This window comes from Schistocerca americana, chromosome 4, assembly GCF_021461395.2.
Source record: "Schistocerca americana isolate TAMUIC-IGC-003095 chromosome 4, iqSchAmer2.1, whole genome shotgun sequence".
NCBI classification, from domain to species: Eukaryota; Metazoa; Arthropoda; class Insecta; order Orthoptera; family Acrididae; genus Schistocerca; species Schistocerca americana.
In genome coordinates, this window is record NC_060122.1 from 250,141,766 (window position 1) to 250,213,854 (window position 72,089).

The 72,089-nt window shown below is 38.1% G+C and overlaps 1 long non-coding RNA gene across 2 annotated transcripts; it reads left to right on the top strand.

The window, feature by feature from the left end:
• The first annotated feature begins 2,643 nt into the window (after positions 1-2,643).
• On the top strand, positions 2,644-51,354 carry LOC124613963. Of its 2 annotated transcripts, none has more exons than XR_006979665.1 (5): positions 2,644-2,774; positions 5,182-5,266; positions 28,167-28,261; positions 37,086-37,216; positions 51,238-51,354. It is a non-coding gene; the product is annotated as an uncharacterized LOC124613963 (long non-coding RNA). The 2 variants fall into 2 exon arrangements; XR_006979664.1 differs by lacking the exon at positions 51,238-51,354 and adding an exon at positions 40,300-40,476.
• Positions 51,355-72,089: the final 20,735 nt, after the last annotated feature.

Genomic DNA, 72,089 nt, shown 5'->3' on the forward strand with positions numbered 1-72,089 from the left:
TCCTCTTTCCCCCTTTTCTGTCCACCACCTCCTCCCCCCCCCCTCTCTCATTCCACCACCACCTCCCCTCCCCCCCATCACCATCTGTCCTCTACTGGTCCCCTCTCCATCTTCTCCTGCCCCCTCCCTCTGTCCATCTCCTCCTTCCCATTTTCTTTGTCCATTTCTTCCCACCCCTCTGTCCATACCCTCTTCCCCCTCTCCATGACCTTGAGCCTTGTTTATTGTTTTTGGGAATTCAGATTCTGTAGTGGTATTCTAATCGTAAAACAGTAAGCCATGACTGCAACCATCGTGCATGTAATTGTTTATCACAGTAACATACAAAAATTTGAAGTAAATCACAAAGGTATAGTTGGGATCTTTTGTAACCATATTTCCCTATTATATATTACATGTATATATTTAGCAACGAAAACAATCAATTTTTGACAAAATAATTTAATTGGATGGATAAAAAATCTACTCGCAAAGCGGCAGCAGAACACACACATAGAAGGTGGTTGTAATTAGGCAAGCTTTTAGAGCCAGTCACTCCTTCTTCAGGCAGAAGGTTTGAAGGGAAGGAAGAGGGATGAAGGAAAAGGACTGGAGAGGCCTGGGAAAAGAGGGAGATTTTGGGAAAATCACCCAGAAAATTTTTTTAAGAAATAGGTACCACATTTTGTCACAGTTTCAAAGCAATCCATGGAAAACTTTTGGAGATTTGAGAGTTTTTCCTTCAAAGTAATCCCTGCAATAAGTCTCCCCTGACCCCCAGTTCTGGGTGACTTTCCTGAAATCTACCCCTTTTCCTAGATCTCTTCAGTCCTTTTCCTTCACCCCTCTTCCTTTCCCTTCAATTCTTCTGCTTGAAGAAGGAGCCACTGACTCCGAAAGCTTGCCTGCTCAGTGAGCAGGTATATATACAGGGTGTACATAAAGTCCAGGAACACATTCAATTATTTATTGCAAAAGAAATAAACATTGTAGAGATGGCATAAATGTTGCATTTTGAAGAGGAACTATGAAAGTTGGTTTTGCAAACATTCGATATGTAAACCATGAGTGACTTAGCAGACCTCAATACGGTAACTGAATTCTTGCCATACCTGTCCCAGCATAGAATCATCGACTGTGGCAGTCACTTCCCGTATTTTCTCCCAGAGCTCTGCTACATTGCATCAAGGTTTCTCTTCAAAATTGCATATGTATGGTATCCGTACAATGTTTAGTTCTTGTGCAATAAATAATTGAAAGTGTTCTTGGACTTCATGTACACCCTGTATTTTAATATTGTACATATAAAAGTATACACCCCACATGGGAAAAATATATCTAAAAACAAAGATGATGCAACTTACCAAACGAAAGTGTTGGTATGTTGATAGAGACACTAACAAACACAAACACACACACAAAATTCAAGGATGTGGGTTTTAAGGGAGAGGGTAAGGAGTCATTCCATTCCAATCCCGGGAGCAGAAAGACTTAAGTTAGGGGGGAAAAGGGACAGGTATACACATGCACACACACACATATCCATCTGCACATATACAGACACAAACAGACATATATGATATATGTCTGCTTGTGTCTGTATATGTGCAGATGGATATGTGTGTGTGTGTGTGTGTGCGTAAGTGTATACCTGTCCCTTTTTCTCCCTAAGGTAAGTCTTTCCGCTCCCGGGATTGGAATGACTCCTTACCCTCTCCCTTAAAACCCACATCCTTTCGTCTTTCCCTCTCCTTCCCTCTTTCCTGATGAAGCAACCATGGGTTGTAAAAGCTTGAATTTTGTGTGTGTGTTTTGTGTTTGTTAGTGTCTCTATCAACATACCAACTCTTTCGTTTCGTAAGTTACATCATCTTTGTTTATAGATGTATAAAAGTATGCATATATTGAAGAAATAGGTACCACACTGTGTCACATTTTCAATGCAATACATGAAAAACTTTTGGAGATTTGAGATTTGAAGAAATGAACATCTACATTTGTACTTATACAGAAACTGTGAATGCCACTAACCATAAATCTCTAAAAGTTTTGGACTGAATGTTTTGAAATTTTGACACAATATTGTTGTATTGGAACACATGTGATTTTATATACCAGTTTCTTACCGTATGAAATATATAATTTCATATAAATTTAATAATACAGAACATTATTACATAAAATCTTAAAAAGTTTTATTTAAAGAAATAGGTACTTAAACACGTGCCTCTATTAGAACCCAACATTTGTCAAAGTTCCAAAGCAATTGGTCAACACCTTTCAGATATTAATGGTTTTGAACAAACTGACATCTACATTTTTATGTATATGGATCTGTGATTTCATTATAAGCAATGTTTGCCCAATACAGCATGCCTGACATTCTTGGAAAATAATCTAAGAAAGCCCACTTTTCATGATTGGTTGTTTATCTTTTGAACTGAAGAAACATCTACCTGATGTTTGCAGGACACACACACACACACACACAAAAAAAAAAAAAAAAAAAAAAACACAGAGAAACCATTTGTCTTTGAAATTTTGCTTATCCTATTAGAAATTTTACCTATAAATGGTAAACTGCACCATTTCCTTTCTGGTCTATCTACATTACTTACTTGATACAGTAGGGATATGGCTTTTGCTTTTGTTGTTTTAGGTTCCTGGTCATAGTCTTCTTGTAATATAGGCATAGAAAAGAGATGGTAGTTCCTGAGGTGGAGTGCTGAATGTATGTAGGCTATTAAATGTTGAGAGGAAGCTGGGATGCATGTGTCAGTAAAGGAGTCTTTCTGGTAAAGTTTAAATTTGTTGCTACTGTTTTCTATATGTAAGTCGGTGTCCAGGAAATTAATGGAGGAATCCCATAACTCCATACTGATCTTTATGTTAGTATGCCACTGGTTTATGTTTTCCAAGAACTTCTGGAGTTTCCTAGTGGTACCTTTCCAAATACAGAGAATATCACTGATATCTGTGCACCATACACAACGTGTTTTGCCAGTGTTTCACCCTTAAGAATATCAGTCTCCAACTTTTCCCTTAATATTTCTACTAGCAAGGGGTATTACGGTGAACCCATTTTGAGACCATCTGCTTGTTTATAATAGTTCCCTAGAAAGTAGAAACAGTTTTGATTTGAATCGCATTTTACTGTATGATATACAGCTGTTGTTCTAGATTAATGTTGAGTAAACAAAATGATTGTGACACAATATGTATACAGTCTTTCACATGAATGCTTGACAAAAAGCTGTGTACATTAAGAGAGACTAATTTGCTTTTGTTGAGATGTTACCAACTGGTAACTTGTTTACAAAATCTAAACTGTTATTAATGCTGTATTTCTCTTTGAAGTATCCTTCAAAGGAATCTTAGGGTCCCATAGCAGTATGGCGTACCCAAACTTGTCATGATACTAAGTACAGGAACTTAAAAGACATCCTCCTGAATATTAGCTCAGGAGCACAGTCAAATATAAGTTGCTGTGTGAACTATTAGAGTAGGTTTCAAATCTGTTACAGTGATACTCATTTTTAGTATGTTTTGTGAGTGCTGCAATAATTGTATGAAACTGAAGTTAACATATGGCATAACTGAAAACATTGATCACTCAGATTGTTTTGGTGATGGAGATTGGTTAGGTGATTGCACAGATCATAAGTATACATCAGACCATATGATTAAGTAATTTGTAAATGCAGTATTTTGGAAATCTAAGAAACAAGGAAGTGTTACAAAATAATCTACTTTTGCTTAGTATGTAACATTGTCAGAAGTCGTCACTCAGATTAAGAGAATTCTAGACCTTTTGAGTATTTTTTATGCAAAGTCAGATGAGCCACTTAAAGTACATGAAGAAAATTCAGGAGCTGTCAGTATTGCTAGATATGTTAACTTTGTCCGCAGCTCGTGGTTGTGCGGTAGCATTCTCGCTTCTCATGCCCGGGTTCCCGGGTTCGATTTCCGGCGGGGTCAGGGATTTTCTCTGCCTCGTGATGACTGGGTGTTGTGTGATGTCCTTAGGTTAGTTAGGTTTAAGTAGTTCTAAGTTCTAGGGGACTGATGACCATAGCTGTTAAGTCCCATAGTGCTCAGAGCCATTTTTTATGATAACTTTACTAAAATTTCAAAGTATATTGAAGTATATCACCATTTTGTGAATGAAATTACAGACATTTATAAAGTACATTCAGAAAACAATGTAGCAGCCATTTTAACAAATATTTGAGCAAGGATAAATTTATAAAATGTCAAGAAATACTTAATGTAATTTGACTGAAACATAAATATGTTGGAATGTGGCACAATTATATTAGTAGCATCTACAGGGTTGAGAGGACTCTCAACAGTGAGTACATATGTGTGTACAACAGTCGGCAGTTCTGTTCTGTGTGTATGTTCACTATGTAAAGATAAATGTACATTTTGTTTGCCTAGTCACTAATAAATAGTTTAAACAATAACGTCCTGTTACTCTCCTGAGTACGACATCTCACTCACAATGGGGGGAGGGGGGCGGATGCTACCTCAGTTTTCCAGGCAGACTGAAGGGAGGATCTGAAGTTGCGTATGACACATGGTACACATGTTGTGGTCCTGGAATCAGTTTTCTATATGTACTAAAGGGAGCACAAAGGGCGTAGCAGCATGTTCATCATCCTGCAGTCAGAAGCACATGTTCATAGTGTGAGCAGTGACAGTGCAGAGAAATGTGACAAAACTATTTTTCATATTACAAATTATCTAGTGGAAACTGTGTATGAACTAAGGAATATTGTACAATAGGGGTAGGGTAAATGGATGAGACAGTACAGTTGTTACGACACAGTTTCTTGTAATTGGGAGAATAGTGTTTTTTCTCTGTCTGGCCATCCTGATAGTGGATCTCCAAAGTTTTCCTAAGCAATTTCAGGAAAATGTTGAGATGGTTCCTTCATCAAGGACATGGCTGACCACCTGTTTTCTCCTCATAAAGTTCACTTATGTATTCTGTGTGTATGTGAATTTTCTTGAGTTATTTATTTTTATGGTATTATGGTGGCAAATCCAGTAACATTTGTAACATGATCTCTAGATGAAAATGAATGACGTAACCTGTAATGATAATAAAATATGAGATGTAGATGCAGACCAGAGACAGAAAACTTCACAAAATACTTATTTATAAATATTTATGAGTGCATTTGTACTGTGTTACAGGGACCATATGAACAACAAACATGGACAGAGATTTTTTTATTAGCTCTCATGCAATCAATGTAATAAACCTCATTTGGTAATTTCAGTAAGTACTAATCGAATATTTCATTTGTATGTCTTACGTTGAAGTAAATGCTGTTTAGCCTCCAAATGTAACTATCAAATCTGATATGAAAAATTTAAAAATGTTCCCCATATGACAAACTTTGGTTCTAGTCTTTATCATTCAAGTTGATTGGAATGTAAAATGGTTTTTGCACCTGTCTTTCTTCTAAATGGAAACTTTGCCATATTTTGTACAAACAACTGTAAGTATTGTTAACATGAGTGTAATCCTTAATTTTTAAAACAATTTGTATGCATCTGAAGATAATTCTGATATTTTTCTCACATGTTTTGTGCATTTCTTTTCTAATTCAATTTATGAACATGCATTTTTGTCATTTTATGTATGTTTTGTGAATAGTTATATGGTAATATTACTTCTTTTCCTGTGCAATAAGATCTAGGAAAAACTTATACTGCTTTAAAACAAAATTGTTGTTGTTGTTGTTGTTGTGGTCTTCAGTAGAGAGAGACTGGTTTGATGCAGCTCTCCATGGTACACTATCTTGTGCAAGCTTCATCATCTCCCAGTACCTACTGCAACCTACATCCTTATCAATCTGTTTAGTGTATTCATCTCTTGGCCTCCCTCTTCGATTTTTACCCTCCATGCTGCAATCCAATACTAAATTGGTGATCCCTTGATGCCTCAGAATATGTCCTATCATGTGGTCCCCCCTTCTGGGTCAAGTTGTGCCACAAATTTCTCTTCTCCACAATTCTATTCAATACCTCCTCATTAGTTATGTGATCTACCCATCTAATCTTCAGCATTCTTCTATAGCACCACTTTTCAAATGCTTCTATTCTCTTCTTGACTAAGCCATTTATCTTACACGTTTCACTTCCATACATGGCTACACTCCATACAAATACTCTCAGAAACGACTTCCTGACACTTAAATCTATACTCGATGTTAACAAATTTCTCTTCTTCTGAAATGCATTCCTTGCCATTGCCAGTCTACATTTTATACCCTCTCTACTTCGACCATCATCAGTTAGTTTGCTCCCCAAATAGCAAAACTCCTTTACTACTTTAAGCATCTCATTTCCTAATCTAATTGCCTCAGCATCACCCGATTTAATTTGACTACATTCCATTATCCTTGTTTTGCGTTTGTTGATGTTCATCTTTATATCCTCCTCTCAAGACACTACCCATTCCATTCAGCTGCTCTTCCAGGTCCTTTGCTGTCTCTGACACAATTTCAATGTCATCGGCGAACCTCAAAGTTTTTACTTCTTCTCCATGAATTTTAATTCCTACTCCGAATTTTTCTTTTGTTTCCTTTACTGCTTGCTCAGTATACAAATTGAATAACATTGGGGATAGGCAATAACCCTGTCTCACTCCCTTCCCAACCACTGCTTCCCTTTCATGCCCTTTGACTCTTGTAACTGCCATCTGGCTTCTGTACAAATGGAAATAGTCTTTCACTCCCTGTATTTTACCTCCATCACCTTCAGAATTTGAATGAGTATTCCAGTCAACATTGTCAAAAGCTTTCTCTAAGTCTACAAGTGCTAGAAATTATAACATCCATGGTATATATATCTCTTTTTATTATGAGAGGAATATGAGTGTGTGGATAATATTCATTAAATTATGTAATTATTTCTTAAAAAGATGATAATTATGTAAAACAGAGACAATATTTGTCTCACATTCTTTGTTAATCTATGTCATTCTTTTCTTTTGTTTTGTACCCTTTTGTCGTCTTCTTCTGATGTACATTGCCAATGCAAGACGTGAATCGATTTGAGGTCTGTTAAACGAAAAACATTTAATGTAAAATTATTGTACTTTTATGTTCATTTGCTGGTAAAAACAAATAGAGCCAAATGCATTAAAACTATTTATGATTAATTATTGAACGTTCACTTCCTCCTTTAATTATAATTTTGTATTAATTGTTTTATAATAGCTGCAAGAAGTGCAGCCATTGTTGTTGTTGTTGTTGTTGTGGTCTTCAGTCCTGAGACTGGTTTGATGCAGCTCTCCATGCTACTCTATCCTGTGCAAGCTTTTTCATCTCCCAGTACCTACTGCAACCTACATCCTTCTGAATCTGCTTAGTGTATTCATCTCTTGGTCTCCCTCTACGATTTTTACCCTCCACGCTGCCCTCCAATACTAAATTGGTGATCCCTTGATGCCTCAGAACATGTCCTACAAACCGATCCCTTCTTCTGGTCAAGTTGTGCCACAAACTTCTCTTCTCCCCAATCCTATTCAATACTTCCTCATTAGTTATGTGATCTACCCATCTAATCTTCAGCATTCTTCTGTAGCACCACATTTCGAAAGCTTCTATTCTCTTCTTGTCCAAACTATTTATCGTCCATGTTTCACTTCCATACATGGTTACACTCCATACGAATACTTTCAGAAATGACTTCCTGACACTTAAATCAATACTGGATGTTAACAAATTTCTCTTCTTCAGAAACGCTTTCCTTGCCATTGCCAGCCTACATTTTATATCCTCTCTACTTCGACCATCATCAGTTATTTTGCTCCCCAAATAGCAAAACTCCTTTACTACTTTAAGTGCCTCATTTCCTAATCTAATTCCCTCAGCATCACCCGACTTAATTAGACTACATTCCATTATCCTTGTTTTGCTTTTGTTGATGTTCATCTTATATCCTCCTTTCAAGACACTGTCCAGTCCATTCAACTGCTCTTGCAAGTCCTTTGCTGTCTCTGACAGAATTACAATGTCATCGGCGAACCTCAAAGTTTTTATTTCTTCTCCATGAATTTTAATACCTACTCCGAATTTTTCTTTTGTTTCCTTTACTGCTTGCTCAATATACAGATTGAACAATATCGGGGAGAGGCTACAACCCTGTCTTACTCCCTTCCCAACCACTGCTTCCCTTTCATGTCCCTCGACTCTTATAACTGCCATCTGGTTTCTGTACAAATTGTAAATAGCCTTTCGCTCCCTGTATTTTACCCCTGCCACCTTTAGAATGTGAAAGAGAGTATTCCAGTCAACATTGTCAAAAGCTTTCTCTAAGTCTACAAATGCTAGAAACGTAGGTTTGCCTTTCCTTAATCTTTCTTCTAAGATAAGTCGTAAGGTCAGTATTGCCTCACGTGTTCCAGTGTTTCTACGGAATCCAAACTGATCTTCCCCGAGGTTGGCTTCTACTAGATTTTCCATTCGTCTGTAAAGAATTCGTGTTAGTATTTTGCAGCTGTGACTTATTAAGCTGATAGTTCGGTAATTTTCACATCTGTCAACACCTGCTTTCTTTGGGATTGGAATTATTAAATTCTTCTTGAAGTCTGAGGGTATTTCGCCTGTTTCATACATCTTGCTCACCAGATGGTAGAGTTTTGTCAGGACTGGCTCTCCCACGGCCGTCAGTAGTTCCAATAGAATATTGTCTACTCCAGGGGCCTTGTTTCGACTCAGGTCTTTCAGTGCTCTGTCAAACTCTTCATGCAGTATCATATCTCCCATTTCATCTTCATCTACATCCTCTTCCATTTCCATAATATTGTCCTCAAGTACATCGCCCTTGTATAGACCCTCTATATACTCCTTCCACCTTTCTGCTTTCCCTTCTTTGCTTAGAACTGGGTTTCCATCTGAGCTCTTGATATTCATACAAGTTGTTCTCTTATCTCCAAAGGTCTCTTTAATTTTCCTGTAGGCGGTATCTATCTTATCCCTAGTGAGATAGGCCTCTACATCCTTACATTTGTCCTCTAGCCATCCCTGCTTAGCCATTTTGCACTTCCTGTCGATCTCATTTTTGAGATGTTTGTATTCCTTTTTGCCTGTTTCACTTACTGCATTTTTATATTTTCTCCTTTCATCAATTAAATTCAATATTTCTTCTGTTACCCAAGGATTTCTACTAGCCCTCGTCTTTTTACCTACTTGATCCTCTGCTGCCTTCACTACTTCATCCCTCAAAGCTACCCATTTTCTTCTACTGTATTTATTTCCCCCATTCCTGTCAATTGCTCCCTTATGCTCTCCCTGAATCTCTGTACAACCTCTGGTTCTTTTAGTTTATCCAGGTCCCATCTCCTTAAATTCCCACCTTTTTGCAGTTTCTTCAGTTTTAATCTACAGGTCATAACCAATAGATTGTGGTCAGAGTCCACATCTGCCCCTGGAAATGTCTTACAATTTAAAACCTGGTTCCTAAATCTCTGTCTTACCATTATATAATCTATCTGAAACCTTTTAGTATCTCCAGGGTTCTTCCATGTATACAACCTTCTTTCATGATTCTTAAACCAAGTGTTAGTTATGATTATGTTGTGCTCTGTGCAAAATTCGACCAGGCGGCTTCCTCTTTCATTTCTTAGCCCCAATCCATATTCACATACTATGTTTCCTTCTCTCCCTTTTCCTACACTCGAATTCCAGTCACCCATGACTATTAAATTTTCGTCTCCCTTCACAATCTGAATAATTTCTTTTATTTCATCATACATTTCTTCAATTTCTTCGTCATCTGCAGAGCTAGTTGGCATATAAACTTGTACTACTGTAGTAGGTGTGGGCTTCGTATCTATCTTGGCCACAATAATGCGTTCACTATGCTGTTTGTAGTAGCTTACCCGCATTCCTATTTTCCTATTCATTATTAAACCTACTCCTGCATTACCCCTATTTGATTTTGTGTTTATAACCCTGTAGTCACCTGACCAGAAGTCTTGTTCCTCCTGCCACCGAACTTCACTAATTCCCACTATATCTAACTTCAACCTATCCATTTCCCTTTTTAAATTTTCTAACCTACCTGCCCGATTAAGGGATCTGACATTCCACGCTCCGATCTGTAGAACACCAGTTTTCTTTCTCCTGATAACGACATCCTCTTGAGTAGTCCCCGCCCGGAGATCCGAATGGGGGACTATTTTACGCCATTGTTTGTTGCGATTATATAGCAACTTCGTCTGTACTTCTAGTTGAAAATAGCATGGGTTTGTGTGAAACTAATTTTCAAAACAATTTAATACTTTTTTTATTGGTGGCATCAATTTAAATGATTTAAATGATTTATTGGGAAAAGGAAAATCTTAATTAAAAAGGAAATCCTCTATCATTTGTTGGCCACCATATAACTTTTATCACAGCGGCAAATTTAAATTACTTGAAACTGCAAACTTTCAATGTTCCGATGTGTAAGAAATAAATGTGCACCGGTGGTACTGAACTCTATTTATAAAAGAAAAAATTAATCGAATCAGACTGCATTTTCTAAGAACAGTGCTGATGGTATTTATTGTTGAACAAGATTTCATTGCTGATGTATCTGGCCAAAATTAAACTATGCACGAATCACGGAGAAAAATATTCCTGGTAGCATACATCAGTGTTGCATGCAGGTGGTATTCTGTGGTTCCCTTTCATGATCAATTTGCTAAGAATAATTAAATCCATTGAAGACAAAAATTATAAAAGCTCTGATGTACGATCTGTAATTTTAGTGGTATGAACACAGCTTACAGTCAACATATTTACACTACGTCAGGTGGAATTCTCGTGCAATTTGAACAAAATAATTATCTGGGAGAAGTTAAAGTATGAATAATGCATTATACATGTGTATAATATTTTCAGTATCATTTACAAAAACAAATCAATGCAACTGCTAAAAAAAACTGAATGAATTCAAACCGCAGAATACCATAGAGTACCTTATCATCCATATTCATTGGACTTGTCCATGTTGATGATACACAAAAACCACCACAGAATGTAGGTTTGCCTTTCCTTAATCTATTTCCTAAGATAAGTCATAGGGTCAGTATTGCTTCACATGTTCCAACATTTCTACAGAATCCAAACTGATCTTCCCCAAGGTCACCTTCAACCAGTTTTTCCAGTCATCTGTAAAGAATTCGTGTTAGTATTTTGCAGCTGTGACTTATTAAACTGATAGTTCGGTAATTTTCACATCTGCTTTCTTTGGGATTGGAATTATTATATTCTTCTTGAAGTCTGAGGGTATTTCACCTGTCTCATACATCTTGCTCACCAGATGGTAGAGTTTTGTCAGGACTGGCTCTCCTAAGGCCATCAGTAGCTCTAATGAAATGTTGTCTACTCCCAGGCCTTGTTTCGACTTATGTTTTTCAGTGCTCTGTCAAACTCTTCACGCAGTATCGTATCTCCCATTTCATGTTCATCTACATCCTCATCCATTTCCATAATAGTGTCCTCAAGAACATTGCCTTGTATAGACCCTCTACATACTCCTTCCACTTTTCTGCTTTCCCTTCTTTGTTTAGAATTGCGTTTCCATCTGAGCTCTTGATATTCATGCAAGTAGTTCTCTTTTCTCCAAAGGTCTCTTTAATTTTCCTGTAGGCAGTATCTATCTTACTCCTAGTGAGGTAAGCCTCTACATCCTTACATTTGCCCTCTAGCCATGCCTGCTTATCCATTTTGCACTTCCTGTGGATCTCATTTTTGAGACGTTTGTATCCCTTTTTGCCTGCTTCATTTACTGCATTTTTGTATTTTCTCCTTTCATCAATTAAATTCAATATCTCTTATGTTACCCAAGGATTTCTATTAGCCCTCGTCTTTTTACCTACTTGATCCTCTGCTGCCTTCACTATTTCATCTCTCAAAGCTACTCATCCTTCTTCTACTGTATTTCTTTCCCCCATTCTTGTCAATCGTCCCCTTATGCTCTCCCTGAAAATCTCTACAAACCTCTGGTTCTGTCAGTTTGTCCAGGTCCCATCTCCTTAAATTCCCACCTTTTTGTAGTGTCTTCCGTTTTAATCTACAGTTGTATGGATGTCAAATTCCCAACTTAGTAATCATTGTAATAATCTTGAAAGAACACTCACATACACTGTATTAATAAAACGTTTTTGTCATCTTTTTATGAACATCACAGGTTTTCATATTCAAGTAGTTATGTTTGGCTTATAGTTTTGTAAGTGATCTTGCACACAATTACATTCCTACTCAATGAAAACTTAAATAAAATTTTTATATAAATGTTTATTTCTGTCTTGCTTCTTAATGGTTCTGCTAGCTTTTTTTACAGATGTTTCTTAATGCATTCTTAGTCACCTTTTCGGTTTTGTAAAATTATTTCACTATAACATAGAGAACTGCTTGCTTAAAAGAACCAGATAGGTGCTAATTTTGTGTTATGATTTTTTTTTCTTTTATGAAATATGGGACAATTAAATGTTTAGGGATAATACATTCCATAGGGTCACAAAATCTCATATGTATGCTATGCATGACATTTTGTGAGAGGGCACTCCAAATAACTAAGATTTAACCCAGCTTGCACAATTAACTGTTTGACACAACTTTTGAATTTGATGTTATAGATAGCATTTTAGTTTTGATAGGTATAATACTTAGCTTTAATTGAGCACATTATACAATGGAGCTTTTTCAGCAATAATAATTGTATTTAGTTTGCTTTTGCTTTTGCTTTTGCTTACGCCTATGTCCCGCAGTTTTCACAGGGTTGACATGGTTACAATTGGATTTGGCAAGGTTAATTTGAAGGGGTGGCTGGTGCCCTTACTGCCACCACCCCATACCCCCCGGGATGGAATCAGTGTACCCCAGATGTCTGCATCTAGTGTAAATCATGAAATAATGCGAACATGGTTCAAATGGCTGTGAGTCATGTAACTGTGGCGGAATGTGGGGACCAGCCCGTTAGTGACCTAGTGTGATATGAAAAACCGCCCAAAAACCACATCCAGGCTGGCCTGCACACAGGCCCTTGTTGTGCCGGATTCGATCTGGGACCGGCACGCCTACCCATGTCAAGGAAGTAGCACATTAGTGCTCTTGGCTGACCTGTCGGGTCAATTTAGTGTTTATGATTAATATCAACATTCCTGTTGGTCCCAGTACATAAACATACCATTCCACTTAATCATAGCTGGGGACATAATTTTTAAAATAAATATATCTCAAGAACACCATAACTTCCCAACATTTAATTTATTCAAGTAATAGCAAATGCCATTAAAAATGACAAAAACGTGAAATTTTATTTAAGGTGTTCCAGGCTACAATTTGTAATTATTTAAATGGTCGCCTTTTGGTTAGGAAAATGTAATTACTAATTTTATTTAACTATTTTACTTAACATCAAATCACAAAATGGCAAAATATAAACACTGTCTCATAAGCATCCCATTTTGGAACAGTCCATCTTTAAGTTATAGTTGTTTTGCATATATATTATTACTATTTTAGTTCTTTAAATTTTCCAGCATGAAAATAAATAATTTTATTTATATTTGTACAAATGTGAAAACCTGACACAAGTAAAATAATTAAAATCACTTTAGAGTTATCCAGAAAGTTATGGTGGGCATCTGTATGTTACATATACCAGTCAAATGCATGCTGGGACACAGTGTACTTTCTTACTTCTTAGCAAGCATCTCAGTTCAGTTTAATTTGGTCCTAGATGTTAAACATGCAAAATGTGTGTCATTTGTCTTTTAAATGTGTGCTAGAACTGTGTTCTTTGTGTTTCCGCTTTATTTCATTCAGTTTGTATGCTGAAGTGAGTATTCAGTATTGTTTGGTGTACAATTGTGAAATATTTTATAATTTTATAATTTTATCTGCTGTTATTATGATAAATGTGACTTTGTTTAAGATGATCATTATTTTGAGGAAATATGCAACTGAAAATCAGCCAAGGTATGAGGGACAATAAATTCATGATCAATGTTATTGCAGGAGTCTACTTCTGTTCAGTAAATGTTGTTGGTCCTAAAGTGAGGAGCCCAGAAATGCTACTGAATAGAAGCAGTTCAAAATTTCAATTCAATTTATTAGCATCCTTGTAGTACATCATCAAAATGACATAGGACTTGTCAATAAACATTGCAATTTAAAATACATGTACATGAAAATTTATAATTGAATTTACTTGTCACTTAGACATTACAATTTTAATAGAACTATAAGAACAGTAACATAAAAATATACAAGTAGGAAAGCAATGTGCAAAAAAAAAAACTAGTGATTCTCACATCAAAGATTATTTCCATTCTTACATTAACACTGTTTCACACTTTCATAGAAAGAGCAAGTATTTAAATGTGAGCAATTACACATATTTATTATGTCAGGGAAATATTAACTGCACTTTTATTGTCAACGGTTCATAAACTCTTGAATACTGTAAAAACTGTTCCTCAATAACACGTTTTTCAATTCTCTTTTAAATATGTGCAGTTTTGGTATTATTTTTAGTTCTTTGGGGAGAGAACTGCAGAGGATTTTGGGTTGGTATAGTACACTTTTGTGATACATAGCTGTTTTATGAATTTCTCTTTGGAAATCATTCCTATTCCTTGTTTCGTAGTTGTGAAATTCTCTGTTTAATGTAGAAAATTCCTCGTGTTCTTTTAAGAAACATATGCTTTCATATATGTATAAGGATGGTAGTGTCATGATTTTTCATTCTTTGAAATAATGCCTACAAGAGTCTCTACATTCTATACCTTTTATTATTCTGACTGCCTTCTTATGTAGTCTAAATGAATGTTTTGTTAGACTGATGTTCCCCCAAAATGTACACCATATCTTAATAAACTGTGTATGAATGAGAAATAAACACATAACACTGTTTTAATATTACATGAGCTTTTAAGCATTCTAAGTATATAACATGTTTGACTTAATTTTTTGTTCAGTGATATTACATGCTTTTCCCACCTTAAGTGTTCATCAAACCATACTCCCAATAATTTAGTGTATGATGCTTGTTCAATCTTACACTTGCCCAGTTCTACTGTAAGGTTAGTTTTTATTTTATTTGTAATATGTCTGAAGTTGATCCACGTTGTTTTTTTGGCATTCACAATGAGTCTGTTTTCATTAAACCATCTATCTGCTTCGTCTGTTGCTAATGTGACTTTTTCCTGTAAGTCAGCTTCACTATTTGCTTTAACAAACAAACTTGTATCATCAGCAAACAGTACTGCCTCTGTTTCAGATAGTTGACTTGGTAGGTCATTGATAAATATTAAAAACAGTAATGGCCCTAATACAGATCCCTGGGGTACTCCATACAAAACTCTCTCGAATCTTGATGAATATGTCCTATTTGCATGACTTATCTCCACCTTCTGATACCTGTCTGACAGATATGACTCAAACCATTTGTGGGCAACTCCACGTATCCCACAGGCATATAACTTCCTAAGCAGTAACTTATGGTTGATGACATCACAGGCCTTTGATAAGTCTAAAAACAATCCACAATTTAATTCCTTTCTATTTATGGAATTTACAATAAGTTGCAAAAAGTTGAAGATAGCTGTTTCAGATGATTTATTTTTACAGAAACCATTTTGCACATTAACCAATATTCTATTCTTAATAAGAAATTTGTATAGTCTCTGATACATTATCCTTTCTATTATTTTTGAGAAACCTGACAACATTGATAAACGCCTAAAGTTACTAACATCATATTTATCACTGTTCTTGTGAAGTGGCTTTATAGTTGACATTTTAAGTTTTGATGGAAACACCCCTGTCTTAAAAGATTCATTTATAATTTCAGTGAGATGTGAGGCTATGTTTCTTGCACTTTGCTTAATGACTTTGTCAGGAATCCCATCACACCCATATGACATTTTATTTTTTAACTTATTTATGGCATTTAGTACCTCTGATTCAGTTACTGGATAAAGGAACATTGTCATGTCATTCATGGGGATGTTTACCTTGCTATTGGAATTGCATTTAGTTTTAATTAAATTTATGGCTATATTTGTGAAAAGTTCATTAAATATGTTGGCAATCTGAAGTGGGTCCTTAACAGTTTTAACCCCCCCCCTCCGTTTTAATGACAAAGCTGTTACCTTTTCTTTTGTGTCTACCTATATTTTTATTTATCACCTCCCAAGTTGACTTCATTTTGTTGTTACCTTTCTCAATATACGAATCATTATCAAGCTTCTTAGCTGCAATTATTACTTTCTTGTACAGGCTTCTATAACATTTCACATGTGCTTTCAGTGCTACATTCTTCCTGGCTGATTTATTTAACTTTCTGAGAGTGTCTGAAGACTTTCTAATCCCCTGTGTAACCCATGTTTTGGTGTTATGTTTAGTTTTGAGTCTTTTTATAGGAAAGGCAACATCGAAGCAGTGTCTGTAGCTTTCAAGCAATGAGTCAAACTTAGTGTTGACATCACCACTTGATTCACTACCCCAGTTGTTATTTTTCAGAATGTAATTAAAAATTCTTATGCTGTCATCATTTATAAATCTCCTTTCTCTGTAATTGTTATTGATAACAGGGTCCTTGTAAGATGTGACATTTAAACTCAATTTGATACCCTTGTGATCCAAGAAACCAGTGTCAATTACTTCAGTGTTATATTCGCACTTGTCCTTGTTTATAAATACTTGATCTATTATAGTTTCAGACATATTTCCGCACCTGGTAACTTCATTTACATATTATGACACAAAAACAGATCGCACGGTTGCTGTTGTTTACTACAATCATTCTTAAAGTTAACATTAAAATCACCAAGAACAATTACATTATGTTTAAGTTCATTCAGTAGTCCCTCAAGGTTTTCCATCAAAATGGCAAAGTTGCCCAATGGTGATCGGTACAAACACACAACAGTAAATTTTAATTTCGTTAGCTCACATATACTGTATTGAAAATCTTTTTCTATGCATTTTAGTTTACATTTAATTTCTTTTGATTCTACACCTATCCTAACATAAATACATGTCCCACCCCCTTTATGGTTGATTCTGCAAAATTTGCTAATCATTTCAAAATTTGGAATTATTATGCTAGACGCTTGCATTTCTTTTACCCAGTTATCTGATGAAGTTAATCTTAGGATCTTATTTGATAGTGAGAATGATAGAACAGCTTTTATTTTATGTGGGATACTATTGTATGTCTATATTGCACCACTTTTAGTGGACCTTTTAAAAGCTGATGTCTTTATCAGTTGAATGTGGAATTTTTACTTTTACTTTGTATTGCGGGTTATAAAGTTTTTTTATATGCCTTTAAATTCTTTCACACATATTTACAAGTTTTTAGTATACAGATACAGAATAGTGGGGCTGGGGGGGGCTAAATTTATTTGAAAGAGGAGCTTGCAATAATCTATTTGTCAAGCGTGTTTCATTGCCATTAAAGGTATTTTCTTACTGAAGGAAATGAACTAGATGTCATGTTACTCCAGAACACAGTTCTGTACTGAAAAATGCTCTGTAACAGGGCATAGTAAGTAACTCAATCAATATGAAAAATGTTTTTATTAGAGGGTAAACATAGGGTGAAATTTTATTGTTCGGTATTGCATTTGTTTTGCTTATTTGTGTATCCCATTTGAGTGTTAGACTGTTTATGCCAGAGCCAACAAAGGAGACATGGGACACAATAAAAAATAATGAAGACAACTTCTGTACATGTCAGTCTCCAACTGCAGCAAAGCTTCAACAACTCAGCAATCAGCAAAGGAAAAGAACATTGCCTGGCAACAAAGAACAAGAAACTGCACAACAGAATTGAAGGGTCACTTTTTTGAAAACCCATAATTCTGCCCTATTGGGATGCAGCAGTTTGAAATTTGGCTCAAAAGTGCCTGCTACCTTCCTTTATAATGGCACAAAGGTGTGGCACCCTGTGACATCACCCTCTTCAAACTGCAATGTGTAGACACTTGTGAAATTAGGTCAGGTGGAAGGCGGGTTCTTGATAGCACAGTGACACCAAACTTCACCACAATACTGTCCTATACCAATGTAGACATTTCACACAATTGGCAGGCAACCAAAGGCCCCCTTACCCCCAGCTCACTCAACTGAAGGGTGTTGAAGGGATTGCCTGCCTGCAAGCACCTAAGAATTGGTGATGTGTTGTCTCTGTACAGGTAAATTCTTAAAGTGCTCAACAAAGGTGTGCAGGTGCCACTGAATGTGTTGCCAAACTGGTGGGGGGGTCTTAGAGCGATCCTCTATCCTCTGCCATTTCATCCACGTATGTTTCAATGTCACACCACCCCACAATCTTGCCACAGGAGGACATGAAACAGCAGGACTGAAAAAATATAAACACACTTTGCTGCCAAGATCATGTTCCAGTTTCAGCAAATGGTGTTGAACAGGCCCTAGTGATCCCACCCTGAATACCAGAGAAAAAATTGCAGTCACACTACACCTCATCATGTTCAATGGGGTTGCAGCTCCACAATGTCCTTAGAGAAGAGTTAAATTGTCCAGGCATTACAGTAGTGTAAAAGTTTCTCAAGAACCTTCAGCCTTCCTTTGCAATGATACAGAAGCATGGCATCCTGTCACATCATCCTCAGGCTTGATGATGATTCAAACAGTGAGATGCATACACAAGTGAAAAAAGAACAGAGACCTCAAGTTCATGTGAGATAGAAGGTGGGTTAATGATGTCACATTGGCACTAAATTTCACCACGATTCTGCCCAACACCACAGTGCAAATGTCACACAATTGGAAAGTTGCCATAAGCCCCCATACCCATATATCTCTCCTTCTCTTGGCAGCTCTGTTATGGAGATCAGCCTTAAAATCATATGGTTCTGTTGTGGGTGGTTGAGGAAAAGATTTCACAAATTTACAAGCATTTGGTGATAAAAAATGACAGTTTGCAGTCATAGAGCAGTAACAAATGCACCTACAAGAGAGACCAACAAAAGCCATATAACCACTGATAACATTCACACCAACACTGATATACTGATTGTGAAGCAAAGGTTCTGCAGACAGCAATGTCTGATCATTATAGGTTAATGTGCTATATCCACAAATAAAACAGGATCTACACAGCAGAAATAACGCAAAACAAGAAGGAAGTCAGAATTATCAATTAATAAGACATGAATATTTTTAAAATCACGCTGAGGAAAGGAAGTCAGAATGAATAAGCGCAGGGCACAAATAAGTATGATGCATTTCCTACTGCACTTGTGCACCATTTTTGTGAAGTGTTCATCATAGTGATCTGTTAAAACAACATGGTCATCATGGGCAATGGGTTGTCAAGACATATTCTAAGTCCGTACTAGACTAAAATCTTTTGTTCAACCTCGTCATCAACCATGTTGTGCCTAGGAAGCCCGCATACTCGGTTCACTAGCAAACAATCAAACAACTTGTAATTGCCAAAATGATTGTTATTATTGTAATAAAATTCATTAACAAGATGTGTCACAAGCAAAGGGTGACATACAAAATAATCAGTCATTGCAGTGACTGCTGATCTCTAACTGACAAAAGTCTGTCCTGAACTGCTATTGAAGTGGCTAATCTTGAAGCTGCTATCCAAGTCACTACTCTTGACACTGCTATCAAACAGGACTGTACCAGTCGGGTGTGGTGCTTATGTCCTCTTCACATAGGGGCCTCTGCTGTCGCATTGTCATCCTGTAAGGGAGGTCGGTCAGCCTGTGATTGGCTGACTTCTCACAGCCATTTGTTTCCTGTTGTGCATCTACATCTACATTTACACTCCACAAGCCACCCAACAGTGTGTGGTGGAGGGCAATTTACGTGCCATGCTCATTACCTCCCTTTTCTGTTCCAGCTGCGTATGGTTCGCGGGAAGAACGACTGTCTGAAAGCCTCCGTATGCGCTCAAATCTCTCTAATTTTACATTTGTGATCTCCTCGGGAGGGATAAGTATGGGGAAACAATATATTCGATACCTCATCCAGAAACGCACCCTCTCAAAACCTGGCGAGCAAGCTACACCGCGATGCAGAGCGCCTCTCTTGCAGAGTCTGCCACTTGAGTTTGCTAAACATCTCCGTAACGCTATCACAGTTACCAAATAACCCTGTGATGAAACGCGCCACTCTTCTTTGGATCTTCTCTATCTCCTCCGTCAACCCGATCTGGTACGGATCCCACACTGATGAGCAATACTCAAGCATAGGTCGAACAAGTGTTTTGTAAGCCACCTCCTTTGTTGATGGACTACATTTTCTAAGGACTCTCCCAATGAATCTCAACCTGGCACCCGCCTTACCAACAATTAATTTTATATGATCATTCCACTTCAAATCGTTCCGCACGCATACTCCCAGATATTTTACAGAAGTAACTGCTACCAGTGTTTGTTCCGCTATCATATAAACATACAATAATGGACCTTTCTTTCTATGTATTCACAGTACATTCCATTTGTCTATGTTAAGGGTCAGTTGCCACTCCCTGCACCAAGTGCCTATCCGCTGCAGATCTTCCTGCATTTCGCTACAATTTTCTAATGCTGCAACTTCTTTGTATACTACAGCATCATCTGCGAAAAGCCACATGGAATTTCCAACACAATCTACTAGGTAATTTATATATATTGTGAAAAGCAATGGTCCCATAACACTCCCCTGTGGCACGCCAGAGGTTACTTTAACGTCTGTAGACATCTCCCCATTGATAACAACTGCAACTAGCATGCCGGCACTTGACTCTACACTGTAACATTCCTCCCCCCCCCCCCCCCCCCAAATAGATCATAAATGGAGTATGACAATGGGGGGTGGAGGGAGTGGGAGGCAGGAGCATGGATGCTCTGATGCAGTGGTAGCTGTGGCTGCAGGGGATGTCAGACTTCCGGTCGTATCCTGCCATCCATCATTCGCTCTGGTGAAAACTTCCCCCAGAAAATGCACAGAGGGTACATGTCCACTTCCTAAGGTCCATACAATGATGTAAAAGGTGTTGGCCATGGTAGTGTTGGTGGGTGCAGCTCCATCAGTAGGATGAGAGCAGGCAGAGGAGGCAAAGGTTCTGTCTCCATGGGGCTGTCCCATGGCATCTGTTGTGGCTGCACTGTCCTCGGGATCTGTGAATCTGGGGGAGGAGATACAGAAGGACCACCATGCACGTGACTGGCAAAATTAATTGTGATGTTGCCACAGCAGTCTGTCTGGGCCTGAAATGAGATACTTGCATGTACCGAGTTGGTGTAGGATCTCACCTCATGCCCACCATGTGCTGCTGCTAAAAACCCTGAAAAACACAACATCATGCAGCACGAAGCAATACTTGTCACCTTAATTTGGTGCTGGATGCTGAGGAGGGTAAAGCAGATGGAGCAGTGTCCAATGGCATTGGCCATGAAGCAACTCTGCTGGTGATGGTCCATCTTGTAGATGCGAACGATAGGTGGCAATAAACAGTTGCAATGCTTCATCCTTGGTGTTTGTGGTATGAAGTTTGGCCATCTGCTGCTTGAAGGTTCTGACAAAATGTTCTGCTTCGCCATTGGTCTGTGGATGGAATGGTGTACTAGTTAGATGCTGTACACCATTTTGTTCACAGAATGTTTCAAATTCATCTGACTTTAACTGAGGGCCATTGTCTAACACTATGACTTCATGCAAACCTTTGAGGCAAAAAATAGAGGACAACACCTGAAAGGTGCTGCATGACACTGTCGAGTTCACTGGCACTGCAGAAGGAAACTTGCTATAAGAGTCTAGCCCAATCAACCAACGAATGTTCCAAAAAGGACCTGCAAAGTCTATGTGCACACATTGCCATTGTGATTGCAACTTAAGCCAAGCAGAGAATTTTTGTGGCAAAGCAGACTGATATTCCACACATGTGTGACACTGTGACATCATTTGTTATTTTTGGGTGTCCATAACCTAACAAGTACACTGTCTATGTGCTAACTGTTTCATATGAACAATCCCCCAGTGTCCTTGGTGAAGTAACTGTAACACTTCATTTTGCAATGCTTTGGGGATCAACAAACATGATGGTCCACTGCCATTCTGAACAAGAATCACACCTTGCTATATATTGAGGCTACGCAGCATCAACACAGCATCGACGTGCAACAGAGTTCTTTATGCTATGCAATAAGTGAGGCCAAGCTGTGTGAATGTATTTTAATAAAATGTTCAAATCTGAATCAGCTTCCGTGGCCTGTGCAATTTTCCTATAGTTTCAAGAAAACTATTGAAGCAATTCAGAATCATGGGCATCGATGTGACAAAAAGATGATGTGGAAGCGCGAGAGCCTGTATCGGGGACAATCGGAAGACATGAAAGTGTGTCCGCATTACTGTGTTCAGCTGTTAGATGATATATGATCTTGTACTGGTATTGAGACAACAACAAAGCCCAACTTTGCAATTTTTGGGCAGTTTGTACAGGAACTGGCTTCATTGCATGAAACTAGGACTGCAATGGCCTGAGATCTGTTATTAAGTAGAATTTTCTGTCAGACAAGTAGCAGTAGAATTTGGTGACACCATTCACAATAGCTAATGCCTCTTTCTCTATTTGCACATAGTTACACAGAGCTTTGAACAACACTTTTGATGTGAAAGCAATAGGCCTGTCTATCACCTATTCCATATGAAAGCACTGCACCAATTCCATAAGAAGGAATGTCAACTTGCAACACAGTGGTTTGTCAGGATCAAAGTGAACAAAACATTGATCACTGTGCTCAGTGATCGATGCTTCATTCACTTTGATCTTAAAATTTTTGAAAAGCTTCTTGGCACTCATCTGCCCAAACAAAGGGGATATTCTTGTGATGAAATGGAGCTGCAATTTGTGCAGCATTCAGTATGAACCGAATATAATAGTTCATTTTCCCTAAAACAAACTGCAATTCTGTGATATTGTGAGGAACTGGCAGGTCATGTATGGCTAACAAACATGACTGAAGAGGATGTACATCTTGACTGTTTATGACACGACCAAGATACTGCAACTCAGATTTTAAAAGGTCACACTTGTCCAGTCTACCCTTTAGTCCTGCATCAGATAACACACAAAACAAAGCATGCAAATTTGTATTGTGTTCTTCAGGTGTATGACCTGATATGACAATATTGTCCAAATAGTTAGAACAGTTTGGTACTTGAGCAGTCAGCTGTTCCAAATATCATTGGAAAATGGCAGGTGCAGAAACACTGCCAAAAGGCAAACACAAATATTCAAACAAGCTCAAATGAGTGTTCACAACACACATGGTTTTAGATCCTTTATCTAGTGGTATTTGAAGATATGCCTCATGTAAATCAGCACCTAATCTGTCCATGAAATCCTCTATGTGTGGCAATGGGTAAGCATCAGTCACAGTTGGTTGGTTGACTGTAGACAAAGTCAACAAAGAGGCGAATGCAACCTGATGTTCTGGAGAGCAAAACCAGTGGACTTGCCCATTGACTAGCTTGTATGGGTGCAATAGTTCTGGTGTCTTGCAATTCTTTGAGTTCACGAGTGGATTTGTCCCGTATTGCAATGGAAACAGTTCTGGTGCTGCAAAATTTCGGCTGAGCATTGTCTTTCATAACAATATGCGCAGCAACATTGTTAGTCTTGCCTAAGCCTTCAGAGAAGAGATGAGGAAGTATTTCAGTAAGCTAGTTACACTGTTGTTGGCATTGAATGCAGTCACTGACAACACATTGTCCTGAATTTGAAAGCCAATTAAATCAAACAAATCAAGGCCAAATATGTTTTCACAATCAAGTGATTGTAGCACAGTGAAAGCTGCAGCTCATGTATACCAGTGATACATGGCAGACAAAATACATTTTCTGAGAATGGGAATGTCTTGCCCATTATAAGCCGTCAAGGGCATGCTAGTTTTACACAGGCATGAGGAGTCTAACAGTTTATATGTGTTATGTAATGGAGGCACCCATGTCCAACTGAAATTTCACACATTTTCCATTAAGATGCAAATGAACAAAAAGTTTGTTGGACTGGCATACCACTGAAGAAATTGTTTGCTTTTGAATTTTGATAATGCCTGGAGAAGACTTTGAATACACGGCATTGATTACATGGCCTCATGACTAGATTTTTGTGAGTGGGCAGAATTCGTATGTTTGTTCCTTTTCAAGCATGTGGGTTGTACGTGATCTTTCTTGTCACAAGCATATCACTGTGCTTGTCTGAATGGGAAATATTGGCATTTGTGCTGTGAATGGCACCAAGGGCATGACGTAATTCTATTCACCTGTTTATAGAACAGTTTATGCGACTTGGTGCACATGTGATGTTGCTGCCTACTGGGCCAATCATGAGCAAAGGATGACTCCACCTGACAAATTGGTGGCTGCTCAAATTTATCGGCCACTGTGGCACCTTAATCACACCGATCTAGAATTTACACAATGTGATAGAATGATGGATCTGACTGTTTCAAAATCCTTTCTCTAAGTTTGACATCAGTTACATTGTACACTACTGCATCACACAAAATAACTTCTGAATATAAAGCACCACAAGCACATTTAAATTAACATTTCCTCATCATACCCTGCAAATCTATTACCCACTCCTAATAAGTTTGTTGTGACCTTTTCTTTTAACAAACTGATTGGTACCTAGCTGCCACCACATTCACTTGTTGGTCATAATAGTTAGTTTGATAATGTATAACACAACCATAGGAAAGTTCACTCAGAGTGGTGTTAAGGAACAATTTCTGAATGTGGCAAAAGACTGCACTTCCTACCATTGACAAAACGTAATGTAATTTCATTGTCCCTTATACTTCGTGAGCAGTGATGTGGACTTCATAATGTCGCAACCACTCGAGCCATTTCTCTTCTTTTTCATTATACTGGTGGTATGACCCCTGGAGCTACAGTTATTGCATGTTGGATTGCATTTGTGGTTCGGTTTGTGAGTAACTGCTGTACCATATTGAGAAGGATTGCAATCTGCTGCATCTGAAACTGAAACATCTGTGTTAGCTGTACTGCATCTATTGCTTGTGGCTCAAGTGCCTGAAAAGAAGGTGGGAGAGGTGGGCTGCTCATTTTGGAATAGGCAAATTCAATAAACAGACAAGCAAAGAAAATCTCTGCAGCGCCCACCTGAAAACACTGAATAGAAAAAATACTATAAGAGAAACTATTAAAACATGTAAACACACCCATGCAAAGAAAAGAAAAGGCAGATTTAAGGTGCCAGCAAAACACAAAAGCCCATGACAAAAAAAAAAAATCTGTGGCAGCCAGTTTGCTCTGGTAAGAGGTTGTCGTGATGGTATTTGTTCACTTCATCGCCAATCTTTCATCCAGCCTCATTGTCAATCTTGTTGTGACTAGGAAGCCTGCTCACTTGGTTTGCTACACAAACAATCAAACAACTCATATTCATGAGTTTCATTACAATAAGAACAATTACAATACTTAACTTTGGCAACCACACAGATGTGTTGCAAGTAATGGGTGACATATGAAATAATCAGGCTTTGCAGTTACCACTGATCTCTAACTGATGAAAGTCTGTCCTGAACTGCTATTGAAGTGGCTAATCTTGAAGCTCCTATCCAAGTCATTAATCTTGAAGCTGCTATCGAAGTGGGCTGCACCAGACGGGTACGGTGCTTATGTCCACTTCACATACTGGCCAGTGCTGTCGTATTGTCATCCCATCCCAGAAGGAGGGTCAGTCAGCATGTGACTGGCTGACTTCTCACAACCTTCTCTTCCATGTTGCTCCTGACTGGAATGCCGGCATTTGACTTTACACTGTAACATAAAGGATCTCACACTAACAGAGAAATTGCAGACTTATCAGAGACAGTATCATAAGAAGTACTGTCCATTACCCAAATAACAAGGCTTAACAAATTCTAAACCTAGAAAATTTGAGCAACCATTCCATTCTTTGTTCCTGGAACCAGTGACAAAGCAGGAACTTATAAAAACTATTCAGAGACTAAAATACAAGGAATCTACAAGATATGATGAAATATCTAATCAGATAATAAAGCATGTGAGTGAGGAAATAACAGAAGGTCTTTTGAATGTAGCAAACTGCTCAGTCCAAAAAAATTAAAAATAAGCAAAGTGGTGCCAATATACAAGAATGGCACCTACATCCCATTGTCTTTAATACTTGGTTTCTCAAAAATATTAGAAAAACTAATACAGTAGGTAAATCAAATTCCTTGAGAAACACAGTATTCTTATTCTGACACAAGACAGTTTTCAAAAGGTAGAATTCAACATTTCAGACAAAAGAAACTCTGAATCTACTATATTTCTGGATTTGTCTACAGCTTTTGACACAATCGCCCACATGGCTCTAACTGAAAAATTTACAAGCTGTGGCATACATCATATTATTATGATTATTTAGAGCAAAAAGATTTTTGTAGTTACAGGCAGTAATACATAAATAATGAGCAATGTTTTATTATCAATATATATTTAATTGCAATTATCTGTATGTAATGTGCATGAAAATAATGGTTTTGTACTACTGTGATTTAAACAGCATTTAAATACACTGCCTGATAAAAAGGTGAAACATCCTTAAGTAAAGGAGGGAAAAAATCAAATTTCACCTTTTGAGAGAGTGTGTGATGTTATTTTAGTGATTACAATATCAAGTGAAACTTACAAAGAATATGACAGTACACCACTTAATAGTACATGTTACACTGCTCTCAGCCCTAGATGCATGCACTGATTCAATTGGAAAGGGTGTCATAAAACAGTTTTATCCTTTTCTGAGACAAGCTGGCCCACACCTATTGTAAATGGTCCTTGATTCCCTACATAGCATTGGGATGGAGTTGACATCTTAGCTGGTAACACACATGTGCTATCAGGTACAGATCTGGGAATCTTACTGGCCATGGGAGCACCTCAATATGCTGCAGACAGTTCATACACACACATGCCCTATATGGGTGAGCATTGCATTAATAAAAAATTGCACCATATAACTGTCAATTGATAAGTAACACACAAGGATGCAGGATGTTTGTGATGTACCATTCCGGCATCCGAGTCCCATCAATCATTACCAGCCATGACCTGAAGTCACATCTGATTGCTCCACACACCACAAAACCACATATTGTGATGTCATTTATCAGAAGTCCATGCTTCTAGGTCATGCCACCATGTCAGATGCAGCTGCTTATTTTGCAGTGTTAATGGCAGCCTATCTATGCGATGGTAATCCCCTAGTCCATTTACTGCTAGTCATTGACCAATGGTGTGGGATGATACAGAATGTTGCAGGTATTCTATTATTTATTCTCAGATGGCAGGCACAGAGGTGAAGGTGTTACAATGTACTTGGTGCACAATAAGACAATCCTCCCTTATAGTGGTCAGACTACAAACTTGAACCTCGAACCTTGACGATGAGTATGCCTACTTTCAAATACCCCATCACACCACTGTTGCATCTGAAAGCCCCATTATTTTGGATATGCATGATTAGATCAGGTGATGAAATGGAGGCTCTCAGTAAGGCCAATTTCCAACTCTGTCTGGTGATAACAACACTGCCTCACATGAATATGTTTCATTTCCATTTGCTTTACAGTACTCTCTCAACATCTGATGTGTTCATATCCTTTATATACCCTACCAGGCTTGTTAACAACACTAAATATGAATGACACTAATGTACTCTGGTGGCCATTCTCTGTGTCATGGAGAACTGCAACTGTCACCATTGGCACACCAAGCAATTCTGTGTATGTGTACAATGTCACATTGACATCTGAGCATGTCTCAGGGGTGCTTCACTTTTTTGTAAAACAGTGTAATTTTAAGAATTGATACAAACATTGTCATGTCATAACTAGAATCATGTCCAAATCTGAAATCAGAGTCATCAGTGAAAACAGAACAACTATCACTGAAAGTACATTTATTACAAACACCAGTATTTGGCCAGAACAGAATTGAGCCATCAGTGACGAGTGCAGCTATTTATAAAAACTTTGAATATTCCAGAATGCTGGTATTTAGGAACACATTGAATATTCTATAATATACAAACATTACAGACATAATATATTGCAAGAACCTTCCAAAACTTACCAATACTTAGTGACAAATAATTTCTTGTGGTAGGGTTTGAACTGGTGCCCTGCAGCATGCCAGCCAGCAATACTAACCACTACATCACTAGTGTGTGCATCGCAGTACATGGCAATATGGAGGCAAATGTATGTACAAAGTTATTGTCATATTTACCAAATTTTTGTTTTAAGCTCTAACATGTAGGTCAAATATTTTAAAACATTAGATTAAGCTGATATGTTATCTATTACAAGTACACACTGTACATGATGTAGTCAAATTGCACCAAATAAAAATCAGTCAATTAAGCCAAATGTCATTTGCCTTATACAGGTAACATTTCCAAAAAGATTAATCTTATTCTACAGAAAGATGGTGTGAAATGTGTTTTTTGACCACTGTCAAAGATTAGGGTACTTTTAGTGACTGTAAAGGATGATCTTTGTATGTGTAATGCAGATGTCTGCATATCCTATGCATCTGTGGCCTGTCATATTTTGATCAGACATTTGGGATCTTGGAGGACCGCTGTATAGAGCACATGAATTACACATGCTTATAACAGCCAAGTAAGTCTGCTATTGCAAAATGTTGTCTCCCTATTTGTCATTCCAACTGATTATAACAACACACAGATTCTGATATGAACTTCCATCTGTTGGGACAGTGTTATTAAGGAATCATTCCAGATGAAAGTAGCAAAAGATCTTGTAAACAGAGACAGAAGTATTTGCTTCAGTTCTGCTTGGACTCTTGTTCTCTCCCTCTCAGCTGTTGGTAATTAATATTCTCTCAGCTGTTGGTAATTAATATTCACTAACAATAACTTCTGACATCGGTCATATTTGGTTGTGTGGTGGCACAGGTGTTTATGAATCAGAAACTGTGCTGTAGAAGAAGATGAAGACTTTCAAGGAGCCTGATTAATAGGTCAAACTTAAATGCTAACTACTGGATTTACAGTTAAATCATTACAGGTTTTTGAGACCTGAATAAATTGTCAGTGGCTGCAGCACTATGGTACGTCTTTCAATCTTCAAAGGGAATTTTCCAGTGCCAAGCAATTCAGGGTTGGACGTCAACAACTCTAGGTGTACTTAATCAAGACTATTTGACAGAAACTCAACATTAAAGACTTCACAAAGAACAATGCAGTAGTTAGTCTGCATAACCTTATTAAAACTGCTTTAAGTTACTTTATGAAGTTCAAAATACTTGCTGCTGGCAGCTTGTAAACTCAGCACTACAGCTTAAGTATTTCCAGACCTTCATTTGGGCTTACAGATAGAATTTTTAGCAGATTATTATATTCTTCTACAGTCATAGGCCTATATTATGAATACAGTATAACACTTCACTATGGAGGGTATTAACCCTGAAACATGTTCCATAGAATCTCATGAAATGTGTAAGAGCATACACAAGAAAAACCACAAGGAAATGTGGGTAGTCTGAGAAATTTGTTGATAGGAGTATACACACACATTACCTTCTCATTTAACAGTGCAAGTGAGAAACTTCAGAAAATAATGAAGACTCATGCAACTGTCATAAGAAAATAATGAATTATATTAAAGGTGTTGCAGACTGTGGGTTTTATTTTCCACAAAACAAATTCAGGCAAAGGTGCAGATTATGACAGTGACACAGAAACTAGGCAATCCACAACCAATCAGATGTTAAAGTAAGTGAACCAACTGTAACATGGAGTTCAACAAAATAGAGAGTAGTAGCACTATCTGCAACTCAAGTCTTCTGTATTGCAGTCAGGCAGTTAAAGAGATTGTCTGACTAACAAGTCTGCTTACAGATTTCATTTTATTCCACTATCTTAAGGCAGTTTTAACTACTGACAACTTGATCAGTATGAAAATTACTGAAAACCAGAGTACCACCAGAAAAGTAAGTGCACTGATATGAATTACCATTACATGTGTCAAAGATTCAAAGAACATGATCTTAGATTGAAATATCTTCCATGCAGTGATCCAACATTCTGATTAAGCAACATTTCCAAAGACTGAAAGAGTGTCAGTAACATTAATTTAAAGCTACTTATTTACTAGTCACAAAAACATTACAGGTTCTCAGATACAGCATGGGTTGGTTGCTGTTCATAAGTAGATGGAAAATGCTCTGACTACTGCCAAGCAATGTGTAACTGTAACAAATGTGTGTTCATTGAACTACTCATGGAAACTGTCTTCTCATAAGTATATACACTGAAGAGCCAAACAAACTGGTACACCTGTCTAATACCATGCAGGGACCCCTTGAGCATGTAGAAGTGCTGCAGTATGATGGCATGGACTTGACAAATGTCTGAATAAATGCAGGAAGGAACTGAAATCATGAATCCTGCAGGGCTGTCCATAAATCTGTGAAAGTATGAGAGGTAGAGATCTCTTCTGAAGAGCACGTAGCAAGGTATCCCAGATAATGAATAATGTTCATGTCTGGGGAGTTTGTGGCCAGTGGAAGCATTTAAACTCTGAAGAGTGTTCCTGGCGCCACTCTGTAGCAATTCTGGACGTGTGGGGTGTCGCACTGTCCTGCTGGAATTTTAGAAGTCTGTCAGAATGCACAATGGACATGAATGGATGCAGGTGATCAGTCAGGATGCTTATGAATGTATCACACTGATATTTAGACATCTCAGGGGTCCCATATCACTCCAACTGCACATGCCGCAAACCATTACAGAGCCTCCACCATCTTGAACAGTCCCCTGATAACATGCAGGGTCCATGGATTCATGAGGTTTCTCCATACCTGTACATGTCCATCTGCTCTATACAATTTGAAACAAGATTTGGCTAACCAGGCTTGTTTCCAGTCATCAACAGTCCAATGTCGGTGCTGATGGGCCCAGACGAGGCATAAAGCATTATGTCATGTAGTCATCAAGGGTACACAAGTGGCCCTTCAGCTTCAAAAGCCCATATCAATGATGTTTTGTTGAGAGGTTCGCAGACTGACACTTGCTGATGGCTCAGCATTGAAATCTGCAGCAATCTGTGAAAGCATTGCATTTCTGTCATGTTGAATGATTCTCTTCAGTTGTCACTGGTGCCATTCTTCCAGGTTCTTCTTCTGGCCGCAGCAGTGTTGGAGATTTGATGTTTTACTGGATTCCTGATATTCATGGTACACTTGTGAAAAGGTTGTATGAAGAAGTCCCCACTTCATCGCTAACTTGGAGATGTGTTGCATCGCTCATGTGCTGACTGTAACACCATGTTCAAACTCACTTAAATCTTGATAATCTGCCATTGTAGCAGCAGCAACCAATCTAACAACTGTGACAGACACTTGTTGTCTTATACAGGCGTTGCCGATCACAGTGCTGTATTCTGCTTGTTTACATATCTCTGTATGTGAATACACATGCCTATGTCAATTTCTTTGGTGCTTCAGTGTATATTTCCCATCAGTACTTGTCAACATGACTGTGAGTGGTGAGCCACTGGTAGGTCTGAGGTCCATTTACAGGGGAAACAGAGACCAGGGAGAATGAGATCAAGATGCTCTTTCCAACTGACACTGCAACTCAGACACTGAAACCCACTTCACCTGTTGAGAAGCCTGCTGTGCACTGAGGAAGGAAGTGCAACACCATAGGGGTCTGCTGATGGTTGGCAGTTAGAACATCCAGTGAAAAGTAGGACCCCTTCAGGAAACAATCATCTTGAGCACTCTTTGTGTATGCCTGGGGATTTCAGTCAACATGTTAAGAAACTGATCAGGCATCTCTTGACAGAATCAGCTGCAAGCACCTGCAGACTGTGGTGTATATTGGAACAATTGATGCCTGCTGCCTGGGATTCAATATCATATTTGAGGTATTCCATTGACTAACATAGCAGATTGGTAAGACCAGCACTACATATTGGATTTCAATGAAACTCACAATCTGTAGCATTGTCACAAGAACCAATATAGGTCCCGTGGTTTGAAGCTGAGTAGATGGCTTGAACCATAGAATTTGAAGATTCTGTGTCATGCTAGGCTGTGACTTTCTATACGTGTATCATCTGACTGAGATCTCTAGGGTTTCTTTAAGAGCCTCAAGGATGCAGTATGCATTAGAGGCTGGTACGCTGGTGGCTGGCTGTGTGTGGGGCACATACAAAAGTTTTTCAGGTAGGTGGCTCTACGTAGTACCCATAATGATAGAGGTACAAGATCCTGAATTAATAGTCTAAGAACAACAAAAAGCCCCTCCACTCTCACTTTCAGTCAGATTCAGATACACTATTAGATTCATAGTTACCAAATGCATACAGAATGAAGTTTCTATAAAGAAGCACTCCAAAAAGGTAGTGGAGCTCACATAATAGTAGGTACAGAAATCTGGCTGAAGGTTAGGCCAGAATTTGCAGTTGGGTTCTCTCATTGACCACTACACTCATTAATCAACACCTTTTCAGCTTGCTTGAGTGTATAGGGCACACAGAGCACAAAGGAATCAAGTCAATTTTTTGTCATTTTAAACTTATTCCACTTTTAACACTCCGTCGCTCAGACAGATGACACTCGTCATCCACATGACTTTCCCACTCAATTTTGTCTGACAGGGCAGGATTGAGATCACGCCATTTTCGGTACCTTTCTGTTAACTCTCCAGCAGTTAGCTCCAATCATTGTTGGCTTTCAGTTACAAAAGATACATTGTTTATGAAACGTTATTATAGTCTGGAGGACACCAGTCATCTGTGTGAGGTCTGCTGCCACAATCTGAAACAAAGTAAGTCTGTATTACTTTACTGCTTTCCTAGATTCAATCGATCTTTCATGTGCATAAATTTGGGCATATTGAAACTGACTACAGTTACCTACCGTGTTACCTAGTATTCCCTTTATTTTTAGATTGTGGAAGAAATGTCAAAAAAAAAAATAAAAATAAAAAAAAACCTCTGACAGAGTTTAATAGAGATTCTAATGTGTGGTTGGAATGGTTCAATGAGCTGAGTGATGAAGATGCTCACTGTGATAGCGCTGACTCAGAGACTGAGGACTGTGTTCATGAAAGCGGATATGATTCAGGAACAGAACAAGAGGTGCCAGAGAATGATGAATATGAGTCACAGGGGGAAGTAACTCAAGAGGTGGCATTTCTTTTAGGGAAAGATGGAATAACTAAATGGAGAAAAAATAAATATCCTATCATTGTTAGAAGCAAATCTTGTAATATTATTATGCATTTGCCTGGACCAAAAAATCAATCTCGTATAAAAAGAGACAGAAAAAGAAATTCTTAATTTGTTCTTGAATGAAAACATAATAAGCATTATTGCAAGATGCAGTAATATATCCGTCACTGAAGTTCATGGTAACATCTCTAGGGAAAGGGACGCTAAAGAAACAGATGCAATAGAGATCAGAAATTTCATTGGTTTGTTGCATCTGTGTGGATCTTTGAAATGTTCTAGGAAGAGTATATCGAAATTGTGGGATAACACAAAGGAAAACGGACTTTAATCATGTTATTAATGCACAAGTGAAAACCAATTCAGGTTTCTGTTGATATGTCTTAGGTTTGATAATATCCATGACAGAGGTGTTCACAGAGAGGTACTCGAATTATTCACGAACAATTGCCAAAAATATTTTTCACCTAGTGAATATCTTACTGTTGACAAACAGCTTTTGGAACTTAGTGGAAACTGCCCATTCCATTCAGGCAATATATACCTAGCAAACTAGCAGAGTATGGGTTAGAGGTGTTTGCTTTGGCTGATGTATAAACAGCTTACACTTTGAATTTAGAACCGTACGTCAGTAGGCAACAAGAGGGACCATGTAATGCCAGTAATCCAGCTGAAGATATTGTTCTTCGAGTGGTCGATTTAGATTTAATAAAAAACCATAAAATCAGTCATAAAGACCATTCAAAGTATACAAATAGACCACTTGCTTTGTGGATGACACCTGTCATCCATGCAAGTGACCACGTCACAAATTTTTGCGCAAGTAACGGAGGGTTAAGTACTATTTATGAAGCTGCTTTCAAAACATGAAATACTCATGTCCAGATATTGCAAATTGCCCTCGGATTGGCAAAACTATTGAGCATAAAGGTAAGTGGTCTTTTGTTTGGAGGACAATGGGAATATGTCCATTGTCACAGTTTGTGTGGTTTGTTTTGTCAGTATATGAGCTCCGATTAAATTGGAGTGATGATTGTGAGTAATTTGTCTAAAGATACTGTAGTTAACACATCATAACATCAGCATTCTAGCGCAGGTAAGCCAATAATTACTTTGTAGAGCTAGCAAATGAGAATTAACAAAAGAGCTAATCAACAGATTGGGGCATTGAGCTTAAATGTGTGATAACAACACTTTATGATACTTACACAGTTATTGCATGTTATGTTAGTACATTTTTCTATTAATGCAGGAGAGTACATAGCTGCTGAGGAAGGCAGGACTTTTGCAGCAGCTGAAACTAATGTCTGCAATGAAGGTGGAGCAGAGAACATAGGGAGAAGATGTTCTAGACATCCTGAGAAGTGGAAGAGGAGTATTATGCTATGGTAGTGGATCTGTGGGCATGAGTACACTACAAGAAAGTGCATAAGATTTCAACTAAAGGCCTTGTTGCTAACAGCCCTGCTCCAAGTCGCCATGCCACAATCAAATCAAAGAAGATGAGAGAAAGAAAACATATTTCATTCCATCTGAATGATTACTTGAAATATTTATTCATCTGTAGAACAATATAAATTGTATGGATGTCATCAATTGTTGGTAATATTTGAAATATTTGGAACTTAGTAATTACATTCGCAAAATGTGTAATTTGGGAATTTTTTTAGTAAAGTCCAAATATGAGGTCTAAGAAGAGAACTGGTTCCAGAAATCCTAAAGGTGTTAGGTCCAAACATTTCTTAAGGACTGAAGAGAAATCTGTAAGGGTGTGTAGCCTCAAAAAATAATGAAATAATCTTATATTGAGACACTTGTACTGGCCAAAACAAGATCATTAAAATGTCATTGTCTCCCTTGAACTTTTTTCAAAATCTGAGGATGAAGTCTGAGCTGTTGATCCAAATTCTTAGTACCTAGAATTGTTACTTACGTAATGAAGTGATTTTGGTTTTGCCAGGGAAAGCCAGTAGGAAAATTTTGCGCATTTAAACACCAAATGACTGGATGGTCATCATTAGACAAGGAAAAAAAATCAACCCCCAAAAATCTGATGTCAATGAAATGAAATTCTCAGACTTGTTATCGTCTAGAAAGTCAGAGAATTCAGTAACAAACAGCAAAATTGGTTAATGGTCGTGGCATCAACTGTATGACTGTGAGATGGTTACATTATAAAATAGTCTCCTTTAACCCTAATGTTTAAGCAGAATCTGAACTCTGCTATGCAATTTGCACTTCAGGTGTGATCCAAGCAAGTATGCTGTGGAGTACCATAAAAGAAAGCCACACCAATTTCCAGTTAGGTGTTAAGAATTCAAACTGTTGTACGAATTGGCTACTTGCTTTATCTGCTCAGAAATGTAGAACTGTAGGCATGTATCAAACCACAAATCATAGTACTCTATGACTACAACATCAAGGAGTCAGAACCGGAACCACTAAACTCATATTAATACTTAGATGTAACAGTTCATGGGGATAGGAAATAGAATAACCACATAGACTCTATTGTAAAGAAAGCAGGTGGCAGACTTCAGTTCATCAGTAGGAAACCAGGAAAACACAGTTAATATACTAGGGAGGCTGCTTACAAATCACTAGCATGATTCATCCTAGAATATTGCTCAAATGTCCTTTAAAGCTGAATGAGTATAATACAGGACTAATAACAGATATTAAATGTACACAAAGAAGACCTGCACGAATGATCACAGGTTTATTTGATTCACAGTATAGTGTTATAGAAATGATGAAAACCTTGAACACACCATTTGTTGTGCTTGAAGACAGACATCAACTCTCCTGTGAAGTTCTTAGAACCAGTGTTAAGCATACCTGCAGGAGTAATGTTAACACTAATCACATATACATATCCTATAGCCTATCTCAATCCATATCAGTTTGATAAGAGAATCATTCAAATTATCTGTGGAACAGGAAACAAACTAAGTGCCAACACATGTATGATAAAACTTCTTTATAGCACATTCACTAATACTGAAGTGTGAAACTGTATAAACCAGATGTACTCCACACACAACTAAACATGTACTAAAATATTAATGGCAATTTTTTTCTTATTTCCTGTTGATTGAACATAATTGAGCAACAAATTCTGACTTACTGTTTGCTATTATGAACAAATTATATGATATGCCTTTAATTAATTCAAGTGGTGGATGGGCATCTGAATATTTTACTTAATGTGAGATTTATGAACCTAAGAGTGGAACATGTTTTTATATTAAGTCACTACAATTAGTTCACAGAAGGCTTTTGAGATGACTTTTGTGAAGTATCAGGGACATTATGTGAGTTACTCTTTAGATAAAAATAAAATATAGGTTGAGGATATCCTTGCTAAATTTAAAGATAATGCTTTGATACTTCTTTCAACTATGAATTTGACAAAGAAACTATAGCAGAACTCATTCAATCGAAAGAGCAGATTCTACCATTAAAATGTCTGTTCATATTGCATTGTGTTTTTGGAGAGTTAATTTGAAGGTGAGAAGACTGAAAGGCAGAAAACAGAGTTACAAAGAAAAAGAATGTCTATACGTAACTGACAAAAGTCCACTGAGAAAAAAATTCAGGTTTCCAAAATACAACTTTTTTTCAGAAGTGACATTGTTGGATGAAATTACATTTCATTATTTAGATACCTTTATTATGTTGTTATATTACTGTTCTAAAATTGCTAAAAAGACTGATAAATGAAATTTTAAATGAAGCACGCTCATAAAACAATTAGACCACAGCTATAGAAACCTCATGTTTGAAATGAATTGTCCTCTATGATTCACTGCTGCTCCAGGTACTGAGCCTCAGCCAGACAGTACAGTCCTACATCTAAATCTACATCTGTAACCTGCAAACCACTGTGAAGTGCACATCAAGTGATACTTCCCATTCAAGTGCACCCAGACTCTCAGCAAAAGGAAAAAGGTAGTGTATTCTGATATTTTTCTTTCTACAAAATAATGGTCAGTATTACATTGGTTTTTAACTTGGTCAGGTCTGAAAATTTTTTATGGCTACTTACAAGTCATCATTTATCTTGCAAAATATTAAACATATAGACTGCCCCAAGCTATAGACCCTCTCCTCCCCTGCAAACTATTATATGGGTGCCCTTGTTCCCATTGTACCACACAATACAGTTTGTTTCCATTCCACTTGCATATGGAGTGTAGGAAGAATGTTAAAGTACCTCTGCCTATGCCAGAATTAGTCTTGTCAAAGTATTCATAACAAAGTTCCTGAATTTACTACCTTCCAGGAAATTTATCATGGCCAAATTAGTCTTGGGACTGAGAGCTCACTCAAATTGGAAGTAGAAAGCTCTGAAATATTTAGTAATTCACGGAATGTATATCAGAGAGACAGATTAGACACCATAGGAAGAGAAGTTTCATTGCAACTGACAGAAATATTGTCTCTGTTGAGTTCAAATTGGAGTGTGACAATGAAGTTATCTGGATGTGTGTAGCAGGCCTAAGCGAAATCAGCTTAAATGTTGAATGTTTCTACCAGCCACCAAATTCCACTGTGACAGTTTTAGAGTCATTCAAGGAAAGTCTATTGTCAGTATTGCAGAAATATCCAGATCATGCAATATTAGGTGGAGGTGACTTTAACGTGCTGTGTATAGACTGCAACATCTATAAATTCACCACAGGTTGTACTGCCAGACAGTCTTCCAAAGTACTTCCAAACACATTTTCCAAAATATGCCTTAAACAGTTAGACAATCCACACGCAATGGAAATATTTTAGACCTTGTAGCTACAAGAGGCCTGACCTTATTGACAGTGTCAGTATAGAAACCGGGATCAGTGATAATGGTGTCAACATATTGACAATTGTTACTAAAGCTGATAAATCCATCAAGAGGACCAGGAGAGTGTTCACACTAGAAAAAGCAGATACGTAATCACTAGCTTCTACTTAGACAATAAACGGACATCATTTTGCTTCAGTATGATGGACATTGAGCAATTATGCTCACAGTTTAAACTGATTGTAAATCACCCTCTGGAGACATAAATGCCAAGTAAGTTGATTAAGGATGGAAGGGACCCTCTGAGGATCAACAATCAAATTCTGAACATTCAATTATGCTGAGCAAACAGAGACTTGCACTCTCAGTTCAAAAAAGAGTGCACAAATGTTTACAATCAAATGTAATTAGAAAAAGTAAGTAAAAATTTGTGCATACTTAAGAAGATCAATGTGCAAAGCATACAACTTCCACTGTCATACATTAGTAAAATATCTGGCTGAGAGTCCAAGAAAATTCTGATCATATGCGAAATCACTAAGTGGCTCCAACACCTCTATCCAGTCACTTGCCAACCAGCCTGGGGAGGCAACAGAAGACTTCAAAGGGAAAGCTTAATTTTTAAATTCCATGTTGAAGTAACCACTCACACCAGAGAACTGTACAAACATACCTACGTTTGACTGTTGTACAGACTCCTACATGAAGGACATAGAAATTGACTTTCACAGCATACAGAGGAAACTGAAAGAGTTGAAAACGAGTAAGTCAGCAGGTCCAAATGAAATCCCACTCTGGTTTTACAGAGAGTGCTCTGCAACACTGGCCCCTTACTCAGCCTGAATTTATTGCAAATCTTTCACCCAGCGAAAATTCCCAAGTCAATAGAAAAACGTGAAAGTGACTCCTGTATATAAGAAAGGTAAAAGAACTGGTTTGCTTGATTACAGATCAATATGCTTAACATTGATTTGAAAAATTCAGAATTCACAGATAAAATATTTCCTTGAGATGGAAACACTTCTGTCCACAAATCAGCAAGGACTTACAAAACATCACTTTCGTGAAACTCAGATAGCCCTTTCCTTGCATGATATCATAACTATGGATAGAGAGCAACAAGTAGAGTCCATATTCCTAGATTTCTGGAAAGCACGTGCCCCACTGCAGACTGTTAATGAAGGTATGAGCATACTGTTTAGGTCAACAGATAAGTGAGTGGCTGGAAGACTTTTTAAATAATAGAACCCAATAGATGGTCCTCAATAACAAGTACTCATCAGAGGCAAGTGTATCATCAGGAGTGCCTCGTGGAAGAGTAATATGACTACTTTTATTCTCTATATACATGAATGACCTTATGGTGTACGAAAAGCTGTCAACATTGAGTGACTGTAGGAATACACAAGATGACTTTGACAAAATTTCTAGTTGGTATGATGCTGGCAGCTTGTTCTAAATGAAGAAAAAATTAAATTAATGTAGATGAGAGGAAAAGCAGTCAAGTAATATTCAAATACAGCATTAGTAGGGTGCACACTGACACAGTCACTTCAATTAAATATCTAGACATAACATTGCAGAGTGATATGAAATGGAATAGGCACACTAGGTTGGTAGTACAGAAGGGAAACACTCAACCTCATTTTATTGAGAGAATTTTGGGAAGTGTAGCTCACCCATAAAAGAGAAGATGTAGAGAACATTAGTGCAATGCATTTTTGAGTATTGGTCTAGTGTTTGGGATCCCAACCAGGTCAGATAAAAGGGAGATATCAAAACAATTCAGAGGTGTGTTCCTACTTTTGTTACAAGTAGGTTTATCAGCAAGCAAGTATTATGGACATGCTTCATGAGCTCAAATAGAAATCCCAGGAGGAATGACAATGCTCTTTCTCCAAGGCACTATTGCACAATTTCGAAAACCTTCTTCTGAGGCCAACTATGAAATCATTCTACTGCTGCCAATGTACACTTTACATAACGACCATGAAGATAAGATGTGAGAAATTTTGGCCTGTATGGAGACTTTTAGACTGTTGTTTAATCCCTTGCTCTGTTGGTGAGTGGAACGTGAAAGAAAATGACTAGTACTCTATTGTGCACTGTGCAGTAGTTTGCAGAGTATCTATGTAAAGGTAGATCTAGAACTTTTAATGAACATATTATTTTTTAGTCCTACTCATGCAACTACACTTAAAAATTACTTTAATTTTTATTTTTTACTTTATTAATTACTTTTTTTCAGGCAACCAGCCAATAAGTAAAAATCCACCCACAGACTAGAAGGAGCTGTCCAGGCGGAATGATTTCAGGTTACATTTAAAACTTACTTTGATGCCTGTCAAACATTTAATGTTACTGGAAAAAAGATAAAAAATTTTGCTCATTGCATATTGAACTCCTTTCTGAGCCACTGGCATATTTGATAATTTATACTGATGGTCATTTTTTTCCCTCTAGTGTTGTAAGAATGGATATCACTGTTCTTCTCAAATTGTGATGGATTGTTTATGATGATTTTCATTAGTGAATACATGTACTGTGATGTAAAAAGCCTAGCTCCTTAAAAAGTACCTACATGACACCTGTGATTGAACACCACGTATTATTCTTACTGCTCATTTTTGTGCAATCAATACTTTGTTTCTAATTGATGAGTTACCTAATAAATCTATCCCATAACACACAATTTTGTGGTAATATGCAAAATATGTCAGGAGATTGATAATTCATTTGCATGACTAGCAATTATATGAAGAATAAAACTTATGAAAACTGAAGGAGGAGGGGTGAGAAGGAAAAGGGTAGGGAAGGGTTTACTGACATCAGCTGCATCAGAACTTTGAGCAGCATCAGCAGTGATGGGTGAAAATGTGTACCAGACTGGTATTCAAAATTGGGATCTCCTACTTGCTAGGAAGTTGCATTAAACACTCACCACCTGGACACAGTGTCTACCGCAACTGCATGGACTATCTCGGCATGCCTCTCAGCTGACCCATATTCTCACCTAGTACCACCTAGCTGTAGGCCCTGTCAATGTCCTCCACACTTGCTACTTACAGATTCTGGCAGGAGGTTGGACATTCGTGCATGCAGACTGGATATATTGGACCCATTGCCCATTGGAACAGACACTGAGCATCTTCAACACATTAAGTTCAGCTACTTTTGTTCTTTATTTGAGTGTGGACCCATTGCCCATTGGAACAGACACAACACACTCAAATAAAGAACAGAAGTAGCTGAACTTAATGTGTTGAAGGTGCTCAGTAATATCTTCTTCCAATTCAAATTTTGATCAATATGTGCAGCCAAAAATTCAGATGACTTTATCCTGTTTACTGACTCCTGGTCATGTGCTTCATTTACTGTTGAAATGGCTGTATTATGTAAATTGAAGGAAGAGAGAGAAGAAATGAAAGGAAATGGAATAGATTATTGATATCAGCTGCATCAGGACTTTCAGTGGCATCAGAGGCAACAACTGTGCCAGCTGTACACAGTGTGTATTGCAACTGTGGAGACTATCTTGGCGTGCCTCCTGGCCAATGCACATTCCATCTAGTGTCACCTATCTGCAAGCCCTGTCCATGTCCTCCATGCTCAATACTGAAAACTTCCTAGAGAAGGTTGGACATAATTGTGCATCCACACTGAACGTGGTGGATCCATTGCCCATCAAGGCAGATCAGTTAGTTATATGAATGTGCGGTGTTTATTCTTTCAGACATGTTTCAAAATTATTTTTAGAAACCACTTAATAGCTGTTTGAAAAACATCCTTTATAATCTTTTCTGGCGTTTCTTCTCTAATGGAGTTTATTATAGAACTAGTATTATCTGGAAAAAGTACAAATTCCACTTCGAAGGTCATTCACAAATATAAGGAATTGAACCTTATTGGCCTCCCTTTGTAATTCTTTGCCAGTCACAAAAATTTTCTACTGAACTGACATTGTTTGGATTATTCAGCCTAACTTTTGGCATTATGTATATTAAGTATGAGTCAGAACAGTTGTGTGTCAAGCTATCAGTTCCATTACACAAACTCTTCTAAGAGGGTAACATGCTCCACATAAAAAAATGCCCTTGAGAGATAGCAAAAAATACCAACTGGCGATTGTCGTTTCCCCCATTTTACAATATCTAACACAGTTATCTTATTATCTGCATTATTAATATCTGAGGATAGTCACACTTCTGTGTATTTTAATAACTTTCCTTAAAATATGACACTATTTTTTGTGGAATGTAAATAATGCCAGGTCTTGCGTTACTCTAACTCTTAAATATATTTCACTCTTCCTCTACCATGAGATTTTTATTGTTTTAGTTATCAATAGATTACTTGTTCTTTTAATGTACTCTCTGGATAACTTTTTAGGAAAGCTAATGTTAGCAAAATCTTTCTATGGAATAAAATGAATTTCATTTTAGCATCTCTCTCTCTGTATTCACCTTAACCCATACCATCTCTTAATTTATTCTTAATATGTTCTACCCTATTCTCATTAACAAGCCATGGAACTGACACGTATTTTGTAGTATTGGCCTTGGTAGCATCTGTCTTGATCAACTCAATCCAGCTGAAAGTTACATGAGTGTGGGATAGTGTTTGCTCAAAAATATACAAGATAGCCTATTCCAAATGGCATTAACATACTTATTTGCATTCAATGCAGACTATGGTTATTTTTTACAGTGACCAGATTTTACACTAAAAACAGTAATTGCTGCAAGTCTTTAGGCCAGCATGCAAAATCAATATGTCAAACAAGCAATAAACATTTAACATTTACACAAAATCAGTGACCTACAGCTGTTTGTTAAGGAGATCACACTGTGGTAGTTCAGTGAAATTCTTCCCTTAACAATCCACCATGTCTAGTGATCACTGATCTGGGTAACAATAATACTTCACAGTCTTGCTAATTGCAACACAAATCAATCAAAATGTTATTTCCTTTGGGTAAGAGAAAACACACAGAATTCTTTATGCATTAAAATTCTTGAGTTTTGCAGTTGTCAGTAAGCCAATTCTCATATAGAATGTGCATAACTGTTGCGTTAGTCGACAATGACAGTGCATGTGACAGATGTTTAATGTTTACTTTCAGCTGCAAACAGGCAATTTTGGGTGATAATGTGTGAGAATGTGCACTGTTATTTTGAATATTACATTATATGTTGAAATTTGGCTAGATTAAATTTTATTGTTTTTGATTAACTGCAAGACCCAATGTGATCTGATTTGTAAGAAATATTACTAGTTAGATATCTAGAATAATACATGGCCACTACGTTTCTTCTGCAACGTGAATCCCCTTGTATAAACAAATGATTGCAATATTGCAAATCATACTAAATTATATGCCCTGTTAAGAAAATACAAAGAGTGTTCACCCATAACCAAAGTGGAAAAACCAACAGACTGATACTTCCAGCAAATATGATAAAACTCAGGCAAAACATCCAGGACCTGGATGTGTTACACAAGTCAACAAACCTGCAGGTTTTTAAGGCCAAGTACAACGAAACCAAGAAAATCTTTAAGAAAGAGCTTTCAAACCTAAGAAAACAGATATACAGCAGTGAAATAGCTCAATCAGACAATATAGCCAAGACCTCATGGAGAATTGTAAATCAATTTCGCAAAGCCACACCGAAGCCAGAAACTGAAATTTTAATTATAAGACATGAAAGAAACACAATTAAAGATCTTAATAAAGTCTGCAATGTTTTCAATAAATACTTTATATCTGCAGCTGTTAAGTTGTGAGTAGTGAGGTAAAGCTCTGCCCCTTTGGAGAGCCACCTTTTGAATTCAAACAAGTAAGTGAAAAAGAAATAGGCAGGATAATAAATAACCTAAAGAATAAGTTCTCATCTGGATGGGATGGTTTGAGTAGTATCGTGATTAAAAAATGTAATAAGGTATTAGTTAAAATAATCACCCACCTGGTAAACTGCAGTATCAGAGAACATACATTTCCAAATGTATTGAAATGGAGCACAGTTAAACCAGTGCATAAAAAAGGATCCAAGGAAGAGGTTTCAAATTTCAGGCCCATATCATTAATACCTGTCTTCAGCAAAGTATTTGAAGTTGTGCTGCTGACACAACTTAGTGACTATTTCCTGAAAAATAAGTTCTTAACAGAGACACAACACGGATTCCGAAAAGATCATAGTACTACCACAGCAATTACGGAATTTCTTCACAAAACGTATGGTGCCCTTGATCAAGGAATGCAAACAGCTGGCATATTTCTAGACCTTACTAAAGCCTTTGACTCGGTAAACCATGAGTTACTTTTAAGTAAACTTGAGTCACACAATGTAAATGCTGCATCCATGCAATTGCTGGCTACATATTTATTTAACCGCATGCAGTGTACAATGCTGACTTACAAAATCAATAATCAGATCATTAATTTCCAGTCCAAATATGAGACAGTCACACAAGGTGTACCCCAGGGTTCAATTTTGGGCCCTTTCCTTTTCCTAGTGTACATAAATGATATAGAGCAACCTTTCAACTCGCAATTGGTAACCTATGCAGATGATACCTCACTGTTATTTCTTGGTAAACAAAATGATGAGCTAACGTTGGTAGCCACTGAGGGACTACAGCAAATAACTACTTATTTCCAAGATCAAGGTTTGAAAGTTAATATCAGTAAATCTCAGTTATTGCCATTTAAACTTACAAACTCACACCAAACCTCTATCAGTAACATAGGTGGAATTGAAGTAGTGGACACAGAAGGCTGCAGATTTCTAGGTATTCACCTAGATGAAAATCTAAGATGGGTAAACCATATCAAATTTTTATGCAATAAAATCAGCAGTTCATTGCATCTAATCAGCCAGTTATCAAAAGTAGTTCCACATCAGACATTAAAAACAATTTATTATGGAACCATTTTCCCACAGATTAATTACGGGATAGAGATATGGGGTTGTGCTGCCGACATACATATGAACAGAATATTAACCCTACAGAAAAGGGCAATCAGAATTATCCATGGATTAAGGTATAGAGATTCATGCAGGGAAATCTTTGTTCATCATAAATACCTCACAGTCTACTCACTGTATCCTTACAAATTAATTATATTTTTTGTGACACATCAAAACAAAGAAACAAAGTGCTGTGATATGCATGCCTATAATACAAGAAATAAAGAATGCTACCACAGACAAAGAACAAAATTAAAAACAACAGACCATAGTCCATGCATTAGTGGTCAAATATGATACAACAGATTACCGAGCTCTATAAGGTGCCACAAAGGGAACTTATTCAAAGTGAAACTGAAACATTTCTTGATTGACAAGTGTTTATACTCTTTAAGTGAATATTAATATTAAAATAAAATAAATTATTGTGTGTGTATATATATAGAGGGAAACATTCCATGTAGGAAAAATATATCTAAAAACAAAGATGATGTTACTTACCAAATGAAAGTGCTGGCAGATCGGCAGACACACAAACAAACACAAACATACGCACAAAATTCAAGCTTTCACAACAAACTGTTGCCTCATCAGGAAAGAGGGAAGGAGAGGGAAAGACGAAAGGATGTGGGTTTTAAGGGAGAGGGTAAGGAGTCATTCCAATCCCAGGAGTGGAAAGACTTACCTTAGGGGGAAAAAAGGACGGGTATACACTCCCACACACACACATATCCATCCACACATATACAGACACAAGCAGCACTTTCATTTGGTAAGTCACATCATGTCTGCTTGTGTCTGTATATGTGTGGATGGATATGTGTGTGTGTGGGAGTGTATACCCGTCCTTTTTTCCCCCTAAGGTAAGTCTTTCCACTCCCGGGATTGGAATGACTCCTTACCCTCTCCCTTAAAACCCACATCCTTTCGTCTTTCCCTCCCCTTACCTCTTTCCTGATGAGGCAACAGTTTGTTGTGAAAGCTTGAATTTTGTGTATATGTTTGTGTTTGTTTGTGTGTCTGTCGACCTGCCAGCACTTTCATTTGGTAAGTCACATCATCTTTGTTTTTAGACATATATATATATATATATATATATATATATATAGTACTAAACTTGTAAAAAAATGCTAGGACGTTTGCAAAAGACACCAGTTGGTGTCTCCATGCAAAAAAAAAAAATACAATAAAACAATAAGAAATTATTAAACAGAAAGTTAATCAATCAATGCTGTATGTCATTTTGCACAGAAAAAATAAAGTAATAAAAGTATGTGATGAAAGTCCATAATTTAATAGTAGTTACTACAAAATCTGTGATGAAAAATGGTATCAGCTATGAACTTTGATGTTCTGGAAAGTGGGAATGCTGAACTTTCAAATCGAATTTTATGGAATATAGATTTCTGGATACAGTGAATTATTGTGCTTACTTGTTAATTAACAATGTCCTAATGAAAATTAATTACACAAATGGAATCAGAACACTTGAAATAACAACCTGAATAATAGATTCCAGAGAAATCCAGTCTAAATAAGAACTTGAGGTTTTTTGGTATAAGTGTTGCATATCACTACATAAAAATATTGAAGATAAGATGAAATTTAGCCAAAAAAGAAAAAGTTGGTTATTTTTTGAGTAGGAAATATAACAGACGGAAGAGTCCACCTACTTTGTCACATAACTCCCACATTGGGTTATATGGACAGATACTGCCAATTAATTGACTATATAATAGTATGTCTAGGCAGTTACTTTCAAAATTGTCACATAGATCACGAACAAAATTGAATGTACAAGTTCCATTCTCCATGAATCTACAATAGAATATATGCAAATGGAATATATTCTAAACCTGGTTGCCAGGAGAAGCTAAAAAAATCATGCAAGCCATAGATATACATTCAAAATATATTGAACTACGGACTCATATCATACAGTAAAACTATATTTCTTTGTTAAACATTTCTTTAAAATTACTCAGTCTTTGCTGCTTCTGAAAATGAGAAGAAAAACATAGAAAACAACAGCTTTACAATATTTCCACTAACTCACTGTTTACTTACACAAACATCTCCTGTTGAAAGACAGCTGTAAACAGATCTAGTTGGCTTTCATAAGTCCACCCAGCTCATCATGTCCTATCACTTATGCCAATGTCCTTGGAGATTCTCACCCTCATTGTACATGAAAAGAAAAATATACAACACACACTACTTCAGCATACTAATAATTATCACAACTAAACTTACAAGGAATCACCTCATACGACCTAAAAATTAATATCCACATTATATATAGAATTTTTCAAAATTGCTAACATATCCATGTTAAATCATGTCAGAATATTCATAACACATTTCAGTTACTGATAACTAATAAATAAAATATTTTTGTGTAGCACATTATTATTTGAGATCATCAGCATCAAAACTATAAACAAGAAATTTGTACAGCACAAAAAACTGAATGTGCAGCTGTTTATGATTGGTACATCACAAAAATATTGCATTTTCATTTACTTCTCATATGCAAGTGCCATGAATTACACATGTAAATAGTACCAAACATTGCCTAATTCAGACAGATGTTTCACTACAACGAAACCACATCTGACAATATACAGTTGCATTACATTATTCATTCATGTCTGTGAGTTCCATCATATCCTTTCAGTTCCAATCTTGTTATATGCAGGAGTGCATTCTCAACAAAACAAAATTCCTCTAACACCAACTCAGGCTTCCTAACCATTGGTACCATACCAAACACATTTTTCATTACTTCATTTGTTCTAACCCATGAACAATGTAATTTATTGCATGAACATAGACACACACATGAAATACAAATACAACACAATTAGCAGTGCACAATTGACCAGGGAACCTGGCACTCTGGCCTACATATTCATTAGATCCAACAGAGAGTGCAGCCGGATGGCTGAGCATGCAACTGCAGTCATAATAGCAGGCTGGGCAGCCTCTAGTGGCCGAATCAGCACAAAGTTCAGTCACGAACTAAGACACAGTGCACACACAAAATTTGTAGATACAGCACTCCTCTTCCTTTGCAAAGAAGTGAGTACTATACTCACATCCATTTCTTCTGTGGTTAACATAGGTTGTTGAGTCATGTGACATGCTACCACTGATCGTTAGGGTCAGAAGTGGTGTGAGTATGGACTGGTGCACAGCCCGTCCCCTTCTGGATCTGGACCAATCGGCAAATGTACAAACTGTCAGCATTTGCATGTTGCGCCAAAGGTCAAAAATGTATGTCATAATTGTATTGTGACAGGAAATGAAATCACCACAGTAAGGAATGTGTAGCTTTGTTTGGCAAGAACACCGAAGTGTTACAAGGAGACACCAGTGGTTTGTAACCTGTGATTAAGAACTTAAACCTGTATAGGAAAACATGAAATTTTCTTATAGCATACATGACTGCCAAAGCCTCTTCCTTTATCTGAGAATAATGATGCTGTATGAACTTCAGAATTTAGAGGCATGCACAGCATGGCATTCAGATCCAAGGTCATATGGAGATATATCCGTCGCTAACATTAGGTGCTGGCCTGGCTGAAAAGTGACCAAACAAGGGGTCTGGCTGCAGGTCAGATTTCATTGACCTCAATGCTTAGTCACAAGCTGGGGGCAAGCGGAAAGAACATCTTTATGTAATAATGCATGTAGTGGTATGTCACAGTAGCAGCGTCCTCTATGGATTTGTAGTAGTAAACAATTTTGTCTAAAAATGCCTGTAATTCCATGGATGTGGGGTGTGGCAACATGACAAGCTCATCAGTATGCTGGCACAATGGTTTCATGCCAGCAGGTGACACTTCAAAATCCAAATAGATGGTTGAAAAAACTGTTCTTGTCCAAATTGTACTTTTACCTTGCAGATTGCAAACTACTATGTTATCTTAATAGTTGATACAACCTGGAACTAATGCAACAAGTTGCTCTAAAATGCACAAAAATTAGCTGCTGGGCTTGCCATACCATCATAGGTAAAAAATGGGACTGAAGCTGTAAATATGCCTCTACCAAGTCAATCTTCGAAAAATAATGGCCCTCCTGATAATTTTGCTAACAGCTTGTCAGGATGCAGCAAAGAATAGGTATCAACAATGGACTGAGCAATAACTGATTTTTTAAAATCACGATAGAGGCATTATTTATCTGCAGGTTTTTTGACTATCACCAGAGGCTTATAATACCAAGGGATTGATGATGACCTAACTCTGATTTTACTTGAGTCCATAAGTTACCAATACCAACCAGGCCCAGAAACAAAGGGGATGGGCAGGCTGTTTCATCCTAATATGAGCTCGAAATTCTGTTGTACAACCCAGTCCTTGGTGATAGGAAAACTCAGCACAGAGAGCACCTAACTGTTGATATGGAACTTGATCAGAAACCAGACACACTTAATAATTGATGGAGAATCCAAACAGTTTAAAAGCATTCAAATCAAACCGATTTTTGGTGTACGCAGTGTCCACAACTAGGAATATTAATGAATGAACCACAGCCTTGTAAGTCACAGGAGCAACAAACTGTCCATGAATGGGAAAATGTTACAACTCATCAGTCTCCGTGACACTGGAGTCAGATGAGAAGAACCCAAATGCACTAAGTCTGAGAATTCACCAACATTACTGCTGCACTTGTGTCAACTTGAATTCTCAATCATTTGTTCGATGCAAGCCATTCAGGTGCATAACTTGCTTTGAGACACTGTCCCTGCTGACACACCGTTCACATCCATGTTTGTTTCATCTTCACTCAAGTTTGGAAAGGAGTTACATACAGGAGCACTGTGTCCTTTCTGATGGCAGATATTACACGTTGCCCAGTGCTTGAGACACACAGTCCATTCATGATGAATGAAGCAGTATGGGTATGAAGGCAGTGGAGCACAGGGCTGTTGCTGTTGTGACGCAGACTATTTTTGTGAATGCTGATTATCTATACAATGCTTATACATCTCCTAAACTGCTTCAATTGTGCCTAAATTCCCTTGCAAACTGACTGTAGCCTGGGAGGGGGGAGAGGAACTGATTTTTGAAACTTTGGATGAGACTTCTATCTATCTGCAGCCCATGAAACTTCAAATGACTGAGCTACGTTCAATACTTGCATAAGTGTAGGATTTTCGCACTGTAAAGCTGTGAGCCTGGGTGGTCATTCCATTTCATATCCATACAAAGTGTTACACCCATATCTTTGTATGAGTTGGCTGATTCCAACTGTGACTCATTGATATTATAGTCATAGGATATTAGTTATTTTTGTTTTTGTGAAGTGCACAATTTTACATTTTACGAACATTTGAAGCATGCTGCCAGTCTTTGCACCACTTTAAAATGTTATTAACATGTGACAGAATATTTATGAGCTCTTTTCAGACAGTACTTCATTATACACAACTGCACCATCTGCAAAACGTCATAGGTTACAATTAATATTGTCTGCAAGGTCATAAATATACAACATGATTGGAAAGGGTCTCACCACACATCCCTTGAGGACACTTGAAGCTACTTCTACATCTGACACTGACTTTCCATCCAAGATAACATGCTGTGTCCTCTCTCCCAAAAATTCCTCAATCCAGTCACAAGTTTTACTTGATACCCCATATGACTGTACATTTGACAATACATGTAGGTGTGGTACTGAGTCAGATGCTTTCCGGAAATAATGAAATACTGCAACTACCTGACTGCCTTGATCCAAAGCTTTCCATGTGTCATGTGAGAACAGTGTGAGTTCAGGTTTCATGTGATCAATGTTTTCAGAATCCATGCTAGTTGGCACTGAGCAGGTCATTTTGTTCAATCTAGATACCTGATTATGTCTGTGCTCAGAACACATTCCAGTATTCTATTACAAACTGATGTCAAGGTTATTGGACGGTTGTTTTGTGGATCACTCCCACACCCTTCTTGTAGGATGGTGTGACCTGTGCTTTTTACAATAACTGGGCGTTTTGTTCAAGATATCTACAACAGATTATAGTTAGAAAAGGGGCTAACTCAGCCATAAACTCAGTATAGATTCTGACAGGGGTTCTATTGGGCTTTGGAGCTTTTCTTCAGTTTTGAAGATCAGAATAATAATTCCAGTTTATTTTTCCTGTCAGAATCTTTTATGAAATATGTATTGCTCTTTCCACAAACTATTAACTGTTTGTTCTTGTTTGACAGGTATCTCAACAATGCAGCTAGATACCTCATAAACAGCTGATAGTTTCCTAGATGGGTCTGCAGACTGTTACAATTACAAGAGAAGTATTCTGTAGTAACACCTCATGAAAACATGCTTCAAGGTTTTGATCTAGTAACATAAAATGCTTGTTTCACTATTTTTGGTTCTGTGTCCTGATTTTATGTATGTTGTAACTCTTTCCTCTTCCATGTTAGCTCTACGAAATAAAAATACAGTCTTAAATACCTCATATTTAACTTCTCCATCCCTGTGGTTACATGATATTTACAGATGCATGGAACATATATCACTTCAGAAATTCCCACATCTTCTAAACTTACAAGGAGGAAAAGATACATTTCTACTTACTGTAAGGATGGCATGTAAACTTGCACACAGCCATAACAAAAAGACACGTACACATCAGCTTTTGGCCAAAGCCTTGATCAGAAAATTAAACACACACATTCCCTCACACAAGCAAGCACATGACTGCCTTTTCTGGCAGCTAAGACTGGAATGCAGCTGTCACATAGAGCAGAAGATGTAATCTGGAAGGGGCACAAAAGGGGAAGGGGTAGCAGGGTGAGGGTAGGAGGAGAGAAGAGCACTGTCTGGTGGAGTGTGTGGAGTTTGCAGGGACTAGACAGCCAACAGGCAAAGGATCAGGAGGCTGTGTGGCAGGGAAGTGAGGAAGGGGAAGGGATGGATAGCATAAAAGGGAAGGAGTGGGGAAGAGGAAAGGCAGGCAGATGCATTGGCAGAGGGTGCCACACAAAGAGGGTGGAAGACAAGAACATGGATGATGAGACAGGACAGTGGGGGATGGAAAATGTTGGGTGGAGGGGTAGGAACAGTAGGTTACCATAGGTTGAGGCTGGGATCATTTCAGGCACAGAGAATTTATTGTAAGGATGACTCTCACCTGTGTAGTTCAGAAAAGCTAGTGGTGGAGTGGAAGATCCAGACGGCTTGGGCAGTGAAGTAGCTACTCAAAGTGAGTTATGTTCAGCTGCATATTATGCCACAGGGTTGTCTACTTTGCTTTTGGCCACAGTTTGTCAATGGCCATTTGTACTATAAAAAGCTGTGATGTAATTCCAGCAAAGCTGGTATATGACATGGCTACTTTCACTGTTGATCAGGCCTCTGATGGGATAGGACATGCCTTTGATGGGACTGGAATAGGAAATGCTGGGTGGGTGGATTGAGCAGGTCTTGCAATTGGGTCTTCTGCAAGGATATTTTCCCTGTGGCAAGGGGCTGGGGCTGGGACTGGGAGTGACACAGGGACTGATAGGATGTTGTGGAGGTTGAGTAGGTGATGGATCACCACTTTGGGAGGAGTGGGAAGGATCTTGGGTAGGATGTCCTTCATTTCAGGGCATAACGATAGGTAATCAAAGTTCTGGGGAAAGAAGTGGTTCAGTTGTTTCAGTCCCGGGTGATACTGAGTGATGGAGGGGGCACTCCTTTGCACCTGGTTCTTGGGAGTGATGGGAGGATTGGGAGTGAGGGGAAATGGCACAGGAGATCTGCTTGTGGATTATCTCCTGGGGGATAGTGCCTGCCTGTGAAGGCCTTGGTGAGACCTTCAGCATATTGGGCAAGGGAGTTCTAACTACAGATACACCATCCATGGGTGGCCAGGTTGTATAGGAGGGATCGTTTGATGTGGAAGGAATAACAGGTGTCAAAATGCAGGTACTATAGGTGGCTGATGGGTTTAATGTGAGCAGAGGTGTGTGGATGGAGTCATCAGAGAGGAGGTGGTCAACGTTCAGGAAGGTGACACAACTGGGTTGAGCAGGGCCAAGTGAAACAGATGAGAGAGAAGGTGGTAAGGTTGTGGAGGAATTAAGATACGGCATGTTGGTCCTGAGTCCAGATCATGAGGATATCATCAGTGAACTTCAACCAGACTAGGGGTTTGGTGGTTTGGGGGCAAGGAAGGTGTCCTCTAGATGATCCATAAACAGTTTAGCATAGGAGTGTGCCATGCTTGTGCCCGTGATTGTACCATGGATTTGTTTACATATTTTCCCTTTTTCCTTTCAAAGGAAAACTGGTTGCGAGTTACAATAAAGTATGTAAGGTATGTGAGGAATGATGTAGTGGGTTTACAGTCGGCAAGATGTTGGGGAAGGTAGTGCTCAATAGCTTTAAAACCGTGGTCATCACGGATGTTGGTGTGTATGGAGGTGCCATCAACAGTGATGAGTAGGGATCCAGGAGGTATAGGGGTGGGGATGGTGGAGAGTCAATGAAGGAACTGGTTGGTATCTTTGATGTGGGAGCCTATATTATAAGCAACTGGTTGGAGGTGAGGCATCGGAGGGTAGATTACAGGCAACTGGTTGAAGGTAGCAGTCTATCTTCTCCTTATATTGTTGATATTGCAACTTGGTGTTTCCATTGTTAGTCTTATAAGAAGCTCATCTATCTTATTTTTTGGCCCCCTACTGTTCTGATGAAAGAAACAAATTTGGTTTTTCTGATAGTTATTATGTACAGTTTGGCCCTGTTCTGTTCTAATTTCTTTTAAGACTATCTGTCTATGCCCTGACTCTAACCTAAGAAATGTGTCCCTCTGATTCCCATAATCACAGAGATTTTGCCTTGTGTGCTTGTGGCCCCCTTTACTCTTTTATGCAAGATACTCAGCATATCTGTCCTTCCCTCGCCCTCCCTCCCCCACCCTCCCCTCCCCCCAAAATAAAATCAGGTAATTCAGATGTATGCCATTACTTACATATCTCCATTTCGCAATTGCAGCAACAGGTACACCACAGATATGACACACTGTTTCAGTCATAAACTGTCCAATAAGCTCTTATTTTACATGTCTGACATATGTTAACCAGGGGCAGGATTTTGTGCATGAACTGACGTCTCCATTACATTCCAAAATTTTTGCCGGATTTCATGTTGCACAATCTGTGTGGCCAAATCATTCACTCAAATTGCCCAGAATGTTCTTCAAAACCAATCACAAACAATTATGGCTGGTGACAGATAATGCCTGAAAATTTGGTATTCTTGGCACACTCTTGACACCGTGGATCTCAGTTCTTCTTCACTGGTGGGCCATACTAGAAAAGTATCATCCATATATCACCAAAAGACTTTTAGTTTAAGTTCTGCCGAATGAAGTGCCCTCTCCTTGCAGTCTTCCATAAAAAAAGAGTTTGCTACCAGAGGGGAGAGAGTGCTACTGATGGCAACACAGAAAATTTGCTCAAAATATTGACTATTGAACAAAAGGTAGATTGAGGAAAGTCTTCTGATGGTATGTGGATGATACTTTTGCAGTGCGGCCCCATGGTAAAAAAGAACTGTGGCACTTTTTGCAGCATCTGAATTCTATCCATGAGAATATAAAATTTACAATGGTAAGTGGGGAATGGTGGCTGTCTGCCATCTCGGTGAGACAGAAAGTGCATAGATCATTGGGGCATTCCATCTACTATAAGACCACACTGATAGACCTGTATTTGCAGGAATGTAACTGCCACCATCCATCACAAACTATGGGCATCCTTTGAATTTTGGGGCACCAGGCACATGTTGTGTCTGATGGAAACAGCCATGTAAAGGAGCTGGAACACCCAGAATCACAGTTCAAAAGTAATGGATATTCTTGACATCTGATCAGCACAGCTTTAAGGGAAAAAATGTCACCAGCTGCAAGAGTAAGAGGTGGAGAAGCAGTTTAAGTCCAGGATATTCCTCCCATACATCAGAAATATTTCTTCAAAATCAGGCAGGATCTTAACAAACACATCATTTCAATGTTATCTTCCACACATCTGCACAGCCTTGTGCTCTTCTTGGTTTGACTAAAGATGGTCTGGGTTTGAAGAAGGCTGGACTCTACACAATACTATGTCAGTGTGTTGAAGTCTACATTGGTCAGACAAAACATATAGTACATGAATGATGCACTGAAAATGATTGTCACATTGACTTTCACAGCCCAGTGAGTCAGCCATAGACAAGCTTTAATTGTGATGGTGGCTTTCAACCAGGGTAGCCATGGGACCTGGTGACTTCTTTAATTTGTTCAAAAGGAAAAAAAAATTGACCAATGACATACCTAGCAACATTTAATTTAATTGATTTTGACATCTACATTTTAACTCCACAAGTGTGCATTCCGACAGAGAGCACACACATAGTATCATATTATGCAAGTGCCTGTGTACCACAGAGGGAGCAATATATTAAGGGTGTGTAACTTGAAAGAGGTTGGTCATGTAGCAGACACCTTTGTGCATGCATCTTCCCTCCTATTTTTGGTATAAAAGTAGTGATGTGAACCAGCAATCTCCAGTGCAAAACACTCATCTGAAGATGACTGGTTGGTTGTCAGCCCAAAATGTCATGGCTGGAAGTCAAAGTTATCTGGCTGCAATCCTAAAACTTCTTTACACCAGGAAAATTTCAAGAACCACATTAAACATGTTTTAAGATTGCCAGCTAGAGTCTAGCCATCCTGTGCAAGGCAGACGGGGACCAAGGAGGACTCAGGGTGATATACAATCTCTCTAACAAACAAGTTGAATTTGCTGTCTTTCGCTGAAGCTGAAACTTCATTTGTTTTGGGGAAACCTGCTTTGCCCATACCAGGAGAAGGCAAACACAAAATTGCTTTGTCCCATACCAGGAGGAGGGAATCACAAAAGGGTAGGGTGTCTATTGGCTTGAGAAAGGTGTTGCACAGGTGACTACCTAGGATGTACACAAAGACTTCCATTGTATGGTAAAGCATAACAGCATTTTCTGAGTTCATCTTTCAATTTCCCAAAGATAATCTCAATACTGGTAAGCCAGACAGCAGATAGGTAGCCAGCAACAGTGATATGACTAAAAAGTACCACATGAATCTTGCTACCACATTGCACTGGTATCTTCCAGGCATCATATGGTAATCTTCCTAGTGCTGCCACTTCGTTACTCTTCATTCTACTGAGTGCCATTTCAAGGATGATACATAGAATGGCTGAGCAACTAGATGTGATATAAATCCTAGCTGCCTATTGTCATAAAGTAATCTCTCCCCCGCCCCCCCCCCCCCCACCCAGTGGAAAAGTTTGATTGATCTCAGAAGCATTGACCATTTGGTAGATTTCTCTGTTATCATTCTAACGCAAGTAATACTTTTTTCTCATTTTCTAAATTTAATCTATGTACAGTATTTACATGAAATATCAGAATTTTTTACCATTACATTTTGTTAATGACCACAGTATGAAATACTCTGGTAAGTGATAACAGCATTTTACTTTTGGAAATACAAAATAATTAAGGTCCATAAGAACATGTGCTTTTAAAATTTTGACACTGTTAATAAGCATTTCCTTCACAGTTTAGAAATTTTCTTTGAAAAACCTATTTTTGCTTATATCTAAATAACACTTTTTGTTATTTATATTTCATAATTTTGAGGAATTCTGTCATTCATAGATTTTATTCTTGTAAGTAGAGCTTCATAGAAATACAGAAATACTATTTTGCATCCTTAATTTTTCTGGTTCTAAGAATTTATATGATTACTAGGAAAATACGTTAATGAACTATTTCAAATGTAAAATGTACTTTCTGAAATAGTATTGGTGGGTTTTATTAGAAAATGTGACAAAAACAGGTGAAATCACTAAAACTCAAAAAGCCCCAGGTAACCAATGAATCCCTGTTAGGTTCTGTATAGAATTTACAGTGGATTTAATCCATCTGTTAAACATACCACACCATAAATCGCATGTACAGATATTTGTTCCTAATGGCTGGAAGAAAGCACAGATCCCCCCCTTCCTCTTTCATCCCATCCCCCTCCCATCTGAAAGAAGGGTTGCAGCAGTGAGCCAAGCTACTACTGTTCTGTATCATTGACATCCATCTGTTGTAGAGTCTTGGAATATATAATGAGCTCAAACATAATGAGGTATCTTGAAGGCATTACTTCATTCACATCAACTCTTGTAATCTAACTGGATGCATCAGTGGAAAACACAGAACCATCAAGCACTGTTACAGCTATGTCTGGTGAGGACACTACCAACTAAAAAACACAATTTCTGACTGATCAATCACATAAAACTAGCTAGTTGGCAGAGTGATCACAAGCTTGCTCTCATTCTCTGCAAGTCAACAATGCCTTGTTCTGTTCTAATCGACAATTCCTAAATGTCATTTCCTTGATATTTACAGATACTGAAATGGACTGTTGTTACTGTTGTGCCAGCTGACTATACCTGTATGTGAGACTGCTAGGATGACGTTATGTTTTAGCACCTACGGACTGGTATAGTTAATCTACCAGGTGAACTTACTATTATGGTGGCTTCCATCACAGATTATGAATATTACCTTTCCTGTGTTGCTGTACCACAAGTGGCCTGTATTCAGTTTGACCTGCAAGCACAGTGAATTAGTTGTGTGAATGCTTTAATTTTCTTGTGTCTCAGGGCAATTATTTTATTTTATAGTGAACTTGCTGGCTTTTGTGTCATGTTTCAGTGTACTTACACAGGAGTAGTAAATAAATGTCTCCATAGAGAAGTGATGCAGAAAACCAATGATTAGGGATTCTGAAAACAATAGTCATATGAAACTAACTTGTTGTATATTAATGACCTGGCAAACAATGTTAACAATAACTTCAGACTTTGGCAGATGATGCAGTTATCTGTAATGAAGCACCATCAGAAATTTCTACACAAATATCCAGTAAGATATTGATAAGATTTAAATATGATGCAAAGACTGGCAATCTGCTGTAACTGTTCAGAAATGTAAAATTGTCTGCTCTTAACAAAACACAAACTATATTATCCTCAACTATAATATCAATGAGACACAACTTGACTAATTCAACTCAAACAAAGACCTGGATATAAAAACTTGTGGGGGTATATAATGGAGTGATTACATAGGATGTAATGTAGCTAAATCAGGTCATAGGCTTCAGTTCATCAGTAAACAACTGGGAAAATGTAATCAGTCTATGAAGACATTGCATACAACTGTGTGGAACAGTATCAGGCATGTTAGTAGGGGATATTGAACATGTACAAAGAAGGGCAACACAAACTGTCACTGGTTAATTTAACTTGTAGGAGAGTGGCACACAACTGCTGAAAAACCTAAGTTAACAGCCACTCGAAGATGGATATAAACTATCCTGTGAAAGTTTTATGAAGTTTTTAGGACAGTATTAAATGTGGAGTTTAGGAATTTACTGAAACCTCTGTGTGTTTCTCCTGCTGAAATTGCAAAGAGCAGACTAGTTACAGCATGCACAGAGGCATTCAAGCTCCATACCCACATGGAATGGTATGAAACCCTAACTCTATTATGCACTTAACAGTGGTTTGTGGAATTTGGATGTAGATGAAGAAATATGTAAGGCTGTAGATCTCACCTTACAAGCAGAATCCAGTATGAAATGTATTTAAAGAATACACAGCCAGTAATTAGGAAAAAACCTTCATACAGTTATGGCCCATAATTTATGACTTTTATATTGTCATTAAAGATGTAACAAAGGTATATTTTAACTTTTTGTTATCAATTAATGCAAAATTTCCAGTTGAATTATTTAAATTCAGTAGGCATTTTGAACAGTGCCAGAGTCAGTCCGGCAGCCCTAGTAAACAGAATGTAAGACCAAACACAAGTAAATACAATAATTCAGAAATCCACAAATAAATAACAGCAGCACCAGAACAGCTTCCATAAATGAGTTTAGCACTATACGCAAAATAGTATACACTGTAAATTAACTCTCTTAAAACATTGTTGTTGTTGTCTCCATTCTGAAGACTGGTTTGATGCAGCTGTCCATGCCTCTCTATCCTGTGGAAAACTCTTCATCTCCAAATAACTACTGCAGCCTATGTTCTTCCAAAATTGCTTACTGCATTCATATCTTTGTCTCTCTCTATGATTTTTGCCCTCCACACTTCCCTCTGATACTAAACTAGTAATGCCCTGATTTCTCCGAATGTGTCCTATCAACTGATTCCATCTTTTAGTCAGGTTGTGCCACAAATGTCTTTTCTCCACAATTCAATTTGGTACCTCATATTAGTTACAAGGGGCATTTGAAAAGCCCGTGCCAAAATAAAAACTATTTAAGTGTTTGAGGTAAACCATTTATTTTTCAACATAGTCTCCTTTTAGACTTATACACTTCATCCAGCACTGTTCTAATTTGTTGATCGCTTTCAAATAATAAGAATTGTCCAAGTCAGCAAAATAGCCATTAGTTGCTGCATTCACCTCCTCATTTGAATAAAATCTTTGTCCCGCCAGCCATTTCTTCAAATTTGGGGACAAACAGTAGTCTGAGGGAGCCAAGTATGGTGAATAGAGGGGATGTGAAACAAGTTGGAATCCTATTTCCATTAATTTTGCGACCACAACTGCTGAGGTGCATACTGGTGCATTGTCATGATGGAAAAGGACTTTTTTACAGCCCAATCACTGGCGTTTTTCTTGCAGCTTGGTTTTGAAATGGTCCAGTAATGATGAATAACATTTACCCTTTTCCAGATAGTCGATGAGAATGATCCCTTGCAAATCCCAAAAGACTGTCGCCATAACCTTTCCAGCTAAAGGAATGTTCTTCGCCATTTTTGGTGCTGAGTCTCCCTTGGTAACCGATTGTTTAGATTGTTGTTTGGTCTCAGGAGTATAGTAATGTATCCATGTTTCATCCACATGCTTAAAGTCCTGCAGATTCTTCCTGAACAGCTGCAAATCATCCTTGCCACACTTCACATGATTCTGTTTCTGGTCAAGCATGAGAACGGAACCCACCTTGCGGATAGCTTTCTCATGCCAAAATTTTTAAGCAAAGTATTATGTACCCATTCATTTGAGATGCCCACAGCGCTAGCAATTTCATGCACTTTAGCTCTTCTGTCATCCATCACCATATCATGGATTTTATCAATGATTTGTTGAGTCGTAATCTCCACAGTGTGTCCAGAATGTTCATCATCACTTGTGCCCATATGGCCACTCCAAAAATTTTGAAACATCTTATAAACTGTTCTAATCAAAGGTGCAGAGTCACTGTAATGTTTATTAAACTTTTTTTTAGTCTCCTGGGGTGTTTTCCCTTTCATAAAGTAATGTTTAATCACCACACGAAATTCTTTTTTGTCCATTTTGTGTCAATCACTTGACTTCCTTGATTCACACGAATGCTAAACACAAACAAATAGACCAATATGGCTGAAACTTTGTGTGCATTCTTTATAAAGATGTTACTAACTAAACATTACCTAGATACGTGCCAGTGGTGCCATCTCTTGGGCTTTGCACGGAATTTCCAAACACCCCTCGTACATAATCTACCCATCTAATCATCAGCATTCTTCTGCAGCACCACATTTCAAAACCTTCTATTCTCTTACTGCCTAAACTGTTTATCATCTGTGTTTCACTACCATACATGGCTACACTCCAAACAAATACTTTCAGAAAAGACTGCCTCACACTTAAATCTGTATTTGATGTTAACAAATTTCTCTTCTTCAGAAACATTTTCTTTCATTGCCAGTCTACATTTTGTAGCCTCACTACTCCAGCCATTATCAGTTATTTAGCAACCTAAATTGTAAAACTCATCTACTACTCATTTCCTCACCTAACTCCCTCAGCATCACCTGATTTAATTCAACTACATTCCTACCCCCATGAACCATGGACCTTGCCGTTGGTGGGAAGGCTTGTGTGCCTCAGCGATACAGATGGCCGTACCGTAGGTGCAACCACAACGGAGGGGTATCTATTGAGAGGCCAGACAAACGTGTGGTTCCTGAAGAGGGGCAGCAGCCTTTTCAGTAGTTGCAGGGGCAATAGTCTGGATGATTGACTGACCTGGCCCTGCAACATTAACCAAAACGGCCTTGCTGTGCTGGTACTGCGAACGGCTGAAAGCAAGGGGAAACTATGGCCGTAATTTTTCCCGAGGGCATGCAGCTTTACTGCATGGATAAATGATGATGGCGTCCTCTTGGGTAAAATATTCCAGAGGTAAAATAGTCCCCCATTTGGATCTCCAGGCCAGGACTACTCAAGAGGGCATCGTTATCAGGAAAAACAAAACTGGCGTTCTACGGATCGGAGCGTGGAATGTCAGATCCCTTAATCGGGCAGGTAAGTTAGAAAATTTAAAAAGGGAAATGGATAGGTTAAAGTTGGATATAGTGAAGTTCGGTGGCAGGAGGAACAAGACTTTTGGTCAGGTGAATACAGAATTATAAACACAAAATCAAATAGGGGTCAGGCAGGAGTAGGTTTAATAATGAATAAAAAAATAGGAGTGCAGGTAAACCACTACAAACAGCATACTGAACACATTATTGTGGCCAAGATAGACACAAAGCCCACGTCTACTACAGTAGTACAAGTTGATATGCCAACTAGCTCTGCAGATGATGAAGAAATTGAAGAAATGTATGATGAGATAAAAGAAATTACTCAGGTAGTGAAGGGAGACGAAACTTTAATAGTCATAGGTGACTGGAATTCGAGAGTAGGAAAAGGAAGAGAAGGAAACATAGTACGTGAATATGGATTGGGGCTAAGAAATGAAAGAGGAAGCCGTTTGGTAGAGTTTTGCACAGAGCATAACTTAATCATAGCTAACACTTGGTTCAAGAATCATGAAAGAAGGTTGTATACATGGAAGAATCCTGGAGATACTAGAAGGTATCAGATAGATTATACAATGGTAAGACAGAGATTTAGGAACCAGGTTTTAAATTGTAAGACATTTACAGGGGCAGATGTGGACTCTGACCACAATCTATTGGTTATGAACTGTAGATTAAAACTGAAGAAACTGCAAAAAGGTGGGAATTTAAGGAGATGGGACCTGGATGAAATGAAAGAACCAGAGGTTGTACAGAGTTTCAGGGAGAGCATAAGGGAACAATTGACAGGAATGGGGGAAAGAAATACAGTAGAAGAAGAATGGGTAGCCCTGAGGGATGAAGTAGTGAAGGCAGCAGAGGATCAAGTAGGTAAAAAGACGAGGGCTAATAGAAATCATTGGGTAACAGAAGATATATTGAACTTAATTGACAAAAGGAGAAAATATAAAAATGCAGTAAATGAAGCAGGCAAAAAGGACTACAAACATCTCAAAAATGAGATCAACAGGAAGTTCAAAATGGCTAAGCAGGAATGGCTAGAGGACAAATGTAAGGATGTAGAGGCTTATCTCATGAGGGGTAAGATAGATACTGCTTACAGAAAAATTAAAGAAACCTTTGGAGTAAAGAGAATCACTTGTATGAATAACAAGAGCTCAGATGGAAACCCAGTTCTAAGCAAAGAAAGGAAAGCAGAACACAGCATGTTGTTATCAATGGAGAGACATCTACAGACGTTAAAGTAACCTCTGGCGTGGCACAGGGGAGTGTTATGGGACCATTGCTTTTCACAATATATATAAATGACTTAGTAGATAGTGTCGGAAGTTCCATGCGGCTTTTCGCGGATGATGCTGTAGTATACAGAGAAGTTGCTGCATTAGAAAATTGTAGCGAAATACAGGAAGATCTGCAGCGGATAGGCACTTGGTGCAGGGAGTGGCAACTGACCCTTAACATAGACAAATGTAATGTATTGCGAATACATAGAAAGAAGGATCCTTTATTGTGTGATTATATGATAGCGGAACAAACACTGGTAGCAGTTACTTCTGTAAAATATCTGGGAGTATGCGTACGGAACGATTTGAAGTGGAATGATCATATAAAACTAATTGTTGGTAAGGCGGGTACCAGGTTGAGATTCATTGGGAGAGTGCTTAGAAAATGTAGTCCATCAACAAAGGAGGTGGCTTACAAAACACTCGTTCGACCTATACTTGAGTATTGCTCATCAGTGTGGGATCCGTACCAGGTCGGGTTGACGGAGGAGATAGAGAAGATCCAAAGAAGAGCGGCGCGTTTCGTCACTGGGTTATTTGGTAACCGTGATAGCGTTACGGAGATGTTTAATAAACTCAAGTGGCAGACTCTGCAAGAGAGGTGCTCTGCATCGCGGTGTAGCTTGCTCGCCAGGTTTCGAGAGGGTGCGTTTCTGGATGAGGTATTGAATATATTGCTTCCCCCTACTTATACTTCCCAAGGAGATCACGAATGTAAAATTAGAGAGATTAGAGCGCGCACGGAGGCTTTCCGGCAGTCGTTCTTCCCGCGAACCATACGCGACTGGAACAGGAAAGGGAGGTAATGACAGTGGCACGTAAAGTGCCCTCCACCACACACCGTTGGGTGGCTTGCGGAGTATCAATGTAGATGTAGATGTAGATGTAAAGGTGGAAGGAGTATATAGAGGGTCTATACAAGGGCAATGTACTTGAGGACAATATTATGGAAATGAAAGAGGATGAGTCGAAACAAGGCCCCGGGAGTAGACAACATTCCATTAGAACTACTGATGGCCTTGGGAGAGTCAGTCCTGACAAACCTCTACCATCCGGTGAGCAAGATGTATGAGACAGGCGAAATACCCTCAGACTTCAAGAAGAATATAATAATTCCAATCGCAAAGTAAGCGGGTGTTACTGAACTATCAGTTTAATAAGTCACAGCTCCAAATTCTAACGCAAATTCTTTACAGATGAATGGAAAAACTAGTAGAAGTCGACCTCGGGGAAGATCAGTTTGGATTCCTTAGAAATATTGGAACACATGAGGCAATACTGACCTTACGACTTATCTTAGAAGAAAGATTAAGGAAAGGCAAACCTACGTTTCTAGCATTTGTAGACTTAGAGAAAGCTTTTGACAATGTTGACTGGAATACTCTCTTTCAAATTCTAAAGGTGGCAGGGGTAAAATACAAGGAGCGAAAGGCTATTTACAATTTGTATAGAAACCAGATGGCAGTTATAAGGGTCGAGGGGCATGAAAGGGAAGCAGTGGTTGGGAAGGGGGTGAGACAGGGTTGTAGCCTCTCCCCGATGTTATTCAATCTGTATATTGAGCAAGCAGTACAGGAAACAAAAGAAAAATGCGGAGTAGGTATTAAAATCCATGGAGAAGAAATAAAAACAATGAGATTCGCCGATGACGTTGTAATTCTGTCAGAGACAGCAAAGGACTTGGAAGAGCAGTTGAACGGAATGGACAGTGTCTTGAAAGAAGGATATAAGATGAACATCAACAAAAGCAAAACAAGGATAATGGAATGTAGAGGAATTAAGTTGGGTGATGCTGAGGGAATTAGACTAGGAAATGAGGCACTTAAAGTAGTAAAGGAGTTTTGCTATTTGGGGAGCAAAATAACTGATGATGGTCAAAGTAGAGGGGATATAAAATGTAGATTGGCAATGGCACGGAAAGCGTTTCTGAAGAAGAGAAATTTGTTAACATCGAGTATAGATGTAAGTGTGTGGAAGTCGTTTCTGAAAGTATTTGTATGGAGTGTAGCCATGTATTGAAATAAAACATGGGCGATAAATAGTTTGGACAAGAAGAGAATAGAATCTTTCAAAATTTCGAAATGTGGTGGTACAGAAGAATGCTGAAGATTAGATGGGTAGATCACATAGCTAATGAGAAGGTATTGAATAGAATTAGGGAGAAGAGGAGTATGTGGCACAACTTGACAAAAAGAAGGGACCGGTTAGTAGGACATGTTCTGAGGCATCAAGGGATCACAAATTTAGCATTGGAGGGCAGCGTGGAGGGTAAAAATCATAGAGGGAGACCAAGAGATGAATACACTAAGCAGATTCAGAAGGATGTGGGTTGCAGTAAGTACTGGGAGATGAAAAAGCTTGCACAGGATAGGGTAGTATGGAGAGCTCCATCAAATCAGTCTCAGGACTGAAGACCACAACAACAACACATTCTATTATCTCTGTTTTGCTTTTGTTGATGTTCATCTTATATTCTCCTTTCAAGGCAACATCCATTCCATTCAATAGTTCTTCCAAGTTCTTTGCTGTCTGACAGAATTGCAGTGCCATTGGCAAACCTTGCCGTTTCTATTTCTTGTCCCTGCACTTTAATTCCTACTCCAAATTTTTCTTAGGTTTCCTTCACAGCTTGCTCACTGTACAGATTGAATAACATCAGGGATAGGCTACACCCCTGTTTCACTCCCTTCTCAATCACTGCTTCCCTTTCGTGCCCCTTGACTCTTATAACTGCTGTCTGGTTTTTGTACAAGTCGTGAATAGTCTTTTGCTCCCTGTATTTTATTTCTGCTTCCTTCAGAATTTCAAAGAGAGTATTGCAGTCAACATTGTCAAAAGCTTTCTCTATATCTACAAATGCAGGTTTGCTTTTCCTTAACCTGCCTTGTAAGAGAACTCAGACAGTCAATATTGCCTCATGTGTTGCTATACTTCTCTTGAATCCAAACTGATCTTTCCCAAGGTTGACTTCAACCAGCTTTTCCATTCTTTTGTAAAGAATTCATGTTAATATTTTGCAGCCATGACTTATTAAACTGACAGTTCAGTAATATTCACAACTGTCAGTATCTGCTTTCTTTGTAATTCAAAACTATTATCTGTGTCTGAAAGTTTGAGAGTATTTTGCCTGTCTCATACATCTTGCACAACAGATGGAAGAGTTCTGTCATGGCTGGCTCTCCCAAGGCTGTCAGTAGTTTTGACAAAAAGTCATCTACTCGCTGGGCCTTGTTTTGACTTAGATTTTTCAGTGCTCTACCAAATTCTTCTCCCAGTATCATATCTCCCATCTCATCTTCATCCTCATCCTCTTGCATTTCTGTAATACTGCCTCAAGTACATCTCCCTTGTATAGGTCTTCTACATATTCCTTCTGCTTTTCAACTTCCTCTTCTCTGCTTGCCCTTGACATTCATACAGCTGCTTCTCTTTTCTCCAAAGGCCTCTGTAATTTTCCTGTAGGCAGTTTCTATCTTTCCTCCAGTGATATTTGAATCTAAGTCCTTAAATATGTCATGTTCTACCAACCGGTCCCTTCTTCTTGTCAAGTTGTGCCACACACTCCTCTTGTCCCCAATTCTATTCAATACCCTCTCATTAGTTATGTGATCTGCCCATCTAATCTTCAGCATTCTTCTGTACCACCACATTTCGAAATTTTGAAAGCTTCTATTCTCTTCTTGTCCAAACTATTTATCGTCCATGTTTTATTTCAATACATGGCTACACTCCATACAAATACTTTCAGAAACGACTTCCTGACACTTACATCTATACTCAATCTTAACAAATTTCTCATCTTCAGAAACGCTTTCCTTGCCATTGCCAGTCTACATTTTATATCCTCTTTACTTAGACCATCATCAGTTATTTTGTCCCCAAATATCAAAACTCTTTTACTACTTTAAGTGTCTCAATTTCTAATCTAATCCCTCAGTATCACCCGACTTAATTCCACTACATTCCATTATCCTCGTTTTGCTTTTGTTGATGTTCATCTTATATCCTCCTTTCAAGACACTGTCCATTCCGTTCAACTGCTCTTCCAAGTCCTTTGCTGTCTCTGACAGAATTACAATGTCATCGGCGACCCTCAAAGTTTTTATTTCTTCTCCATGGATTTTAATACCTACTCCGAATTTTTCTTTTGTTTCCTTTACTGCTTGCTCAACATACAGATTGAATAACATTGGGGAGAGGCTACAACCCTGTCTCACTCCCTTCCCAATGACTGCTTCCCTTTCATGCCCCTCGACCCTTATAACTGCCATCTGGTTTCTGTACAAATTGTAAATAGCCTTTCACTCCCTGCATTTTACCCCTGCCAGCTTCAGAATTTGAAAGAGATTAATCCAGTCAACATTGTCAAAAGGCTTCTCTAAGTCTACAAGTGCTAGAAATGTAGGTTTGCCTTTCCTTAATCTTTCTTCTAAGATAAGTTGTAACTTCAGTATTGCCTCACGTGTTCCAACATTTCTATGGAATCCAAACTGATCTTCCCCATGGGTAGCTTCTACCAGTTTTTCCATTCGTCTGTAAAGAATTCGTGTTAGTATTTTGCAGCTGTGACTTATTAAACTGATGGTTTGGTACTTTTCATATCTGTCAACACCTGCTTTCTTTGGGATTGGAATTATTATATTCTTCTTGAAGTCTGAGGGTATTTCGCCTGTCTCATACATCTTGCTCACCAGATGGTAGAGTTTTGTCAGGACTGGCTCTCCCAAGGCCATCATTAGTTCTAATGGAATCTTGTCTACTCCCAGGGCCTTGTTGCGACTCAGGTCTTTCAGTGCTCTGTCAAACTCTTCACGCAGTATCGTATTTCCGATTCATCTTCATCTACATCCGCTTCCATTTCCATAATATTGCCCTCAAGTACCTCGCCCTTGTATAGACCCTCTATATACTCCTTCCACCTTTCTGCTTTCCCTTCTTTGCTTAGAACTGGGTTTCCATCTGAGCTCTTGATATTCATACAAGTGATTCTCTTTACTCCAATGGTTCCTTTCATTTTTCTGTAGGCAGTATCTATCTTACCCCTCGTGAGATAAGCCTCTACATCCTTACATTTGTCCTCTAGTCATCCCTGCTTAGCCATTTTGAACTTCCTGTTGATCTCATTTTTGAGATGTTTGTATTCCTTTTTGCCTGCTTCATTTACTGCATTTTTATATGTTCTCCTTTCATCAATTAAATTCAATATATCTTCTGTTACCCAAGGATTTCTACTAGCCCTCGTCTTTTTACCTACTTGATCCTCTGCTGCCTTCACTACTTCATCCCTCAGGGCTACCCATTCTTCTTCTTCTGTATTTCTTTCCCCCATTCCTGTCAATTGTTCCCTTATGCTCTCCCTGAAACTCTGTACAACCTCTGGTTCTTTCAGTTCATCCAGGTCCCATCTCCTTTCATCATCTGCAGAGCTAGTTGGCATATCAACTTGTACTACTGTAGTAGGCGTGGGCTTCGTGTCTATCTTGGCCACAATAATGTGTTCAGTATGCTGTTTGTAGTACTTTACCCGCACTCCTATTTTTTTATTCATTATTAAACCTACTCCTGCCTGACCCCTATTTGATTTTGCATTTATATCCCTGTATTCACCTGACCAAAAGTCTTGTTCCTCCTGCCACCAAACTTCACTAAATCCCGCTATGTCTAAGCTATCAATTTCCCTTTTTAAATTTTCTAACTTACCTGTCCGATTAAGGGATCTGACATTCCATGCTCCGATCCATAGAACGCCAGTTTTCTTTCTCCTGATAATGACGTCCTCTTGAGTAGTCTGCGCCTGGAGATTCAAATGGGGGACTATTTTACCTCCGGAATATTTTACCCAAGAGGACGCCATCATCATTTAAGCATACAGTAAAGCTGCATGCCCTCGGGAAAAATTACGGCTGTAGTTTTCCCTTGCTTTCAGTCGTTCACAGTACCAGCACAGCAAGACCATTTTGGTTAGTGTTGCAAGGCCAGATTGGTCAATCATCCAGACTGTTGCCCCTGCAACTACTGAAAAGGCTGCTGCCCCTCTTCAGGAACCTAACATTTGTCTGGCCTCTCAACAGATACTCCTCCATTGTGGTTGCACCTACAGTACGGCCATCTGTATCGCTGAGGCATGCAAGCCTCCCCACCAATGCCAAGGTCCATGGTTCTACTAATACAAAAGCAAATTGAAAACATACCACATTAGTCAGTATTTCTAATAATTACCCGAGTATCAAGATACAAGGGTTCCAAAGTTATGTTTGATACATGTCAATTACCAGTGTTTGTATTAAAGCTGTAAAGCATACTACAGTTTATTAGAAATATGACTCAGTATTTATAGATGAAAAAATATTTTCTTTGATAAGCACCCCTCAGAACAAAGTAAATATTGATCTACTAAAAGCTCTGAAACAGGAACTGTATAGGATGCTGTAACTTTTTTCAAAGTAGCAGCCTTCTTACTAATTTACCCAATTAAGGTGGGGCAAGTATGAATAGCTTCAAGCAGTACTGATACAGTAATTGTTTGTTGTTAATAGTGTACACACATTAAGTTACTATACTGTCTTTGCCTCATGTTTATGTATACTGTGACTCATGCCATTTCACTAAGGGTCCATCTTGATGAGATCTACATAACGTGATGAATGAATGAAGGAATGAGTTATGTCTGTGCTGTGACACTGACCTCAGGCCAGGATAATTAATGGGCATGAACAACTCCTGTAAGAACAATGTGAATTTTCAGTTAGTCCAGGAAACAAACAGCAATAATTCTTGGTGAAGTATTAATTTAAGTTACAAATAGAAATTGTCATGATACTGTTCAAGAGTAGTAGAATGTGTCCAAGCATGACTCAACTGGATAACATGTAATTCACAGTAAAAATTTCATATAAGCAAGAGATAGTGAAACTCCAAGTCCATGATCCTCTGCAGTGAATAGTTGGTGCTGCAGGTAACATTTGTAGACGGAGGTCAGGTAAAAGCAACTAAGGAGACTGTAACTGGGCAACTTTATATTTGGTGCACTAGGAAAGCTCATGTGAGCAGCCTGCTATATCTGCCTTGTTTTTACTGCAGGCACCCTCACTGGACATATGAGGCATTACACATATTGATCTGTGGATGCGACAGGGCTAATGGAGTCCTCATAGCTGGAACAGTCACTATTGACTGCCACCCTTATGAATAGGTTAGGTGCTTGCGAGATATGCATCCAGTTTTGTGAAAAGTAAGGAACAATGTGAGCCACAAACTGATGACAAACTTTAAATTTCTGACGTGAACTTCAGTTACTAAAAATTCTTATCAACGACTATTTTCTCTTAATAACTCTAAATAGGGACTTACAACAAGGCAAGCAGGTCAGTAACTTTATGTAGTGCCATACTTCCATGAGTTAGATAAGATGTTTCGCACTGTATGATGTCTCCAGGTGATCGTGTAGTTCCAAGTTTAGTGTAGTATTGTTGTGTTTTGTGGCCAAAGTGACCACTCAAAATCTTCACTTCATTGTGTTTGCAGTCAGATCTTAAAGACTTTATTTTTCCACTGAACTTAACCATTTCACTGCTAATTCTGTTTTTCAATAAATGGTGTTCCCAATTATAGTCTCTCAGGCTCATCAACCACTGTGGTCTGCATCTGCTTGGCTATTTCACCCTTCTTTGGTTCCACTGGTTGCAGTACTTAATCTGATCACGATTTCTTTTTCTGTTTTATCCATTAGAGGATTGATAGAGAGCCCAGAAAAGATAATACAATACACTTTTCTGTATCTGTAAATTTTAATTGTAGAATTTAAAGGTTGTTTTCCTTTCTTTTGTTATCCTCTGTTTTGTAACCATGCCTTTCCCAAAGATGCACAAGCTACAGTAAATTTATGTCTGTTATCAAACCTGCATTAGCTTTCTAATGTAGACTGTAACAACAATGGAATGGATGAACACTACTCACCTAATGGAGAATGCATTTACAGATGAAAACACACAGAAAGGACAATATGTTTTTGATTTGGGTCACCAGTGGCCTATGTTGTGCTCATAGGATGCAGTTAGGAAACACAGAGATTTAGGTATTGGCTGGGAAGGTGGCTCTTTAGTCAGCTAGTTATTTTCACTATTATAGCACTTCTTCTCGGTGGAAAATATGGCATCTTGCTGATTGTTTACATGATTTGTTAATGTTTCTTTTGATGCATACAGTAATTTATATTTAACTTGATAGAGAGTCAAGCATTTTTTTATGGTTAAATACCTCCCTCCTTTCTGCCTCACACTAAGGCTGACATGAGTGACAAACAGAGTACACCATTTATCCTTCTAGTAATATATTTATGAATGTTACTGTTGTTTTCAGACTGTGATTACATGTTTACAACAAACTTCATATGAGAGACTTGCTGTGAGGCTGTTGTCAGTAAGCCCAGCTTTTTAAAGAGTGGTCTACAAATGGTTCTACAATGGACACCACAAAACATAACCAGGTTATATGTTGATGCTATATGATGATGTTGAAATCAGGTGAATCTCTCTTTGTTGCATTAATCTCCACTTTTAGTGAAAACTTGGATTCTTCACATGTGAAGAGCTACTCATCTTGATAATCAAATCAAATGATAAAGCAAAAACAGTAAAATACTTTTAAAATCTTGTTTATTGCCCCCTAACAATCAGGATGTGAGAATGTGTATTGTTTTGAACAGGCTTTTCCAAGCTTACAACTAAAATTTTATTGGTTTCACAAAATAGGATACAAAATTTCGTTCTATTGTACAGCAAAATTTATAGGTCAGTTAACATGCTAAAGTATTATGATCATTATGGCCAGATTACATTAAAGCTTCAATCATGCGAGAATGAAGTTGTTTGGGTGAACATATTGTCATAACAAGCACTTCAAATGGATCATGTTTCTCAAGAAATCTGAAAGGATCTTAAATGATGCACCACATGAAAGTATTGGTGTAGCTCTGAGAGAGACTGTGGCAGAGAAAATTAGGAGACAGGACAAAAGATAAAACTGAATAATACCCTCCCCATGAAGGATGGAAGAGAGAGATACCTATGTTGGTAGATATGAATCTGAAGAGAAGGATGTCAGAAAGGGAATTTCAGCTCAATGAGGGTATTGTTCAGAGTCATTGTAGGGTAGGTGTTCAGAGGACATTTAAAAAGTGAAAAGGGTGATAAGCATATACAAAAATTGTTTCACCTTTATGAGGAACCTTCTGAAATAAGAGTGTTATCACAACCTTTTTGGTGATGCTAAAAGAAGTGCATACTGACAGAGCAGTGGGAAAATATCATTTGAATGATATAAGCAAATATAGAAAAGCTATATGGAAATTGTAGGTAAAAACAACCATTTGAAGTAACTGCATCATTGGTTGTTGTGTTT